The 64,856-nt window shown below is 39.9% G+C and overlaps 2 protein-coding genes across 2 annotated transcripts; one reads left to right on the top strand and one right to left on the bottom strand.

The window, feature by feature from the left end:
* Positions 1-5,574: 5,574 nt before the first annotated feature.
* IKZF5 (IKAROS family zinc finger 5) lies at positions 5,575-23,559 on the bottom strand. The gene is made up of 5 exons (XM_074959207.1): positions 23,299-23,559; positions 16,510-16,605; positions 13,749-13,912; positions 13,267-13,449; positions 5,575-10,828 (listed from the first exon to the last, which is right to left on the bottom strand). The coding sequence occupies exons 3-5, from the start codon at positions 13,879-13,881 to the stop codon at positions 9,885-9,887; spliced, it is 1,260 nt and encodes a 419-aa protein (XP_074815308.1). The 5' UTR covers positions 13,882-13,912; positions 16,510-16,605; positions 23,299-23,559; the 3' UTR covers positions 5,575-9,884.
* Positions 23,560-23,685: 126 nt separating this feature from the next.
* Positions 23,686-53,527, top strand: ACADSB (acyl-CoA dehydrogenase short/branched chain). The gene is made up of 11 exons (XM_074959206.1): positions 23,686-23,837; positions 27,553-27,712; positions 28,659-28,759; positions 29,275-29,481; positions 31,604-31,774; positions 38,649-38,774; positions 39,216-39,308; positions 48,100-48,189; positions 49,840-49,977; positions 50,740-50,839; positions 52,069-53,527. The coding sequence occupies exons 1-11, from the start codon at positions 23,802-23,804 to the stop codon at positions 52,137-52,139; spliced, it is 1,293 nt and encodes a 430-aa protein (XP_074815307.1). The 5' UTR covers positions 23,686-23,801; the 3' UTR covers positions 52,140-53,527.
* The last annotated feature ends 11,329 nt before the right edge of the window (positions 53,528-64,856 follow it).

The raw sequence follows: 64,856 nt of genomic DNA, 5'->3' as shown, positions 1-64,856 counted from the left end.
AAATAAAGATGTGTGTAAACCTCATCCAGAACCTGGCAGGAATGACCTGGACAGCAGATGCAAAAACTTTATGGACCTCTTCACTGGCCCTTGTTTACTCTACCACAAAATACTGCTCACCTGTCTGGATACACCTCTCCCACACATCACTCACTGATTCTCAGCTTAACACTTCTATGTGGCTAGTTATGGGCACAGTAAAATCAATACGTGACTGTGGCTTCCTATACTGGTGCACATCCAGCCACCCTAAATTCATTGCAGCATGAGAATTTTTCAAGAGTCCCATCATATTCAAAGGAACAAGGATCGCCCAAGACATGAAGACCTAAATTGCCAGTCAACCCTATTAAACCTTTTTGGCTTGCAGTGCAAGAGCTTGAAGACTTGGGGTTTTCAGTGGTGAACAAGGTGGAGGGGAGGCAACATCCTGAACAAACAACTCCTCAAGGACCCAACCAAAGAACCTAGTGGCTTTTCCCTTTCATGGAAACTATGGTCCACTTTGAACCACAGCTGCACATCACAGGGGTAGATGCACATACCTCCTCCATAAAGGGTACTGAGTGTCAGGGGGTTTTCAGTTTGCATCTGAAGAAGTGGGTTTTTTTACCCATGAAAGATTATGCCCACATATATCTGTTAGTCTTTAAGGTGCCACCGGACTCCTTGTTGTTAAAGGGTACTGAGACACAATCCAATTTGTGACTGCGGAAACAGATTTGAAACTATGGAACATCTTGTCAACCATACAGTGTACCAGGTAATCATGTCCTGGTCATATCTCTGCCATCCATTCTGCAAGTCCTGAAGCAATCAATTGGATTGCCATCATAGACTTGAACATATAACATTGCTGGTGTTAAGTGTTACGAAAGAAGTAGCTTTTTCCCCAGTAAAAGTACATTGCCAATTCTAACGAGAGTATATAAATTGGTTGAATATTAAGAGCTTAAAAGCTTTGAAAGGATTCATTTCTGGGCAACCATTTTCCTATATAAAAATCACTCAAACAGAACTAGGGCAGGGTTCTAGGCAGGTATTGTCTAAGATAGGCACCATTGTAAATGCCATAATTAAGGCTTTATACAGACTTCCATTATAATGCCCTGCTTTCATCTGCCTGCAATGTTCTCATTTAGTTTGCTTTGGAGTTGAAACATTCTATGCTTTGTTTGAGTGCAAAAGCTCCTCAGAAAGGATGAAGTAAATTCATTCAGCAGCTTTTTAGTTACCTAAGTGAGTAATTATATACTACTTATGCTTTTTTAAAAAATTGAGGTTTTTGCACATGCATTAGTCCAATGCCCAAAATGCTAAATCATTAACTATGGCTAGGTTTTAAGAATAATCTAGATAATAGGAATAATCAAGTAAATCTCTTAAATATGAAGATATGAGTAAGGCTACAATTTTGTCACAGACATCAAGGTGGTCACAAAAATTGTGAATTTTAATAGACAGTAAAATACCCACAGACCCAGTAGCATTATGACCTAATGCCATACCACCATTCAGGTTTGCTATGTCCACCCCTCCGGAGATGGAGATGGAGGAGCAGGAGACAAATTTGTGCAGTGTTGCAGCCCCGTGTGCTGTGTTGCAATGCAAATCCAATTTGGTCCTCAGCCCCCTCCATTTCCATCACCGGAAGAGCGTACAGGCCAACCTGAGTGGTGCTGTGACCCCATGTGCTGGGTCATAATGCCCAGAGCAGGGAGCCAGGTCCAACCCCGGGGACAGGAGCCAGTACTGCAGGGTGAGCTCATTCTCTAACACTGTACATCCCTATGATTATCAGTGGTTCACAGTCATGCTGAAAGGGCATAATGAGTGGGGTCCCGTAGGGATCAGTTCTTGGTCCGGTTCTGTTCAATATCTTCATCAAAGATGTAGATAATGGCATAGAGTACACTTATAAAGTTTGCGGACAATAACAAGCTGGAAGGGGTTGCAAGTGTTTTGGAGGATAGAATTAAAATTCAAAATGATCTGGACAAACTGGAGAAATGGTCTGATGTAAATAGAATGAAATTCAATAAGGACAAATGCAAAGTACCCCACTTAGGAAGGAACAATCAGTTGCACACATACAAAATGGGAAATCATTGCCTAGGAAGGAGTACTGAAGAAAAGGATCTGAGGGTCATAGTGGGACCACAAGCTAAATATGAGTCAACAGTCTAACACTGTTGCAAAAAAAGCTAACATCATTCTGGGATGTATTAGCAAGAGTGTTATAAGCAAGATATGAGAAGTAATTCTTCTACTCTACTCCATGCTGATTAGGCCTCAGCTGGAGTATTGTGTTCAGTTCTGGGCACCACATTTCAGGAAAGATGTGGACAAATTGGAGAAAGTCCAGAGAAGAGCAACAAAAATGATTAAAGGTGTAGAAAACATGACCTATGAGGGAAGATTGAAAAAATTGGGTTTGTTTAGTCTGGAGAAGAGAAGACAGAGGGGATATGATAAGTTTTCAAGTACATAAAAGGTTGTTACAAGGAGGAGGGAGAAAAATTGTTCTTCTTAACCTCTGAGGATAGGACAAGAAGCAATGGGCTTAAATTGCAGCAAAGGAGGTTTAGGTTGGACATTAAAAAAAACTTCCTAACTGTAGGGTGGTTAAGCACAGGAATAAATTGCCTAGGGACGTTGTGCCATCTCCATCACTGGAGATTTTTAAGAGCAGGTTGGACAAACACCTGTCAGGGATGGTTTAGATAATACTTAATCCTGCCTTGAGTGCAGGGGACTGGACTAGATGACCTCTCAAGGTCCCTTCCAGTCCTATGATTCTATGCCCCCCCCCCCCACTGCTCCGCTTTCCCTGACAAAGATTTCACAACAGGGAAAATGGCTATTAAAAATGTCCATTACAAAATTGTAGCCTTACTTATGAGCCATTAAAAAAGGGATTTGGACAGATAATCACTGGTCTACACTGCGAACTCACATCGGCGTAGCTATGTCTCCCAGAGGTATGAAAAATTCACATCTCCACAAGACATAGCTATGCCAGCCTAACCCCCCGATGAAGTCAGTGCTAGGTCAATGGAAGAATTCTTCCGCCAAACTAGCTACCATCTTTCGGGGAGGTAGATTACCTATGCCCATGGGGAAACCCTTCCTGTCAGCATAGGTAATGTCTACACTGAAGCACTACAGTGATATAGCTGCAGCAACAGTTTAAGTGAAGACACTGTAAATTTCCCAATAAAGTTAAGCAACTCTACAGAGCCACAGTTACTGCCAAATAAATGTGTAACTAGCGAGTGACTGCATTTAAAATAGATTTGGGCAAACGATTGCCCACATCTATCAAAAACTAAGTTCTCTAAAATAAAAAGCAAAATGCAAAACAAATTAAACTATGACATACAATTTTAAGGAAGCCATGTAATGCAAACGTTAAGGCAATGTGTAGTAACATTTTTGCTTACTAGTCAGACTGTTAAACATTAACCTGAATATGCTGTGCGAGAGAGTGGATTGTTTGCAGTGTTGGTTTAGCTGTATTGAGCCCAGGATATGATAGAGAGAAGGTGGGTGAGTTAGTATCTTTTATTGGACCAACTTCTGTTGGTAGAAGAGACAAGCATATGCGCTTTTCAGAACTCTTTTTCAGGTCTGGAAAAGGTAACTAGTGTGTCAAGGTGGGACAGATTAAGCATAGAAACCACTTAAAATGAAGGGGCAATTAACATCTCTGCATCATAGGACAAAGGAGGGTTAGTAGGTTACAAGTTGTTGGAATGAGTCATAAAACCAGCAAGTCTGTTGAGACCTCTCTCTGAGGAGAAGGTCTACACTTAAAAACCTGGACCACTGCAGTGCTTTACTAAAAGCTTCTCCTGACAGTGTGGTTAATCCACCTTGGCCAGTGGGGGCCCATATAGTGTTGTCTACACCGGGGGTTAGATCGGTATAACTGCATCTCTCAGGGATATGGATTTTTCACACCCCGGAGTGATGTAGTTATATCAATGTAAATTTATAGCGTAGACCTGGCCTGAGTTAAGATTCTCAGTGGCATTAACTTTTGCATTTCCTGACATGTTTATATTGACATTAAACATTACATTTATTATGCTTTTAATAAGCTTTATAATTAAAAATTTAAGTGAACTGGTCAGGACTCAAATATTTGGACTAAATTGGATAGCATCATCTCACTGTATGCAAGTCATCCAAACATTGGCCTATCCTATCAAACTAATTTTTCCCCACCCAGTTGCCACATACTTATGCTCCAATACATCTGTTAGTCTATAAGGTGCCACAGGATTATTTGCTGCTTTTACAGATCCAGACTAACACGGCTACCCTTCTGATACTGGAGCAGGTGATCTTTTGATTTAAAGAATAACAGAAACAAGTTCAGTGTGTGCGTGAACTCCTTGAAAAGTCATTTACCATGCAGGTCAGAAAGGCAATGCACTTTTACAGTGGATGGGTGGTTAGGAAATCAAATTGTGCCCCACCTTGAAGCTTCCTCTTTTTGTTCTTTACTCCCAGAGCACCTCAGGACTTCCGACTTAGAGATTGAACACTACTCCCTCTGGAACTTAATATTATGGGAGTCAGAAAGAAAGGTTCCCTCCTTTCCTGTTGTCCATCCTGGTCTAATTCACTCTTGTCATGCTATAATAGTTTTTGTTCAAGAAATGAATCCATCTCTAATGTTAATGAGTTACACAAATGGAAAGAACTACCTTGACCCTGATGATAGATTACATTTTCCTCTGTTTTATGCAGGTTTTTTTTAATGCTCTAAGCAACAAGGACTCCTCCACTTCCTTTGCTGGGGCTGCGCCATGTGTGTTCACCCAGTACTGTTCCTTATTAGGCCAAAGTATGTCTTTGCCATCTTCAGATACTTGTATATAGGTATGTTTCTCCCCTCGTTCCATTTAGTAATATAGCTAAGCTATACCTCTGTTCTTTTATATTTTTTGTCAGTCCGTCACTTCTTCCATCCCTTTAATCATTTGTGTTTTACTTCGATTTACACTAGTTTGCAAACATTTTTCTGGTATTGAGGTGCCTTGAATTAGTTCTGCTGAATACTGCAGCTGGAAACAGAGATTGGCTATGATAGTCCTGCTCTGCCTTACACTCTCTTGCAACTCCAGTTGCAAGAATCACTCAGCTTCATTAATCATTTCCACTCCTAAAACAATGTTTAGTTAGGTGTATTAATGTATGTTCTTAGGGCAGATTTTGGTATTGCATTAATGAATTTAGTAGTTATTTGATAATAGCTATAGTGAACACAAAGCTTCCAGTTTGGATGGGATCCAAAGCCCATTGGAGTCTTTCTATTAAGTTCAATGAGCTTTGTAGGGCCTAATCCTGCACACTCAGGCAACTAGCCCTGGCTGCAGTTGATGGAATTGCTTGCATGAGTAAAGACTGCTCATATGAGTAGCAGTTAAGACCTACATAGTTTTCAAAAAGGATTAATAAATTGAACATCATTAGAAAGTGTTTTATTCATATCTTACAAAACAAAGTTCCACAACATGAACTACACTAGATATAGTCAAGTTATTTCAGAATTAACCTTTGTTTTCTAAAACCAGCATCACTACACAATAAAACTTGTTTTACAACTAACTCAAGTCTCATCTTTTGCATACAAAATATGCTCTTTACATTGAAATACACATTATTAACAAAGCAGGAACTAGAAGCACATACGCTAAGATTGCTCAGTGAAAAATGCCTCAGCAGGGACTTGTTTTTTCTGCAACAGAACATCTGTTGGCTATGTATTTTCACAGAAACTTAAACTGATGGGAAACTTGCCAGTGACATTCCCTTTGTCAAGGAAAAAAAATCCATAACAAAAGCATGTCCAACGTAGCTCAAATTCTGCTATGAAACGATGTCAGAACATGTCTTTTCCAGAACGGAGGGCTGTATGTTAAAATACAAATAAAATTTTATGCAAAAGTCATCTGAAGCAAAACACTGCATTTGCAAAAATCAAATTATTCCGTTAGTTGCTTCACAGTTTATTTTAAATATTAACTGAGATCATTAATCTCCTGCCAACATCTTCAATCCAATATTTGACTGATCGCTGAACAGAAAATCCTCAGAATCAGATGTCTGTATTAAGAGTACGATAAATAGTGCATGTTAAAAATTGTCCAACAGATCTATAAAATATTCCATAACAATAAAAACAAAGTAACACAAAGCTAATGTTTTCCAAATATAGAACTTAAACTGTGGAAAAGTTTCAACTCATATCCTGAGCTGTCCTTGTTCATACAAGTTAAAAGCTAAACAGCTCCTTATAAAATGTTATAAGGATTTGTTTCTATAGTGCAGATTAGCACATTTAGAACTCACTATGAAACAATTTTACTAATCTAGGACCTGATCCCACAAATCCTTGCCAACAAGTATTTCTTATTGACTTTGTAAGAATAAGGCCTACTTGTGAGAATAAAGGTTTGCAGAGTCACAACCATAAACAGCTTTGCAATACTAATTGTGCTCTTTATTTTAAATTCTGGTAAATATTAGAATATATACAATTTTAGTACAAAATTATGAAAAACTACAATTTTAATAATAAAACTGAAAATGCACCTTCCAAACATACTTAGTAGTCAGAAGGAAATAAGTATAATCAAATCACTGTTTGGCACAACAGAAAACACAGTAATATGCTTTTTATTTTTAAGCAACCTAAGGTCCCAATCCTGAAATTGAGTCTGCCTGGAGCACCAGTGAAGTTAATGAAGTCCACCCCACAGACCCTGTTGTAGGAGCAGGGCTTGAATGCCAAATCCTGCTGAGTATTTCCATTGCAGTCAATGGGGCTACTTGCATGAGACCAGCAGTATCTGGCTATAACTGTTATACATTTTTAAGAGTTAAAGCTTGAATTCTCTTTTTTTAGTTGCCTTGGGTACTTTGCTGAAGAGTAAACAATTTACCATTATCCAATAGCATCAAAATATGGTATGCAGGGTCCACAAGTTTTCAAAATTTCATACTACTTTTTGTTAGCCCACACTATTTATTGTCATGTGGGCCATCTTCCAATGAAGGCCCCCTTTGGAATTGGGCTAGGCAGGACTTCCTCTTATTTCTCGCTACTTCTGTGGGTGTCCTGGCTCTTCATTGTGGCCCATGGACCAGGTTGGGAACCATTTTGTTAGAGTTCCAAGGCATGTTTTCTGGATGTGTTGATTCAAGTACTGAATGGTTACAGGGACTACCAATGCAAACTCTAGGCCTAAGCATCAGAACAAGAATAACGAAGGGAAGGATAAAAGCCTCTAAAAATTCTGTAGGATTTGGAGTGATAGTTTTGCCACTGTCTTCAAAGGGCGTGGGCTCAATTGTTTGTATATTTTCAATCAGCAAGCGGTTGTGATGTGCAACTTCTACTACCTAATATTCAGACTAATGTATGACAAGTGCTACTACAATTTCAACTGAGAATATCTGGTTAAAAACTAAACAGATTTAATGGCTTCCCCGAAGTTCCAAAAGCCTCCAGAAAAACAAGTAGTTTAGGTTATTTGGTATAGCATAGTATCAAATGTTTTCCTTTGTGGCTAGTCAAACAACTACTAGCTTTTCTAAACGTCTTTAACAGTAACAGTTGCATTTTGGTTTAAATACAATACCCATGCTTCAGTTGATGTTAGTTCGAACCATAAAGTATGCAGATAGCTGACCAATAAAATGATCTATTCAGAATGTATTTTTTCCCACACACTATTGTTTGTATAAAAAGCTCAGTTTACAGAACCTGTACAAGAGCAACAGTCAACTAGATTAAATGTTGAATGAATTGTAGTGCAACCCTCAAAATGACAATAGATATTCAAGTGTATAATTTCAGATGTCTAGGTCTCAGTTTATGCACAAGTATGGTGTAACTGTAGAATTGTTCTGTTTGCGAAGTTTAAAAAAAGCAATTCTAATAAAAGGTTAGTTAATTTTTATTACATTAAAATTTATAGTCGCTAAACAAATGCATTCTCCAAATATTCTTGAGTTTATTTATGCAGAAATTTATTAAGAGCCTTCCATTTATTAAAATCCCACTGAAGTCAATGGATTTGGATCAAGCCCATAGCCAGGAAGTTTCATCTCTGATATTAACTAGTGGCATGGGGTGAATTATATGGCCTAATAGACATTTTCTACACTCAATCAGCCACCACAAGTTACATCCTACACAACTCACTGGCTATTGTAAGGATGAAAAATAGTCTCATGCTAGACAAATCTGTAGAGCCGTGCACTCAAGACCCAAATTTATAATTAAATAACGAAGTGAAAGAAAAGCTCCCAATACCACAACTCTTCTTTCTCCAAGGGCCTGATCCAAAGCCCACTGAAGTAAACAAGAGTCTTTCAGTTGACTTCATTAGATTTTGGATCTTGCTCCAGGACAACAGAAGTTTTTGGATAGACCCCCTACATCTGACATTCAGATGTCCCGTGGGGAAAAAATCCCCCAAAATGTTAAGGAAGTAAATCTTGTACCTACTGCCCACAAAACATTCACTCTTATCTTGTATGTCTATGTTCACTTGTGTAGTAAAAAACAAACCAAAAAAACCCACACTTGTCTTGCAACAAGTAGTACAAAATGAAATAAAGTCAAAGTGAATTGCAAAATACAGAGAAAGTTACGTAATTCACTTTTCTGAAACATGACAAATTCAGGTGTTGTAATACCTAGTGCTTTTACAATGATCAAGATTTACAATATAAAAAATAGTTACCCCATACAGTGGACGGCATGTACATCTTCAGACAGTATTTGCCAGTCACAGTATTAATCACAGCTCCACACTGTAGCCACCAATATTCCTCTGCCTACCTTCCCCCACAAACAGTGGAGGAAAAAAAGATGGCCATTTGAGCAGGTCCAGAAGGTTAAAAAACCTCTGGCAGGGGCTCTGGTAGACCACAGACAAAGAGAATTCCATGTTAGCTGCAGTTTATATAGACTAGAGTGTGTAGCTTTCAAACATATAGGCAACCTAGCAAGACAGTTAAAATACATTGTTTTTCTTTTAAAAAAAAATTAAAATATGGCCTCTATTTATGTATTTAATAACCTTTAAGTGGGAATGTCTTGACAGTTTTTAAAATGAAAACTGTCCTCATGCAAAGCTATCTATTGTCTATTTCTCATTTAACCTCTTCTACCAAAGACTCATTCATAGTGTGTGTATATTTTAAAGGTACCTTCAAGTTTTCTTCATATCTATAAAACTGCTCTTTTTTTTTTTTTTTTTTTTTTTTAAAGAAAAAGGTAAAAGGCCTAGCATAAAAAAAAAAACTTTAGAATTCACTAAAAATTTGGTATCTTGATCAGATGAAACTGACAAATTTTAAATTGTATGTGTCCGTGAAAGTGTATTCTTTGCTGTGAGTTAAAGATTTTATCCAGTTTGGTAAACAGTTAGTTTATAAGCAGAAATATGGTTTTCATATTAACCATACATTTCACTGTATTAACTTTTACTATATTTTAGGTACCAAGACTTCTTATCTTGTTTAATATCTAGTCTGATAGGTTGCAATTTATGTTTAAGGATGCAATCTGAATTGGCATTTGTAGAATGTTTTTCTGGATCTTAAGTGCACATAACTTAAATGTAAACAAACATAAAACATGTTACTGCACGCCAATCCTCATAACTTTATTTTAAACAATGACATAAAACTACCACCTCCATGACTCAAATATCCCTGGCATATTTTATGACAACGTGAAAAGAATTTTGCCTCCATTGTCAAGTTGTTTATTAGATTTCTTGTTGGGGATGAGCAAGGTCTCCTTCAGCAAGTATGAAACATACGTTAAAAAAAACTAAATGAAAGCATGTTTTCAGTCAATGTTGGTTATGTTGACCTCTTGCAAAATGGCAAGCAAAATCATATTTATTTTTACATTTGCACCCACATATGTTGCACTGAAAAGGATTTTCAAACCCATGACATCCCATGTGAATAGTATAAAGGATATTGTCTGCAAAATACATGTCACAGTGCTGGCAGTGATGCAGAAGCTGAGGATCCTGAACTGGAAGGGTTGGAGCTGGAGTACTTGGCTGACTGTTACTTATGCTAGGAGTACTAGTATGGACGCTGCGATCACTACTTGGACCTGCCACTGGACTGTAGTTTCTTTGACTGTGTGGAGGCCGAGGATCTGGGCTAGTAGGAGATGAACTTTGAGGAATATTTGTTGACACAGATGAAACTACTGCTGGTGCAGTAGGTTGCTGTATTATAAAAGGCTTTTCATCTTGGCATGGTACAACATCAGGAGACGCTGGGTTTTGGTTTTCAGGTGGCAAGCTAGACAACTGTCCTGCTAATGTTGATAGCTGATTTAATGGATTGTCTATCTTAAGGTCTTGTGGATCTCTCGCCAGGCCACCAGTCTGTGTTGTTTTTGTCATGCTTTCATATGCTTCAGTCTGAATATTTGGGATTTCATGGGTGAAATCATTAAGGTAGTCTGGCTTCTGAACCACCATGGAAGGTGGGCTCAAATTAATTAATGATCTTCTGCTGTATCCCAGATTGCTGGTCTTCTTCTGCAAAACCCCCCACATTTTCTTGCTGCTCAGGGAAGACCTAGTACCTTTTATAGGTACCATTTTATGCTTGCGTCTACGATGATGAGACAGGTTACTTCTGTCACTGCAGCGGAAGGAACACAATTCACATTTATATGGTTTTTCACCAGTATGTGATCGCATGTGCGCTTCCAGATGACGTTCATAGGCTGATGCAAATGGACATAGATGGCATCTGTGTGGCTTTTCACCTGAAAGAGAGAAAATTACAGTGTAACAATTTATGTATACTTGTACAAAGCAGCCTAACAGAACATGGAAGAGAGTGAATGTATGTGGGGGCTACTAACTGAATAGAGCATTTCATTTTTTAATCAATAGTTCAAATCCAGTCCAACTCACTGCTAATGGAAGGTTGCAGGGTGTCATAAGTGAAATGAGTTTGGAGGTCTCCTCCTGTTTTCAGTAGGCAAGTTTAAACTTTAGAAAAGCCACCACTATTACTACAATTGACACTAATTGAGACCCTTGTTGGAATGGTGAGAAAATATGAATGGTATGTAGTCTGAATAATACTCTCACATCTCTAGAAGTGCTTTGTCCAAAATGGGTTTCAGGCATGTAGGCAAGACAGCATGGCAAAGCTTGTTCAGTTACCTGCCACAGCTTTATTTGTTTTATGAATAACTACGCTTCAAATTGAGGTTTGCGGTGTTATCAGTCTGCCTTTTTACAAACACCCATGTGGCTTTCAAATTTAAGAAAAATATAAGGACAAGTTTTTAGGACCCTGTGGTTAAATAAAAAAAAAGTAAACTATGCCCCTGTAGAGCTAAGTGCTGTGTCACGGAGATGCAATTCTCGAGACACCCCTAACATCCAGCCCCCACCATCATGGAGTAGAACTGCACTGGTTACACTGTCTGGGGAGGTTCTGTATTCAGGAGGCTGGAGCTAGATTTTGGCTTTTTAATGATGCCAGCTGAGCTCTGGTAGAATACCAGATATCATGTAGGCTCTATCCTCACTAATGCATTTAAAGTGTTTGAAAAACCATTTTCAAACACGATTACAGGAAACACATTCGTAACAGTACAGTCGGCGCCTATGATCTTCCTTTAAGATAGAGAGATCCTTCAGAGTTGTTTAGATGAAACCTATTCATTTGATCCAGAATGTTTCAAAAGCTCAAAGGTTTTAGTGCTTTGTGTTCTAGGAATTAAAACTCCAGATTTATGCTAGTAAAGAGGCTTAATGCCCTGCTGATGGTACTGATATCGTTAACTTCATAACTAGAATTATAGACCAGCTTCCAGGAAGGTGCTGTTCCATTAATTCTTCTACAAAGGGGTATAACAGACTCCAGGGTATAACAGGTGTGACCTCTCTCTCCTTGGCACTAGGGAGAATAGCCTTAACTTTCTCTCTAAAGAAGTTTCCACCATCACACAGCAGGTTCCCAAACTGACTTCCAAAAAGGAGTTGTGTGTCTGCAGGCATCTACCATTGATCTCGCATTCATACAAGATTGTAGGATGCGTGCATCTGATGCTCCCAGATGAGAATTTTTATGTTCATATTTCTCCCAGGGGATATTTAGTTGGTTTTCTGCCAGAATTCAAACCAGTATTTTCTCAAGCAGGACTGGTAATCCTGATATAGAAAAATTGGGAAACTTTCCAGTGACAGGCATCTTATTGCTTAGTATCACAGCTTGGGACACTCAACTGTGATTCTTTCTTCTAGCCAGACCTGCTTTACCACCAGCTTCAGAAGAGAAGTGCAAGAAAAAGCAGTGGCAGCCCTTGGTGTAAGGTACTTTTGTACTATCTTTTCAGAGGTTGGCACGTGTTTGCCAACTGGGACCGAATATCTCTGTAATAAGCGTACAATTTATACCAAGATTAAGCAAACAAATCACATAAAGACAGGAGGGGACACTGAGCACTGGAATGCCACCCCTGAAAGGTAATTTAACAGCTTTAAAATAAGAGTTATGGGAGGTTCCACTATGAAATGGAAGCATGGTGGAAGGGAGTAAGGGCTCTATTGTAACTTATACTTTTTGGAGAATGGAAATTTTCAGTTTACTAACTGATCTTTAGTACTCAGAAATGCCTTCATTAATTTTAGACACCGTGCTTTTCTTGTAAAATTGGCCTACAGGCAGATATTTCAACATTATCTTCTAGTAATAAAATATAATTTCATGTACTAGTGTAAGCAAAATATTTACTCAGTTTCTTGGTCTCAATCAAAAACTAATTATAAACCATCACAACAAGAAGAGCTATTCTCTAAGACCCAAAATCCTGCCAACATTTACGCATGTGCTAAAACTTTACCACAAGGACTAGTCCCATTGAAATCAATGCAACAATTCATGATAGTAAAGCTAGCCACACACATAAATGCTTATAGGATTGGGGCCTAAACAAGCATTATGAAAATACAGCACCTAATCTTTTAAAAAGGAAAAATCTTTAAAAAATCCCACAGACTTTGCTTACAAAAAGGAAAGTTTTTGTAAGCAAGAGGAAAGAGGAAAGTTGTCATCACTATGACACTGTTTGAAGATACATACACACATCTGCAAAGCCTATGAGTGAGTTAGTTCCATATACACTGAGGAGAATACAGAGGCACTGAAACACTGCCCCACAGCAAAGTACTGTAGAATCCTTCATACCTGTGTGAATTCTGATATGCTCTATAAGCCGTGCTGTTCCTTTGCTGGCATAGTTGCAATATCGACACTTCAGTTTTCCATCAAATGTCCTTTCAAACCCATCCACTAACATTCCTGAGTTTTCATCCAGTGAAACTTCAACAGAAGGATGATCTAGTCCATTCTGATCACCATCTGCCCCAGCTATAAACAGTAAATGCAGTAGAGATTCTGACTGAGAATCACTGGGTTGTTGCTTTTTGTTACAGTGACACTAGTCCAAACTTCTTAGCTCCTCATTCCCCTAACCCCCACACAAAAATAAACTAATGAGAAATAAGTTTTGATGAAAAATGTTTTTTTACAAAAGACTTCCCCCGAAGGTTCTACAGCTTTACAGACTAGTATAGTAGCCTTCATAATAAGCATGTTCAAATGCAAACATCAGCACAATCACCCCCCCCAAAAAACTAGAATACTTGACAGCACTGAAGAGAGCCTACCTCCCTGAAGGGCATCTGCTTCATTGTCCCCACTAACAGATCCAGAAATCATATTTACATGGTGTGTCTGTTGAGTAAGATATTCCTGAAAATCTTTTACAAAGTCCAGAGGCTCCGGTTTCTTTTCACCCATATTCACACTTTGAGTTTACAATAACTTGTGCCTAGAAAAAAATCAAATCAGAATCAGAGAACATTTTACTGAATTTGAAACAAAAGAATTCACATTTACCGAAACCACTGTAAATCAAGGATGACATCTCTATAGTCTTGTTAAATAAAATGCATATGGTCAAAAGTAAAATACACATGAACAGACAATCATAAGAGTATTGTTGAAATCTTTACAGCAGCTCAATGCTATTTAAAGATCTCAGATAGTCACAGTTGGGAAGATGGTTCTCAGCAACAGTATTATAAATACTTTAAATTTTATAAAATGATGTAATAAAAGTCAAAGTTTAGTTGACTATGTGGACACGAGAACAAATTTCAATCTAACCTTACCATTCAGTTCGGAAATATTAAATAATCTTTACAAAGGTTTAGATTCAAAGAACATTTTTTGACATTCCAGACGATTTTTTTCTTAAATGCCGAGATTTGACATCTTAGCATGGAAGGAAATTTACTGTAAAGAAGAGACTTCTTGCATTGACAATTTTATACTGTAATTGTTCTATAACTTAGAATTTTATGTTCAGAAATAATATTTCTCACGGACTTAAAGTTAGGCACATGCACAGTTATGGTTCATGAAATAATGAACCTGTTAGCCGATGGCCAAGGATGTTTGGTGAGGTGCCAGCTATGCCCGTTTTATACCATCCATGACTTTAACCGCTAGGACGCACTGTCCCTTCGCGACGGGCAGCCCGGGCTAGGCTGACGGATGCCCCAAGGTCCTAAACACCCGTGACTTTAACTGCTAGAGCTCAGAGCTCCTTTGCAGTGGGCAGTCAGGATTGACTGACAGGCGCCCCAAGAGTTTGCCCCGTGGAGGCGGCACAACTCAACGCTAGGCTCTTAGTACTCTCACCTAATGGCCAGGCTTTATAGCCAAAACGGCTGAGGTTCTTTAATTGTGTTGGCTGCTTTACAGTAAACCAGAGAAACAAGTCAGGCTTATGCACAAATGGTTACCAAAATTTATTAAACTAGATTCTAATCATGTGGTTACAAAATTGCTAGTGCCTACTTATTTAAATGTAGAGATGTTACACACACAAACAAGTTACAAAACTGAAGCCACAATCCCAAAGAAAGAAAACAAAGTATAGAGCTCTATTTCAAAATATGTGTACACTAAAGATAGGAGATCAGGTGTGGGTGCTTCTTACTATCTTTGCATCTCTCGATTCCAGCGGTGCCAAGCCAGGATCGGTCACTCAATTCCGCAGAAAGACGAATAAGGGACAAGGCTTAGGGACCCTCTTAGCTGCAGAAGCCTTGGGAGGCTGTCACTTATCTGACCAGCAGATAGATAGTGAAAAGCACTCAAAAATCATGGTGCTGTAGGTCCCATACTTATACCTCTGTACTCCTTTATTCTCTTTCTCCTTTCTTATGCCAAATTGGGGCTGGTCTGTCTGGGCGACGCCAGCTCTCGCAAGAGTAGTTTACACTTGCAAGGGAGAGAAACAATAAGTTTCGACTACTGGACATTCCTTTTATTAGGGTAAATATTTTCCCACCTAGGATGTTGGGGTGTGTGCATCACGCTATTTAGTAGGGGCTAAGAGCCATGTCTGTCACAGCTTCTCTGTCTGCTGTGAGCCTAATCGTTGTATATGTTCCCAGAGGCACATTGTAGCAGCACACCTGTGCTTCTCACAGCTTCAAAGGCTGTGCTGGAATTTATGTTAAGTGCCCTGTTGTTTTGGCTCCCTTGTGCTCCCCAGCAATGCTGGTCTGAGAGGGGGGGGGCTGGCTGTCTGGCTACAGAACCATAACTATGCATCACAGTACATTCAAGACTGTCAAGAATGTTAATCATCATCTGGCAATGAAAATTATATTTTGATTTATTCAAGTTTCAAATCAGCAACTGAGGGGAACAGATTTCAGAGGATGAGAAATTCCAAGTTTTCAAGCACCAAATTTGGTGTTCAACACATATTTTCTGTTAGTGTTATAAAAATCGTATAAATTAGGAGGGAACTCATTCATTAAGAAGAGCTAAATTACAAAACAACGTTTAATCTTAAAGTCACTGAGATTTCAAAGTAGTACTGATATTATTACAGTACCATCACTTTCATAAAGTTTCAAGTAACTTGGATACATTTTACTTTTTTTTGTAAAGAAACCCATTTCACATCCAATAGTAAAGCTTACGCCTCTTACCAACAATATGAATTGAAGTAGTGAGTCTACCACTCTACTCATCTGTAAATTGGATATAAAAACCCTACCTACATTAGTGGTTTTGTGAGACTAAAGAGAACTGATTATTTTACTGCATTAGATGACTAAAAAAATTCATTTAATGTATATTAAAGAAATTAAAAGTCTATACGTAAAAATACTTGGAGACTTGAAAAATCTTCACTGGCATGAACTGAGCAGCTCGGCAATGCCTGAGGCTACCATTTTATTGATTATTCCAGTAGGAAACAGAGCTGAATGACGCATATCATGACAGGAAAATCAGAGCTGCAGCCAGAGACAAGAACACAGCAGGAGATTTCTCCAGCTATTTTTAGCTAAGTTCTTTAGTTTTTCCCTGTGTTTGTTTTTTAAAGGTCTACATGAATTGTACCTGAATTTCAGTTTCCTCCTAGGTAGCAAACATACTCCAACCTGTACTCCCAGTAGGTCAGACAGAAAGCAAGGGAGCACAGCTGCCCCACTTTCCCTAGAACAAAAAATAAATAAAAAAATTAGTCTGTCAAACTTATGTTTTCTGATTTCTTAATCAAATCTTTTTTAGCTTCTTGCTTAATTTTCAAAAGAGAGGCTCCCCTGCAACAAATAAAATTCATAGCAGTTGTTCAATTATTTCATTACATGAACTACATTTCCAGAAGGAGATCCTTTCATGGACCCCAGCCACTCCTCATACATAGAAAATACGAGAAAATTGAGCAAAACAAAACCCAAAATCTGGCATTCAAGTTAATTGGTTTTAGTGGATGCTTAACAGCAAAATACCATATTAACAGCGGCCGTAATGAGGCCTTGGATTGTAGGAGTTGTAGCCATATTCATACTGGGGGTAGTAAGACTGTCCTTGTCTGTGCTATTGGTAGCTGTTACCCCAGCTTCTTCCTGGCCACTGATTAGAGCTATTACCACCTTGCCAGTTGTGCCTATCACCTCTGCCTCTAAACTGCCTGCCATCTTGAAACCATCAAGCTGTATGGAGCTCTCAAATACTTCATTCTGCAGACAACTAGTAGTGATCCACAAAACAAATTTTGGGGGAACCACTTTTCTGTAGGACAGGCAACTGGAAAACACACTCTGTAATAGTGTTGATTTTAGTGATGGAAGAGTGCTTACAGTGGCAGTGCTGCATAATTCTGTGTTCCCAGCCAAAGAATTTGAGTTTAATATTTTGTATAGAACGTGGGGTTTCGTTAGACTGCATTATCTTTCAATAATAAAAAAAATTCACCATTTGTCACTCTTTTCCAATATCACCATTGTAAATGACCAGACTTTCGTAGGACTTTGACTTGCAATGAGTTTAAGATGGAAGATAAGTTTCAGTCTGAAAAGGGACAGTTTCAATCAGACGTTTCAACTGCTGCAAATCATCACAGAAATCATTATCAACATTTCAATTGGCAAATCCTTTCATTTTACAGTAATGACCAGAGTTTCATTAGATGATCTGCAAATGTCCAGTACCAAACTCCAGATCACTACTAGTCACTTACACAGTGCTTTGCATTTTCAAAGTTCTTCACTAACACCGAGTTAAATAACTTGTAAAAGTCACTTATGAGGCCTAATTCAGCACATACCACTAGAATACTGGTTTTCTGCAGACTCTTTAGAGAGATATCTATATGAACCTTTCTTTCACAATAATGCTTTGTATTAAACAATATAGTATTAGTGCAACATTCTACTGTACTGTTGATCCCAGTTTGATACACCAGTTAAGTCACTTGCTACTTGTCTAGTAATAGCTGGAAACTTTTCAGTGTCAACATGCTAAGCCGCTAGACTAGGGAGTGTCTCCTATACCAATTTACTACAGTGGTATGCAACCTGTAGTCCTTGAGGGCAACTGTACTAAGAAAATTTCTATTAAAATACAAATTGAAAATCTGTTCTGGAAGTGTTTCCTAGAGAACATAAGTGTTTGAACAAAACCCACCACTTCAGGAATACAGTATTAGGCTCAACCCCCAACTGCTTTTCCTGAAACTTCTGATGTGAGGTGAGAGCACTGATAAGTTGCTGTCCTTTTCCTGCTGCAGCTGTTCGCAGCTTCCCCACTACTCATCTGCTGCATTTCACGAATGACATAAGAGAAGCAGATCAGGCTACACTATTCTCTGCTTACCTGCCAAGTTGCTGGAGTCTCTGGGAGAGCAGGATGGGAGCTCAATCAGCTCTGCCTTAACCTACAGAAATGCCTAGTGAAGGATGTCTCCTCACCCTCACACAGGGCAGTCAGGCAGAGGAGAAAAAAGAGAAGCTGAAAACGAACCACCAGTTATGGCTCCCTGATTCTCTGCCAGAGGTCAGTTTAGAGCCTTGGGGTTGTTCTACCTTGCACCAGTTGTAAGTGGTCCCTAAGGGACCACTAAACCATAAACCAGCTGCGGATTGCCAGAATGCAACATGCTTCAGCTGCTTCCCCTACACAACTTGACCCCAGCAGGGGGCATCAGGATGGAAGCATAAAAGCTAGCTAGGTATATGTGGATGGTGCCCTCCTGAGAAAATCTGTCTCAAAAAAGTGAGCGTGATGTCTTGACTTTTTTGAAACAACATGTTCAGGCTGAAAGTGTTGGATACCACTGCTGTTCCAATTGCCTGATTCAGGAACAGCACTAATGAGCTTCAGAAGCAGCTGTATTCGGTTCTTATTTGGAAGGATAGTCAACAAGATGTACTTTTGGTGGTTTGAGAGAATAAAGGAGAGGACCTTGGAAACATCAAAGGAGTGAAATAGGAGTTCTACCTTATCAATTCAAATCCGTTCCACTTTGTCCTTTTCACTCCAATATTGATGAAATACAGAGGCAGAAAACCACTCTGGAAGTATATATCCCATACATACAGAGATAATTTTAATAAAATATGTAAAGTCCCACAAGTCTACAGTGAGAAACAAAATCAAGATATTCCTAGTACTCAAAACTGTATAACAATTATACTTTCTAACAACTGTCACACTAAAACCACAACAAAACTAAACTGATAGGCGAGAAAGATCCCCAGGTACCCTTGGTTTGAAAATAAGTCAAAGGGGTTTCCCTACTTGACATCTTTTTTCATTTGTTAAACATGATTTTTCCATTTTCCTTTCTTTCTTGTTCAACACTAGCCAACATTCCAATGGGTTATTTATGTCCTTGTTTATCAACATGGATTACTGGTATCAATTGTGTCTAAAAAATTATTGGAATGGGGTTAACCAGTGGAGGTTTCCTAAGATAGGCTTTATCTGCTATTTTTGGAATCTGATACAGCGGCTGAAATTCAGCCCTGGAGTAAGTGGGTGCTGTTGTGACAATTGGGCCTACAAATTTACCCAAAATGTGAGCTCAATGGTAATAAGTATGTATAAATTCATAAAATGTTACAGTACTCTGTAACAACAAAGGTTGATGGATAGAAGTCCAAATGGAAGACAGAATAACTGAAATAGTCTAAATAAAAAGGCCTCGTTGATATGACTCAAGGACTGTTAAAATTACACTTGCTAAAAACAGGAGATGTGGAGCCAGAAGTTAATAAGCTAAGATTGGTATGTCAAATATTAGGCCCAACTGGTGGACAAAATAATGAGGGGATAGGCTATTCCACCCTCACTCCCTTTTTGGGGTTCTTAAAAGAAAATTTTGTGAGGAAAGTATGAAAACAAAAAGGACATATGAAGAGAACAGAGAGAGGCTACTGGAGTGAGTGTCAGTATCACAGTTGCCAAACCCCAGCTTCCTGGGTCCCTAGGTCTTCATCATCCTGATCCTGAGAGGTGTCCTAACCAGAACAGGCCAGAGAGAGGAGCCCAGATGACATTGCCCCCCCCTACCATCTCCAGCTGAATCCCAAACATCACCTAGGATGATAGTTATTACCATCTTTAATGCCATGTAAGAGACTGTCAAACAAGGGGGCTTTTCCTTCTAAGATGAACTGAAAAACAACAGCAGCAGCAACATCTCCAGCCCATCTCAACTAACTTCTTCTCTTTTCCCCAAAAGGACAGTTATTACCATCTTTTGATACCATCTAAGACACTAACAACAGAGGGTTTCTCCTTTTAAAAACACTCTCCTAAAGGGAAAGGGAACAACAAATACTGTTACAATGAAAGCCTTATTTAATACTTTGCATTTCAAAGGTTTTAATAATTTCATTCTTTTCTGTACCTTTAATACAAGGTTAAAAAGATTTTTAATGGTGTGTTTGCCATGATGCTAAGCAGGCTGAGATCTCTGTATACCAAGCTACAGGCCTTGTATAACTCTGTTTAACATTAGACAATGACTGGGTTTTGTCACCACCTTTAGCTCATTTATTCCATCTAAATTAATACAAGCATGCCACTCTATTGGCTTCCAAGGAGTGGTGCCCTTTTATGGCAGGACTGAATATGGTCCACTATTCTCTCTTCTGATCACTGTAAGTTAACTCTGGGCACACCTTTACACATCAATTTTGCCTACCCTCTTTCAGATATCAGCTTCCTCTAGGTTTAAGTTAACTTGTGTTCCATTTGTTGGTGGCTCCTGCAGTAAAACAAAGATACCAGCTCATGCATTAAAAAGGGGGCGGGGGAGGGGCATGGGAGAAAGCAATTTAGATTCCAGAGGCCATGTCTCATCAAGTTATAACTTTAAGGCATGTCAAATATAGGGATTAAACCAGCGGTGCACAAACAGGGGAGTGCCAGAGGTTCGGGAGGGGAAGAAATTTTAGCATTTCACCCTTTAAAAAAAAAAACCAACAACATACTAATAAAAGCACAGGCTGGCTTATTTTCAACAATTTAAGTTTCATAACTACAGTAGGCCTACTATGCCTTTAAAATTAATTTTGATTCTCTAATTTTAAAACTCATTTAATGATTAATAATTGATATTAAAAGACAAACTGGTAACATATAAAATAATAGTTGAGAGCCTGGGACCTTTCAAGCGAGTTAGACACTATAACACTAAACCAAATGAATGAACAGTCATCTCTGTTTTTCCCCCTCCATCTTCTGGCATGAAAAATAGTTTCAGCTCACAAGTAATGGAGGAGGGGTATGACAAATTCTATTAACGGTAAGGGGGGGGGGCTGCGACTGGAAAAGTTTGCGCACCACTGGACTAAACCATTCAACAATGAATATTAGAAAATTGAGTTTTGGGATGGCTCAACAGGAATCAACATTTAAAAGAACTATATTTTCACCGAAGAGTCTATTGTGACTCTCTTTGCTTCAAGGGGAAAATTGATTCATGTGGTAATTTACACAGTAACATTTCAGTCTGAAAAACTCTAACAGATGAATGAATACTGAAAAGTGCAACTGAGGAAAGACAGAAGACATGATTTAGTGGTCTGACCATCATGTTCAAATTAACTCCATTCCCTCCATTCAACTCCATTGAACCTCAGACGCCCCTCATCCTTCTGATGTTCGTAAGTTCCCAACAGGATTTAAGAACTAACTCAAACCTCACCATTTTCTGTTTTACATGCAAGGAACACTTCTGTGACCTTGCTTAAATGAACAAATAGCATATCATGCATTTTAAAAAAAAATGCACACAATTTTTCCCCGAGAGAGAGGAGAGAGAGAAAAAAACCACAACTGACAGATACTAGTCATATTACATACTAAAGTTGCTCATGACATGGCTATGGGTACCTGAACAGAATAAATTAAGCTATATATTTTAGTGCGTAATTTTTAGATGACATCTCAAACCACTCTTATGAAATTCTACTCATGTGGAGAATATAATTTTTTTTAATGCACCACCAAGCATCGTGGAAAATGGAAGGGTAATAGATTTTGTAACTTAACTGGTAAGTTTTCATGATAATTTTGACAGGCCGTATATAGTAATCCGAGATTCTACCTACTACAAGCGTCACAGAGTTTTCTATAGCACATTCTTTAAGAATAGGGGGTTTGTTTAATTAATTGTTCTTGGGCAACATTTTCCATCCTATACTTCACTGTTGTATAGAGTACTGGGTGGGCACTGGTTCTCTGCCTGGATACCCCCATTCACCCTAAAGCTAGCTGCATTTCAGCAGTGCTGTATGCATATATTCTAGAAAATGCTATAGAATGCTTTAATATGAAAGCCTTACGTAAAATATTACTGAAGTCTTCTTCAGTTCTCTTAAAGTAAAAATTCACACACATGCACTGTGGAGCCTTCTGGTTTGCTCCTACACTTCAGATACCATGGCTCTGAAATAGCTGTGACACAAACAAGCAGTCTGAAAACCTCTGACAGCAAGCAAACATACATATGAAGTGTCACATTTTCCTTCAAGGAAGTCTCTCTGATACCATCTCAGCCTGCTGTGAAACCACTAGCTGGGTATCTCAGAATGAAGGGATTCTTTCATAAAGCAAAGAATCAAAACACCTCTGAACCCCAGTAACTGTCATGTGACTTATTCTATTACTTTCTTCCCAAGAAGTACCGGGAGGAGGAGGGGAAAATCAGGATCTAAAGCAGTCCCACATAATGCTCAAGGTTTTAAACAGTTTCATGACCTGAGAATTAATTCCTCACAAAGAGTTACTAACAACTTTTCAAAGAGCTCCCACCTGGCACTCTTCAAAGTCTATGACACAAATGAGTCTTCATACAAAGGCCAAGAACCAGATTCTCCACACCCCATTCAGAGCACTGCTTCCCACACCAGTTGCCTGGTAGGAGCCAAACATGGGAAGAAAACAACACTACTACTGCAGAATTCTGTTAAGCAAACTCAATTTAAAGAAAAGAGGGTTTATAGCAGATTCATATCCATTCCCAAGGGGGTGCTATGAACTCCATGCCAGAGAAAACACTTCCCGAAGACGGTTCTCTCACACCCATCCCACATTCAATACCCCTCGTTTGTGTCGGTTTAAGTTTTGTTAAAAATTAGACCACCTTTGGAACCGCGCCAGGTGCATCTGTCGGCCATCCGCCCTCGCCATCTGTCTCCCCAGCGGAGCGGTGCAAGAGAAAGAAACGGCCACCCCATTTCTGGAAAAGGGAAAAACCCTCGTGGGCATCCTCCCTTAACTCCGGGAGCGAGTGGCAAAGAGCAGGGGCACCCTATCCCGCCGGGGGCCACGCACACATCCCACCCACTCACCTGGGAGCCAGACAGAGAGCAAGGAAAGCCCCCCCCCACTCACCTGGAGGGAGAAGAGAAGACCCACTGCCCCCCAGGGGTCCGCCTCTGCAGGGCGGGGAGCTGTCACTGCTTCCGCCCTCGGCCCCAGCCCCACTGCAGCCTCCTGCTCCCCGAGGACAGGGCCGCGGCCCCGGGTGGAGAAGACAAGGGGGCTAGTCACAGGCGGCGACGGCGGCGGCCCCTGGGGGATGAGGGCACTGGGCGGCTCTCACCCGCCCCCATAGCCCGGCTCCTGAGCTACGGGGCGAGAGCATCACTCACCTCCCCTGCACCCCACCGCTCCCAACACCCACCGCAGCCGCCATGTTTGTTGTGAGTGTCTCCCGTAGTAGTCGCCCCGCCCGCCCCGTTCCTCCCACCTCGCGAGACTGGCGAGCCCCGCGCAGGCGCAATCCGCGCGCGCGGTGGCTGTGGCGCTGGACGGCCGCTGCTGCGAGCCCGAGCGGCGGAGGGGCGTCGGCAGCCGGGGCGGCGGCGGCAGTAGCAGCAGCAGCAGCAGCGAACATGGCGGCAGCGGCGCTGTGGCGGAGCTGCGCGAAGGTGACTCGTGAACCTGAAGGGGTCGGGCTGCCTCTGCCCCGCTCTACTCGCGGGCCGGGAGCCCCCTTCTCCAAGGAGGCGCTGCGGGGTGCCGGGTCCGCCTGGAGAGCGGAGGCCCCGCGCCTGGAGCTGGGTTGTCAACTTTCTACAGGCACAAAACCCGAACGCTCTAGCCCCGCCCCTTCCCTGAGACCACGCCCCTTCCTGTGGGGGGGCCCTCACTTTCACTGGGTCGGGGGCTGGGGTGCAGGAGAGGCCGAGGGCTCTAAGTGGGGGTGCGGGCTCTGGGGTGGGGCCAGAAATGAGGGGTTCGGGGGGTGAGAGGGGACTCTAGGCTAGGGCAGGGGGTTGGGGCGCGGGGGGGGAGAGGAGTGAGGGCTCCGGCTGGGGTGCGGGCTCTGGGCTGGGACTGGGGATGAGGGGTTTGGGGCGCTGGAGGGGACTCCAAACTGGGGGGTGGGGCTGAGGGATTCGCAGTGCGGGAGGGGGCTGTGGCTTGAGGCACAGGGGGTTGAGGTATGGGAGGGGGTGAGGGGTTAAGGGTGCTGGAGGGGGCTCTAAACTGGGGGGTGGGGCCGAGGGATTTGGAATGCGGGAGGGGCCTGCGGGTTGAGGGAGGGGGTTAGGGTGTGGGAGGTGGTATTGTCTCTGGGGTGGGATGTGGGCTCTGGGGTGGGGCCAGGGATGAGAGGGTTGGCATGTCAGAGGGGGCTCCAGGCTGGGGGATGGGACCAAGGGATTCAGAGTGCGAGAGGGGGTTGGGGTGCAGGAGGGGGTGAGGGCTCTGGGGTGGGGCTGGGGATGAGGGGTTCAGGGTGCGGGAGGGGGCTCTGGGCTGGGGGCAGGAGGTGAGGAGTCTGGGCTGGGGGTGCAGGAGGGGGGTCTGGGTTTGGGGGTGCTCAGGGTTGGAGGTTGGGATGCAGGAGGAGGTGCAGGCTCTGGGGTGGGGCTGGGGATGAGGTGTTTGGGCTGTAAGAGGGGCCTCCAGGTTTTGCGGGGGCCTCAGGGTTGAGGCGGGGTTGGGGCATGGGCTTACTTTGGGAGGCTCCCAATCAGTGGGGCTAAGGCAGGTTGCCTGCCTATCCTGGGGCACCATGCTGTGCCCCAGAAGTGGCTAGAAGGTCCAGCTCCTAGGTGGGGGCAGGAGGCTCTGTGAGGCACGCTGTTCTCGCCCGCAGGCACCGCCCCCCCCCCAGCTCCCATTTGCCGAGAACCGGCCAATAGGAGTGCAAAGCCGGTGCTTGGGGCGGGGGCAGTGCGTGGAGCCTAGTGGCCCTTCCACCTAGGAGCCGGACCTGCTGACCACTTCCGGGGCACAGCGCGATGCCCCAGGACAGGTAGGCACTAGCCTGCCTTGGCTCCGCAGCACTGCCGACTAGACTTTTAACGGCCGGTTGGCGGTGCTGACCGGAGCCACCAGGGTCACTTTTCCACCGGGTGTTCCAGTTGAAAATCAGACAACTGGTCACCCTAGCCTGGAGCCCCTCATGCCCCCCTGCCCAAACACGTCTGCTCCCGGCCCCCCTTACCCCTCCCCTGCCCCTCCCCTGTCACACCCAGACACCCCCCCCGCCGCCCCCCCCCCCCCCCCCCCCCCGGTTTTGAGCCTGTCTGCCTCCCTCCTCCAGACCCAGGCCATTTTCAAAAGATAAAGATTTCAAAAATTGCCGTTTTCGAAGGCAAAAGCAAACCTTTGGAGCACCTATTGTTCTGTGAACTTGTTAAACCAAATATCTTCCACTCAGACCTCTGTAGGTCCTCACCTCCAGGCTGCATCTAAATCTTGCTGATTCTTTCTGCATAATATTACTATAATTTGGCTTTTTCTACCCATCCACAGACCTAAAACTCTCATCCAAGCTATTATCATCTTGTATCTCAATTACTTCAATAATCTTCTCACTGGCTTTGGCAATTGCAGTCTTGCCTCGCTCATATCCATTCAGAATGTTACTGCAAAGATCATTTTCTTATCTTGTCGCCCCATTCTTTCCGTCCTTCTAGTGTCTGCCCCTTCTCTAGTTAATGTTATAAAATAAAATTATTGGACTTTTTGATATGTGTTGAACTTAAGTTTCTCAATTTGGAACAAATATTTTGAAGAAGACATTTAAATTATTTTTTTTGCTTCATTTTTTCATGCAGCTTTATTAATGGTTAAAGCGTTTAACTTTCAGTCCTGCTAATAAAGTGAGCCTGAAACACACGTAGCATGCTATCATTAATCTAGTGTTCCATAGCAACATTAATAAGTAAATAAATATTTATATGTTATGGGCATCCTGAAACATTCTTCAGATTTTAATAACTCCATCAGAATTTGAAACTGAAATCTGTTGTTATCCAAAAGAAATGTTGTTAGAATGTTGCAGCTATTTAAAAAAAAAAATCTTTGAATGCTAAAGAATTCATATTTCTCCATATAGCCTTAACTAATTCATGCTGTAATTATCTCCCATCCTCTACTTACCCGCCAACAATTTTGCATCCATCTACGATGCTGTCAGAATACCATATCTTATGCACACTTTCTATATGGACTACAATCCTTTAACTACCATACTGTAAATGTAAGCCTACAAACTACCTCACAACCATGATATAGGCTGTATGCACAACCCATTCTTTGCTTCAGCTAGATCACCACTGGCCCCTGATGTGACTTGAGTGCAGTGTAGGTGGTTGGCAAGTGAGTGTGGAGTCAGAGATAAGAATATTTGCAGAACCTTTACTGTGAATTTCCTAATTTCAGCTCTTTGTGCTGTATCGCTTTTTGACATTTAAAAATAATCAGTCCGTTAAGGCTTATTACCAGTTGGCAGTCTGCTGCTTATCGTCATTTTCATTACACCAACTCTGGGATTTAAAGTCATTAAATAGAAATACGTTTTTATATAATTGCATCTTTTCTGAAGTGCGTACTCACTCTTAAAGTTATAAAATGTTAGATTACAGTTTATTTTGACAAGTTCCTCTATGATATCACGGTTGTGCCGTAAGTTGTAAAATTATTTTAGCCACATGTTTAATAATATGCATTGTAGCTGAATGATTTGGATGCTGGGGCTGCATAACACTTAGGAACAAGAACAAAAATAAAAACGCATTCAAGCTTTAATAAAAATAGAGTATTTGTACAACAGTCCATGTAGTTGCTAGCATTACTAGTTGATTGGTCTCAAGGCAGACACGCTGAAAACAGTGAATAGGACTATTATTGTAAAGAAACTTTTAGAATTTAATACAATTATGTTTTGATTGGAGATAAAATTTATTAAAATGTACAGCTATTAAGGTGAACATTCCAGAAAGCTTCTAATATTAGCAGTACTGAAAACAGATTCTAGCTGGTAGCTGCAATTCTCAAAACTATTCACATTTTAAAAACATTAATATTTTTGAATCCTTGTCAAAATAACAATATGTTTACCAAGGTATAGAAAACTGACAGGAAGAAAGTAGTTTGTAGGATTGATAGACACAGGTTGAAAGGAAATTAAATTGGTCGAGCCCCTTTGTTGCAAATGCTCAAAAACTTGAAATTAGTAGCATTGAAAATAATTAATTATGTGTAATTGTATTTCCTTTTCAGTTACTGAATAGAGAATAAAAACATTGGGTGAAAATTTATATTCCTGTTTATAAATACTTGAACAATGTTTTCTGTGCATCAAAATTAGTTTTTATAACTTTCTTTATTATTATCTGTCAACAGCTAAGAAGAAACATGCCAATCTACTTGGCTTCTTGGAAGGCTCCTCCTAGTGTCTGTAAATCATCCAAATCAGAAGCTATGGCAAACCTAGCCAATGAGCGGGTAGTGTGTGCTCCCCTTGACACACTTACAGAAGAAGAGATAATGATGAAAGAAATGGGTAACTTGCTGTTCAAACTCTTAACATGGAGCCACTGGATGCATGTTAGTCCCTTAACTGTCCGTGATAAGCTCATCCCCCATCTCTCTGTCCAGAACAGCCTGATTCTCCCTTGACAGCCCTCCTTCCTGTGGAATGGCAAGGCTAAGCAGTGGCACCACACATTGAGGACTAGGCAGAGCGTGCAGGAAGAGTGCAGGGATCACTATGGAGTCATTGGGGCTTGTTTTCAAAGAGGGACAGAAATGGGGGCAATGGTTGATGGGGGTTTGAGGGCAGAGTGAAAGCCTCCCCCAAGTTGTGATATGGATACCTATCCACTAGGAATTGGATCAAAATAGTTGTAACTGTGCCATGGCCTGATCAGCTAGAGAGAGTAAATAGAAGAACTAGATTAAGCAAAAAACCTTTTTCCAGTTTATCATTTACAGGGCTCTTGTTCGACCAAAATAATACACACCAGCAAGGTGTCTGGCTACATTCACTGAAAGCATTTTTAAGTCTGTAACCTCTTAAAAAACAAAAACAAAAAAAACCCCTAATATAAATATCAAACAAACTAAACAGGAGAGCTCTTATGTCTCCAGGGTTTCTGACCTGACTTTTGGTCAGCAAAGTGCTCTCGTTATGAGAACTCTCAGAAATTTAAAAAGGGTCTGAGCTGTAAATAGGTAGTGCCCACTTATGTCAGCACAGGGACTTGCATCTAGCTGAAACTGTTAAACCTCTTGCTGGGAATTAACCCAGAACACCCATATTGCTCTCTGGAGCACTTGATCTTCCTTCCTGGGACACCACTGGGTTAGGGTGTTGCATATCTGTGGGATCTCCGTGCATTAGGCACTGAATGGTACATATGCCTTGTTACAAATACTAAATCGCTGACTCAGATATTATTTAAAGAATTGGCTAGAATACTTACATCCTTTCTTTTTCTTCATTATAGTGAAAAAATTTGCTCAAGACCAAATTGCACCTTTGGTAAAAGCAATGGATGCAAATGCAGAAATGGATGAATTTGTACTGCAAGGACTATTTGAACAAGGGGTCTGCATATTTTATTATTTTAATTCAAGGGTTACATTGTTATTAAATGTTGCTGCCAGTTGTGCAACTTTTTTTTTTTAGATTAAGTAGTTTGAATGAATGTTACCTTTTCTGTTTTCAACCCTAAATCGACGTTTAGTGAGAAATTACAGTTAGAAAAGTTAAAATGTTGTGTTTCATTCTGACATTTAAATTCTGACAAAACTATATCAGAGTAGTCATGGTGATGAATCGCATATGTGTTGATAGCTCTGTATTTTGTTTTTTGTATGAGTAAATAACCCTATCTTGACCCCTCTGCAGTGACTATCAGCTGGTTAATTTATTGCAGGCATTGCAGAGGGATCTGAAGAGATTTTACATTCTCTGACTTGTACAAAAGTATTTGAATTGCTTATTACCTCTAAAGTAATTTTTTTTTCCAGTAGTGAAAATATTTGAAAATCTTGTCAGCCTAAATTACTGTCTGTGATGATTTCCCCAGAACAGTTGTATTTACATTCTCTCCCTTTTAGCTAATGAGTATTGAGCTTGGACCAGAGTATGGAGGAACTGGATCTTCATTTTTTTCTACCATACTGGTGGTAGAGGAATTGGCCAAGGTTGACCCAGCTGTAGCTCTTCTGTGTGAACTCCAGAACACAGTTACGAATAAATTGTTTATTACATATGGAACAGAAGAACAAAAGAGAACTTATTTGCCCAGGTTGGCTAAAGATTTGGTGAGTTAAGTATGTCCTTTATGAAATAACATAAAATTTTATATGATTTCATAATGTTAGTGTCCATTTAGGGAATTAAATGATGCATTACATTCTAAGGCAATATCGTCATATGCAAACATTGGAATTCTATTTGAGACCTGAAATCTGTCATTCCATGTACACAGATATATCCCCTTCATCTGGAGGGTGAAGGGGAAAAACGAAAAGTCTGTTGCACGTTTTTCAGAAATTTGGGGCTGATTCTGCAGTCCTTTTGCACACAACTCCCATGGGCTTCAACTGGAGTTACATATATGTAAAAAATAGAGGATTGCATGTTTAGTAGTTTTTCCTGAACCAAACTTTTCCAGGAGCTTTTTACCATATTCTATCTGTCTTACAGCAATTTGTACTGTTCCTTGATGTGAATTTAACAATAAACAAGATTTTTTTTTAAAAAAAAAGAGGCACAGTGTTTATCACTGGTGAATTGGCTGGGGGAAAGGAATGATTATTATGTATACATTAACATCAGCAGAGCAAAAAAGGTTGTTCTGTATGGAATCATCATGAATACTCCTAAATATATATATTTTTTATTAGGAATCCTAAATAGAGTTTGATAAGAATCTTGACTTGCTGTGGAGAAGAACTTAAAAGCAGTGGACTTGAGGGATATGTATCCATGTAATCACTCAGTAATACACTGTAATATGCAGAAAGCAATACTGTGGTGCTGTAGAATAGTAGGAGCCCAGATAAGTGTCTCTGTGAATGTAGTGAGTTGTGGTGCATACTCATGCTGTTCTTGCAACTCGGGAGTACGAAAATTAAATCTGAATGCAGCTCATGTAAGATTGGGTTGTGACAACACATCGAGGTCAGTTTGACAGTATTCTAACATCAAGACGTCAGGCAGAAATGTGAGATTTTTCCACTTGTTTGTTAGAAAAAGGTATTTAGAATATTAGACTTTTTCAAGTATGTAAATCATGTTAGTTACAGTATTTCATAAATGTTCTAGTGCTTAGGACCTAGATTCTATAACCTGTACTTGTATTTAGTATCTTACTCTGTTACCCATAGATTTCAGTGGGACAAATTGTAAGGAACTACTCAGCATGAGTTACAGAAACTGGTATCAGTCTGTAATCTGCCCTGTCTCCTTAACTGAGGTCCCAGAACAGTTGCCATACTCTGGGTTTTTTTTTCTTTTTGGCAGAACACAGCATTCCGGCAGAACCACTAAGACAGCTTACTTGGTAGGTCAAACCCTGAAATACAGTTAGCTAGTTCGTACTAGAGCTGTTGATTGATTGCAGTTAACTCATGCGATTAGCTCAAAAAAATTAACTGCGATTAAAAAAAATTAATTGTGATTAATAGCTTTGGTAAACAGTAGAATACCAATTGAAATTTATTAAACAGTGCTCACTTTATATTATTATTTTTTATTACAAATATTTGCACTGTAAGAATGATTTTAAAAATAGTATTTTTCAATTCACCTCATACAAGTGCTGTAGTGCAATCTCTCTTTATCGTGAAAGTGTAAACCTTTTTTTTTCTTATATAACTGCACTCAAAAACACAACCGTGTAAAACTTTAGAGCCTACAAGTCTACTCAGTCCTATTCCTTGTTCAACCAATTGCTAAGACAGACAAGTTTGTTTACAAACTGCTGACTGCTTCTTATTTACAATGACACCTGAAAGTGAGAATGGGCGTTCGCATGGCACTTTTGTAGCCAGCGTTGCAAGGTATTTACGTGCCAGATATGCTAGACATTCATATGCCCCTTCATGCTTCAGCCACCATTCCAGAGGACATGCTTTTATCCAAGGATCAGTACTATACCAATATTAATCCTCACAAAACCTTATAAGGTAGTAAGTAAGTTTGGGAGAGCAGGGAAGATGTTGCAAAAGTCATGACTTCGTTCTCCCTAGCTCTAACCTCTAGACAACCCTGTCTTCACACTTATAAACCTAACTGATACTACCCGCAATATGTAGGTTAAGATGGTTGAAATATTTAACAACTTTATGCTTATTTTCCTTTCAAGTCTTATATTAATGTTGCATGGTATGCATATATTTTAAATAAAACCTATAATGTAGTTTTCCCTTCAATTGATAGATAGGCAGTTTCTGCCTTTCCGAGGTTGGATCTGGCAGTGATGCATTTTCTTTGAAGACTCATGCTGATAAGAAGGGAGACTACTATATTATCAATGGCTCAAAGATGTGGATAAGCTTTGCAGAACAGGCAGGAGTGTTTTTCGTGTTGGCAAATGCAAATCTTTCTTTGGTAAGTTGCTAAGGAACAGTTGTGGCTATTTCCTGTGGCTGTTGATAATATGATACTGATGTAATGTGGTGTAAATTCTTTGCATCTTGCTCCCACTAAAAACTGATTTTTAAAAATTAGTCATATTTTCCCTGAATCATCTATATGACAAAAATGGAGAACCTGGTGAGTATTTTAACAAATTTCTTCACACACCTGGGAAAATAAAAATGTCAAAACAGTAACTGCTCAAATGAGGGACCCAGCAAATATTGACATATCATGTGTCATCAAAGAATAGACATTCTGAATCTTAATGGCACTTCTATTGTCTTATCTTTTTATGGTTTGGTACTGGCAGGATACTGTGATTAAAAGTGCAATAGAACTAGGCCTATGTGCAATGGAAAGGAAAAGTTAGTACAATATTAAAACATGCCCATGTGACAAAGCACATTTGAAAAGAGACATGCCACGTTTTTTCATTTATCAGTTTAGGTCTAAGTAAGGTAAAGATAAAAAATCCTAAACTGCATAGTTTAAAATGTAAAAACATTTCCACCAGTTAACTGAAAAAGATGGTGCAATTGAAAGGTGAAAACTGAGCAGCTGCAAAACTAAATTATAAGAAAAGGTGTTTTGTTTATTTATTAGCATTGTTTTGGAGTGATCCATTTAAAAAAAAAAAAAAAGCCTAACTTGAAAATATTTATAAAATGTAGTTATTTAAGTTTATGTTTCAACTGATCAAAAGGGTTTTTTAGTTCCATCAGTGAAGAGCTGACTTTTTAGTTGAAAATCATGTCATTTCCAGTCCAGGTCTATATTTATTGATTGATTTGATTCTGTTTATTTATTTATTTAATTTCTTCATTCATAAATAGGTAGACAACTTAAATTAAGAAAAAGTTCCATAATATTAGATACACTGAAGTTCAACTAAGTCTATTTTTAATCTCTTCCATGAACACTGAAATTTAGAGGCAAGTTATTAATTCAAGGAAGCAATGTGTTTCTGTGTCAACAAACAGACAATTTCAAACTATAAATTGAAGTGCAGTAGTTAATGAATGGGATAAGTCTCACATGAACACAAAATATAATTTCAGTTAAATGCCATTTGTGTGCAGCTGCCATTAGTGTAAATGGGAATTACATATGTGCTATGTGAGAATAGATCAATATAGGATTATATACTGAAATATCATGTAGCCTGTATTTTACACAAAGCTTATAAATATTGCAGCCAGTAATTATGCTAAGAGAATATTAAGGTTGTAAAGCGAAGTAGCCAAAAATGAGCAAATTCCAGAATTAAGGTTGCTTATGCAATCCATATATATTGTCCCATGCCTTATTTACTGCACACTATTAAAACTGTGATCTGAATACAAAATTAATTTCCTCTTGGACTTTTCTATGATACTGTAGCAATTGAGTGCTTCACTAATGTTAACTAATTTATTTTCCCAATTCCACTGTGCTGTGAGGTAGTAGTATTACCCCCATTTTATAGATGGGGAACTGAAGCACAGAGTGACTAAGGTCAAAAGTGTCCACTAATTTTGGGTGCCCCAACTTGAGTCACCTAGGACCTGATTTTTTTCAGAATACTTGGTATTTTATATAGCCCTTTAAATGTTCAAAACACAGTTTCTAGTAACTTCAGTTGCAGATGTGAGTGCTCAGCTCCGGGGGTCTTATTTTGACATTCATAAAATGAGGAATACACAATTTAGTGGACATCTGTGCAAAGTTTAGTTTGTGATTTGCCTTGCATCACATAGAAACTCTGTGATAGAGGCAGGGTTAGAAACCAATTCTCCAGGATAGTGCTCAGCTGCCTTAACCATGAGACCACACTTTCTCTTCTTCCAACCCCCTGCATTCCAGCTTCTGCAACAAACGAAGCAGGTATCCTACAGACCACTCTCTTTCACTGCACAGTCCTGATTTATCCCATGCCAGGTCCATTCTGCATACTGAAAAAGTTAGGTGTGTGCTGTTGAAAAAATAGTATTAACGGGCAATCCTAATTTGAGTTTATCCTAACTTTTGATTGCTTTTTTTAAAAAAAACTAGGAAATTATACATGTCAAGTTTGCAAACTGAAAAATAGGAATTCCCTCATATGGAATTATACTGACCTCTGTGTGCATCATCCACAGTGTTGGAACCTTTAGATCCTCTTCATAGACCTGCTTGAGCTAACTTGGTAACTGATAGCGGTCGTAGTTTGTCATCCTTTATGGGGACTAGCCATTAGAGGTGGATGAGAGAAACACTTTGTCATTGGGTTTCACAAATAGTTGCTGACAGCAGAGGAATCTTAGGTTCGTTTCTAGGTTCTCCTGGGGGTGTGCTCTAAGTGGTCATACTCTTCTGTCCCTCTTTCTGCATCCACAAGACCTGACCCATTCTGCCATTGTCCCCTCAGACAGACTGTCTCTATGATAGCCCTGCTTCTCCCCACTTCCAGCTCCATATACCAGTCTCTGCCTTTTCTCTGGCTCCTTGTCCCAGTCTGTTTCCTTGCCTAATCAATCACAGTCTCCACTCCCTTACCCAGGCTTCTAATCCAATTCCAGTCTTTTTGCCTAGCCAGTCTAAGTGAATAAAGCACAATTGGGTGACCTTGTTTTTGCTGATGGCATTTTTGCTGCTTAGTTTGACACATTATTTAATAGAAAAAAAATCCAGCTTTTGGCAGACACAGCAAAACACGTTGGTTTGTTGATAAACAAGGGGAGGACAATATATGGCTATTGGTGTCCCAAAAGCAACCATTAGCGTATACTCAGAAACACTAGGAAGAAATAATTTTACTTGTTTAGGGAGTTAGACGTGCAGTGATAGTGACACCATGCTACATGTCAAGCAATAAATATAAAAAACAGCAAACAGCTTTCATAAGCTTGAAAAGATTTGAAATAGTAGTATGATTGGCGCGCATATGAAAATATGGATTTTTAACACCATCATCATGTCTGTCCTCCTTTATGGAGCAGAGTCATGGAAATCTACAACAGAAATTGTAAGAAGATCAACTCATTCCAAAGTAAATGCCTGTGGAAGGTCTTCAAAGTCCATTGGAAAAAGTTTCTTGCAACATCAGAAATTCTATGTAGAGCAAACCAACCTAAAGCATCAAACATGATAAGAAGACAATGATGGACATATTTAGGACACGCTATTAATGATGCCACCAACTTGACTTCCACGTCAAGAGATAACATGGACACCACCTGAGAAGAGGAAAAAAAAGGGTGACCTAAGGAAACATGATGCAGAGCAATAAAGAAAGAAGCTAAATCCATCAACAGGACTCAGCAGCCTGAACAGAGCACAAGACTTAAGTAAATGGTGGAAATTGGGTGGATGCCCTACGCACCTGAGGATGTGTGAGGGATAAAGAGAAAAGAAATCTAAATCTTTCCCTCTGGTCTCCTTGTCTAAGTCCAAGTCTTTCCTCCACCATCCAATCTCTCCCGTCACTCTCTCCCAGGCTCCTTACCATCTCAGTCCCCACAATGCCTCTCTGCTCCAGTCTCCCCAGGCTCTTAATGCAATCTCAGTCTGTATCCCACCGATCCCACTCTCTTTGCTGGACAGTCCCATTATTTTTCAGTCCCAGTCTTCCTCTCTGTTGCTCCCGCCCCGCCCTTCAGGCCTGATTCCTCATTCTACTGCATTCCAGCCAGGCTGATTCCTCCATCTCCACACTGCCTGGGCTGCAGCAGGAGAAGCACTGAGAGCACAAAAGAGATGTTTTGCCTGCTCTCCTTCCCTGTGTCCACTGTCACAGCAGCACCTGGAAGATGGGAGGAGCAAGTGCAATCTGGGAATGAAGCATCCTCAGTGGGGGTGGAATCTTTAGAGAATTTAGGTGCCAAACTAACAAATCTGTATTGAACATGTGTGAAGTGAGATCTTTCAAAGGCTTATAATTTGGCAGTTTTTCATGGGAACAAGAAAAGCTACTGCCATGCCAAATTTGAAATCCCTGCACTAAAGCCTGGAGGCTTTGGAGAGTCTCAATGAAGTGGTGCTAAGAAGTATTTTACTGGGGGGAAATGTATTTTCTCTAATCTTGAAAATGGCTGAAACATGTTTGCTGAAATTCCGCTGCTCCCCTCTACCCCCATGAGGTTAACAGCCAGCATGGAAAATTTTAGCCTGAACAGTTAAAGTTTGGCAAAGCTGTTATAAACAATTGAAAAGAGGGTCTTCTAAAGGGATGTGTCCGAAAACCTTAATTATTAGCACCACTACCATCTCCACATATAATAAGTCTCGTGACTCACCTAGATGCTTTAGATGTAATACTAAAAAAGGCATACTAACTTTTTTTTGTTTTCTAGAAAACTCTGATTATGTTGGGTTCAAGTATTTAAGGTAACTTCTGTGTTATGAAATACATGTTTAATCAGATTTAGAAATGGCATAAAATACCAGGCATACTAGTAAGAGCTATCAGTAATAATAAATTGATAAATTATCAAATTCAATACTTCAGACTTTTTGTAGTGGATTTTATCAGTATGAAGAAGATGTAAACGAATCAGTGGACCCGGGGATTGGAGAATGACATAAATTAAACAGTGTTACATAATATGAAATAGAAAATAACATTACAGAAACTGGGAAATATCTTTCAATGATGTTGCAGGAACGCTATTTACAAATGAACACTGAAAAGACTCAAGAACCTAGTTACATATTTTTTTCTCTTTTACAGTCTTGATGAATATTAATTTTTGATCATTGTGATTAATATTAAATAAGCATTATATGACAATAGACATCTATTTTTTAATCCTGTTTCTGTGAAAGAAACCTTTAAATTATTTACATTTTAAAATTAACATACAGAAGTAAAAATTAAACCATTATGGAAGGATATAGTTATTAACTTAGACTTCATGTTAATATTCAACTAGATGCTCCCCTCTATTTAGTCTTAGGGGAATTCTGCACAAAAAAATTAAAAATTCTGTGCATAATATTTTAAAATTCTGCATATTTTATGTCAAAATAACACAATATAATCACATCAGTTTCAATTATTTTGGTAATTTATTTCAAAATACCTGTCAGCAAGTATGTCTGTAATAATATAGACGACAAAAATTCAGAATTTTTTTTTTTTGACAAATTGATTCCTTACTAGGCAAATTAATACAGAACTTTGAGTAATTCATTTAAACTACAATACAGAAACATATTTCCCGCATCCCTCAGAAGCAATGCAAAGGCTTGGGGGAGTCAGGGCTAATGAAGAAGCTGAGGGAGAGGGAAGGAGCCTGGGAGTGAACCTGGAGGATTGTTGCGTGTGGGTGGCAGAAGTATGGAACAGTTTTTGGGAGGAGAGATAGGGAGTTGGGGAGCCTCCACCATGCAGGCCTTGACTGACCCCTAGCCTCTCCCATTCAGTCAGGCACATTTGCTCCCATGCCCGTGTGGTCCTGCACCCCTTCCCATTCAGAGCCTGGCTCAATGCTGTCACCCCACTAGTTCCTGAGTCCTGCCCTAGTCTGCCCCCCCAACTAGCCCTTCTGAACCCCAGTCCATGACCCCCCAGCAAGCTCCCTAGGTGCCCCACTCTGTCTGTCCTCTGCCCAGATCCCATGCCTCCTAACCTGGCTCTACAGGCAGGATGCTGTGATGAACAGGGGGGGAGGGATAGCTCAGTGGTTTGAGCATTGGCCTGCTAAACCCAGGGTTGTGAGTTCAATCCTTGAGGGGGCCATTTGGGATCTGGGGCGAAAATTGGGGGTTGGTCCTGCTTTGAGCAGGGGGTTGGACTAGATGACCTCCTGAGGTCCCTTCCAACCCTGGTATTCTATGATTCTATATGATTCTAACGCAGCAGGCTGCAGGGTGTTACTGCTGGCCAGCCGCTGCTGTATGTTCTGGCATCACAGCAGTCTCTGGTGGGCAAAAAGCAGAACTGCAGCACTTCTTGGGCAGAAAAAAAATTTCTGCGCTGGACATGAATTCTTCATGTGCGCAGTGGCACAGAATTCTCCCAGGAGTAAGACTCTATTTTACAGCACAGAAGGAGAAAATTGTACGTGGAAATGGACAAAAGAATGGTGCCTAACGCCAAGTACATCCCCAGCTGTCATATACATAATAGCTGTCTGCAGCCTCACCACATGAATGCCTCCTATTAAGGCTTGTGCAGGTGCTAAACTCCCCTGGTCCCTCTAATATCAATGGAAATTGATGGTACTTCAAAGGATCAGGCTTTTGGGGCTCTGCTGAAATTGGGTTCTGATTGCTGGAAATGGGGTGAAGCGCAGGACACAGCCACTCTGAAAATCCTGATTTCATGGGAAAGGCCTCAGGATTTCTCTGATAAGATGGTGTGATGCTTCAGAGAGCAATGCTAATTCTTCCACCTCCGAGTAGAAGTGCGCGGTTTCAGTAGGAGAGCCAATGGGAGCACAGCGCAAAAACGGGATTTGCTGTCGGGTAAAGTGAGCTCAAAGGAGCGCAGAGCAGGAACTTCAGTTGCATGAGGCCTGCAGGATTGGGCCAGAATTTCCAACTGCTTTGCATTCTATATAGGTATTACAGACCCTATCCTTCCCCCTTTATTTGAAGCTCTCCCTCTCACCATGTGGTTGATATGGCCAAGAGAGCCACTCAGACTGTTCTAAATGTGCTTTTTTCTCTGTTATTTTTTCTACAGAAAGAGATGACTTGGCCTTTGTTAAATTATTGCAATTGCAAAAGATATAGCTGGGGAAAATAAAATAGATGATGGTTCCACATTTTGTACATTAATATAGTATTTAACAGGTTTATACTGCAATATAGAAATCAAATATTCAAATCCCATTTGGTTTTATCTTAAAAGTCAGTTCTTTGTTTTTTATTCATTGCTTAGGGATACAAGGGAATTACATGCTTCATAGTAGATCGTGGCACAGAGGGCCTACATGTAGAGAAAAAGGAAGATAAACTGGGAATCAGAGCGACTTCTACATGCCCCGTAACGTTTGAAAATGTAAAGGTACAGTAAGTGTTCTAGAGGTTTAAGCAGAAATTTAGTAACCTTGTTAAGTGTAACTTGCATACATTTTGAGTATGATACAGGATTAGGAAAGAAGACTTGGTAAGCACTTGATTTTCACAGATGCTAAATTTTTGGGGGTAGCTGTGGCTGCCCGGCATCCCTGAAAATCGGGACTTAGATTACTCACTTGGCACCTCAGTGATACAGGTTTTCATTAGTGGTCCAATTCTGAGTAATTTTCTCTGTCATCCTTCTTATAATCCTGTGTGTGTTGGGGAGGGTTCAACAAAAGTATTATGGGAATCAGGTGCCCATTTTATATTGCTGCCTTCAGTTATGAGACTTGTTAAATAAAACATTCACACTGATTCAGCTGTGAGCGGTACTAGCAGTTACAGAACAGAAAAGAAGGAATAATTGAGTGGTTTTATTCTTTAGGTTCCTAAAACCAATATCCTGGGACAGCTTGGACAAGGTTATAAGTATGCAATTGGAATGCTAAATGTGGCCAGAATAGGTATTGCTGCACAGGTGGGTAACATTGTTTAATATTTAATGTGATAATTCTGTAGTGTGAATTTGGATTGAAACATTTAAAATATTATAAGAAAGAGGTTGGTAAGGGAAAATTAAGAAAATACCTTATGAAAAGAATCCGTGTTGCCACTAGATGTCACTCTTCTTTTTTGTAAGATGAAATAATTTTTGGTATAGGACTATACATTATACTGATTATTGTACATAGTATTGCTTTTAATAATGCAAAATTCTGTTTCCATTGTAATAGTCTATTTTGAGAACAAACAGCAGTTAATCTCCAATGCTTAATTTATTAATTTTCAAATATATCTAAAATGTCATCATCATTAGAGAGACAAGGTGGGTGAGATAATATCTTTTATAGGACCAACTTCTGTTGCTGAGTGAGACAAGCTTTCAAGCTACACAGAGCTCTTCTTCAGGTCTGGGAAAGGTACTCAGAGTGTTACAGCTAAATACAAGATCAAACAGATAGTTTAGCATAAGTAGTTAGCACATCCAGTGTGAAAGATGCCTGCTGGTGGAAACTCTCAGGAAGCAGGTGGGAGAGCTACAGGAGGAGGTGGCTAGACTGAGGCGCATCCATGCCCATGAGGAATTCCTCGAAAGTATTCATATGGAGACATGCAAGGCCGAGGAAGCTGTCCAGCTAGAGAGGACTGCTGTCACACCAGGGGAGGAGGATATGATTCTGTCACAGGGACGACACTGGCTGCTGGTTGCTTCTGGCAGCAGGCAGTGCTTCAACGCTGCTCTGAACCCATCCACCATGGTGATGGAAAACCGATATGCTGCCCGGGCAATAAGTGATGAGGAATCACCCCCAAAGTGGGAGGAGGAGAAACCATGTACCCCCAAGGCTGGGAGGATTGCAGTCACCACTCCCAGGGGGAAACGTAAGGTAGTGATGGTTGATGACTCTCTTCTGAGGGGGATGGAGGCACCCATCTGTCGCTCTGACATGGCATCCTGGGAGGTATGCTACGTGCCAGGGGCCCATATCTAAGATGTTATGGAGGGATTGTCGAGGATCATCCGGCCCTCTGACTGCTACCCTATGCTACTCATCCATGTGGGCGCTAATAATACTGTGAGGTATGACCCTCAGCAGATCAGAAGTGACTACAGGGCTCTGGGAGTAAGGGTGAAGGAGTTGGGAGCACATGTGGTGGTCTCTTAGATCCTTCTGGTCAAGGGTAGGGGCCTGGGCAGAGAGAGATGCATCCTGGAGGTGCACACCTGGCTGTGAAGATGGTGTCGCCAGGAGGGCCTCAGCTTCCTTGACCACGGGATGCTGTTCCAGGAAGAAAGACTGCTAAACAGAGATGGGGCCCACCTATCGAGGAAGGGGAAAAGCATATTTGGATACAGACTGGCTAATCTAGTGAGGAGGGCTTTAAACTAGTTCGAAGGGGGAACCCACAGGTAAGTTAAAAACATGGACACCTGGGAGAAGGGTCAGAATTTGGGGAGAGTATGGTCTGTTATAGTAGGAGTAAAGGAGAGAGAAGACAGAACCTGGGGGGGAAATCAAATCAGTATCTTAGATGTCTGTATACTAATACGAGAAGTATGGGGAATAAGCAGGAAGCAAAATGCTAGTAAATAAACACAACTATGACATAGTTGGCATCACAGAGACTTGGTGGGATAATACACATGACTGCAATATTTGTATAGAAGGGTACAGCTTGCTTAGGAAAGACAGGCAGGGAAAAAAAATCAAGGAGGTGTTGCCTTGTATATTAAAAATGTATGCACTTGGACTGAGGTTGAGATGGAAATAGGAGACTGACTTGTTGAAAGTTTGTGGATAAGGATAAAAGGGGTAAAAAAACAAGGGTGATGTCATGGTAGGGGATCTACTACAGATCACCTAACCGGGAAGGAGAGGTGGATAAGGCTTTTTTTTTTTAAAAAAAACAACTAACAAAATCATCCAAAGCACAGGACTTGGTGGTGATCGGGGACTTCAACTACTCAGACATCTGTTGGGGAAAATAATACAGCAGGGCACAGATTATCCAACAAGTTCTTGGAATGTATTGGAGACAATCTTTTATTTCAGAAGGTGGAGACAGCTACTAAGGGAAAGGCTGCTCTAGATTTGATTTTCACAAATAGGGAGGAACTGGTTGAGAATTTGAAAGTGGAAGGTAGCTTGGGTGAAAGTGATCATGAAATGGTAGAGTTCATGATTCTAAGGAATGGTAGGAGGGAGAACAGCAAAATAAAGACAATAGATTTCAAGAAGGCAGAATTTAGCAAACTTAGGGAGTTGGTAAGTAAGATCCCATGGGAAGCAAATCTAAGGTGAAAAACAACTGAAGACAGTTGGCCGTTTTTCAGAGAGACATTATTAAGGGGCACAAGAGCAAACTACCCCACTGCGTAGGAAAGATAGGAAGTATGACAAGAGACCACCCAGGCTTAACCAGGAGATCTTCAATGATCTAAAAATCAAAAAAGAGTCCTAGAAAAAGTGGAAATTAGGTCAAATTGCAAAGGATGAATCTAAACAAATAAGTAGGTAGGTACAAAATTTGAAAGGCCAAGGCACAAAACGAGATCAAACTAGCTAGAGACATAAAGGGTAAAAAGAAAACATTCTACAAATACATTAGAAGCAAGCGGAAGGCCAAGGACAGGGTAGGCCCGTTACTCAATGAGGGGGGGGAAATAATAACAGAAATGGCAGAGGTGATTAATGACTTCTTTGTTTCATTTTCATCAAGAAGGTTGGTGGTGATTGGACGTCTAACACAGTGACTGTCAGTGAAAATGAGGTAGGATCAGAGGCTAAAATAGGAAAAGAACAAGTTAAAAATTACTTAGACAAATTAGATGTCTTCAAGTCATCAGGGCCTGATGAAGTGCATCCTAGAATACTCCAGGAGCTGACTGAGGAGATATCTGAGCCCTTAGCAATTATCTTTGAAAAGTCATGGAAGACGGGAGAGATTTCAGAAGACTGGAAAATGGCACTATATTTGCCCATCTATAACAAGGGAAATAAGGACAACCTGGGGAATTGCAGACCAGTCAGCTTAACTTCTGTACCTGGAAAGATAATGGAGCAAATAATTAAGCAATCAGTTTCAAACATCTAGAAGATAATAAGGTGATAAGTAACAGCATGGATTTTTAAAGAACAAATGGTGTCAAACCAACCTGATAGCTTTCTTTGACAGGGTAACAAGCCTTGTGGATAGGGGAGAAGCTGTAGACCTGGTATATCTTGACTTTAGTAAAGCTTTTGATACTGTCTCGCATGACCTTCTCATAAACAAAGAAATGCAAGCTAGATGGAGCTACTATAAGCTGGGTGCAAAACTGGTTGGAAAACCTTCCCAGAGAGCAGTTTCAGTGGTTCACAGTCATGCTGGAAGGGCATAATGAATGCGGTACTGCAGGGATCAGTTCTGGGTCTGGTTTAGGTAATGGAATAGAGAGTACACTTATAAAGTTTGAGGACGATATCAAGCAGGGAGGGGTTGCAAGTGCTTTGGAGGATAGGATTATAATTCAAAATGATCTGGAGAAATGGTCTGAAGTAAATAGGATGAAATTCAACAAGGAAAAATGCAAAGTACTCCATTTAGGAAGGAACAAGCAGTTGCACACACACAAAATGTGAAATGACTGTGAAGGAAGGAGTACTGCGGAAAGGGATCTGGGGGTCATTGTGGACCACAAGCTAAATATGAGTCAACAATGTAACACTGTTGCAAAAAAAGCAGACATCATTCTGGGGTATATTAGCAGGAGTGTTGTAAACAAGACACAAGAGGTAATTCTTTTGCTGCACTCCGCGTTGATTAGGCCTTTTAGTGTAAGTACTTACATAGTTAGATTGACATAAGCTGCCTGGCGTTGACCTAACTCTTAGTGTAGACCAGGCCTCTCTCTCACCAACAGAAGTTGGTCCAATAAAAGATATTACCTCACCTGCCTTGTTTCTCTAATATCCTGGGACCGACATGGCTACAACAGCAGTGCATATCTTCCATCATGTGTGTTAATTTTTCAAAAAACAAATTCAGCTATTTGACTGATACTGCAGATGATCTTAATGGTGTAAGAATAAAGTATAATATTTAGTGCTTACAAAATTGGTTGCATACTTAGCAAATGACATTTGATATTAGCTTTTTATCTTAATCATGAAAAGGTCCCAGAACAAAATTGATATGTTATAATGGAAGTCTGCTAAGTTTGTGGTGTTGTACTTTAAAAAATGTACATTAGGGCACCTTAGACCAAAATGTCAATTGAGTTTCTGGATTATTTAAAATATGTGCTATTTAGTTATGAGTCAGATTCAGATCCTGAAATTCTAATTGTTTTAACTGGGAACGGAGTCCAGCCCTATAAAAGTTGATTTGGTTTTGTGGCTGTTTTTATCATTCAACCTTTGCTTTTAAAGGGAAATATAATTAATGCAAAAATATTATTTTTGTTATGCAGTAGAGGTGATGTGTCTGTCCCTATCATTTTGAAGGCTGTTATTCTTCCTTATTCCTTTTCCAGCTGCTGGCAGACAGACCAGGAGTAATAGGACGTGCCTAAATGCATGCTTTCCACATGGTAATGTAGCATGACACTAAATAGGGTTGGCTTTTCCATCATTTCTGAAGATTATCTGTGATTAGACTTTGTCAGGTATGGCCTTAAAAAAATCTAGATCACTGGCTCCGATTGTTCTCAGAGATATAAATAACATAGCTCTTCTGGCAGTAAAGTACACTGTCAAGGTCTTAATCTAATTACTGCGAGTTACCCTTGTAACCTAATTAAAAGTTAAGGTAGGTATTTGTTATATCTTAGCTAATACTTGTTTTTGGCACCTTCAAATGAAGAGAAATGTGCCTGAATGAAGAACAGCTATTCTAAAAACCCTGTAGAATTGAGTTCAGTTTTGCAGTAGTAATAGTTTAGAAGGAAATGAATTTCTTATAAATGTGATTGTTTCTATGAAAACAGTTTCAAATAATTATAATGTAAAAGAGTTGTGTGTGAAGTTACATGTGCTCATTTGTTTGTCTTCAGTGCAGTGGAAAAGGGTAGCATATAGTGTAGCTAATTAAGAATGTACTACAACTATATTTTCTTCTTCCCTTTATCTATTTTTATTTTATTTTGTACTGTGTTCCTCCAGAATTTTAAGAGCGAGTAGAGGATAAATACTGTTTGAGTTCCAGTGGCTCTGGAGGAAGCATCTATGGAATCTGGGATAACATAACCCTTGTAATTTCTCCTATATAGCTCTGGCCTATGTGTACAATCTTTCCCCGCCCCCTTGAATTCATGTTTGAAAAATAAAAACTCTGCGCCCCCCCACTTGAATTACTGGAAGGGCGCTTGTCTTCTCTGATTGGGACACTTGGCTTTCAGTCAAAGACCTGTCTTCCTAAGGCTCTGTAAAATAACACAGGTTGGGGCACCGTATAAAAATAAAGTAACGTAGTTCATCTGATCAAATAGTTGGTTACCAAATTTTAGCAGCCCACCTTTATACTCTAGTGGCCCAGATCATTCTCAGTGGAAAAGGTATTGTTTTTTGTTTGGTTGGTTTTTTGGGGGGCGTTGTTTTATTTTTGTGAGATTCCAGTTTCAGGATCATCACTGTTAATTCTGCTTTCTTACCAGCTATTCATGTCCCTTGTCCGTCTCCCTTTCCATCTCTATTTTTTGTTGCACGTGCCTCTTGTTTGTTTCATTTTCTGTCTTTTTCTTTGCTCCTGTTAGGAAAGTTCTATATGTGTAGCTGAATACAGAATGAAACCAGCTAGGATCCTAATTGGTTTAATTGTGCATCTGACTCTTACTAGGTTTCAGAGTAACAGCCGTGTTAGTCCGTATTCGCAAAAAGAAAAGGAGCACCTTAGAGACTCACCAATTTATTTGAGCATGAGCTTTCGTGAGCTACAGCTCACTTCATCGGATGCATACTGTGGAAATTGCAGAAGACATTATATACACAGACACCATGAAACAATACCTCCTCCCACCCCACTCTCCTGCTGGTAATAGCTTATCTAAAGTGATCATCAAGTTGGGCCATTTCCAGCACAAATCCAGGTTTTCTCACCCTCCGCCCCCCCACAGACAAACTCACTCTCTTGCTGGTAATAGCCCATCCAAAGTGACGACTCTCTTCACAATGTATATGATAATCAAGGTGGGCCATTTCCTGCAGAAATCCAGGTTCTCTCACCCCCCTCCAAAAACCACACACACAAACTCACTCTCCTGCTGGTAATAGCCTATCCAAAGTGACCACTCTCCTTACAACCTGCATGAAAATCAAGGTGGGCCATTTCCAGCACAAATACAGGACTCTTACTAGTAAATTCATAACTTTGCTAGACATTAAAAATCATGGCCTTAATAAAGACACTGAATTTATGGCTTTTACAACAATCTGTAACTCACTAACTTCCATTTTTGTCCTATGACTACAGTGATGTTAATGGGCCACTTCACCTTGAATGTCCCTTTAGAATATGTGCTAACTACTTATGCTAAACTAACTGTTTGACCTTGTATTTAACTGTGATGCTCTGAGTACCTTTCACATAGCAGAAGAAGAGCTCTGTGTAGCTCAAAAGCTTGTTTCTCCCACCAACAGAAGTTGGTCCAGTGAAAGATATTATTTCACCCGTATTGTCTCACTATTATTAATGGATTCTCTAATAGTCCCTCTCTTGTAAGAAGAGTTATGAAAGCTTGTGGGATCTTTTCTTCATGATTTTCTTTGCAATAAAATATTCTTCATGAGTATTAATCTTCTATCCAGACCTGAAAATCTTTGCTTGATCATCCTTGCTCAGACCAGTCTGTCAGAAGCTGGCATAAATACTGTTTTTAAAAGTGTGGTTTTTATAGGAGATTTTAATTTCCCCCCCAAATAGTAAATAGGGGTCATGATATGTGGCAGCCTTGTGGTATGTCAGACACAACTGGCCCCAGAGCTCGATACGTCACATTCGCCAATTACAAGTATATTCTATTTCTGATGCTTGTTTAACTCCCATTAGCATTAATAGAAGGCTGTGGAATGACAGTAATGTAGGGCTGGAAGGTACCTCAAGAGATCAATTCCCTCCATGCTGAGACATGACAAAGGTATACCTAGACCATCCTTGACAGGTGTTTGTCTAACCAGTTCTTAAAAACGTCCAATGACTGATTCCACAATCTCTCTTGGTAACCTATTCCAATACTTAACTATCTTTTTTCCTAATGTCTAACATAAATCTCCCTTGCTGTAGATTAAGCTGATTACTGCTTGTCCGGCTTTCAGTGGACATGGAGAACAATTGATCACCATCATGTTTGTAAAAGCCATTGACATATTTGAAGACATCTCAGGTCACCCCGCCCTCCCCCCCTCCCCCCAGTTGTCTTTTTTTCTCAAGACTAAAGGCCATTTTTTAACCTTTCCTCATAGGTCAGGTTTTCTAAATCTTTTATCATTTTTATGTCTCTCCTTTGGACTTTATCCACATCCTTCTTGAAATGTGGTGCCCAAAACTGGACACAATACTCCAGCTAAGGCCTCACCAGTGCTGAGTAGAGCAGAAAAATTACCTTCCACATCTTATGGAAAACACTCCTGTTAATACACCCCAGAATATTAGCTTTTTTTTCCTTCTCCTTTTTTGCAGCTTTGTCACATTGTTAGCTTATATTCAATTTGTGGTCCGAGCTGGTGTTAAAGAAAAACTTGTACTTGTTTCCTATGACATCAGTTTTGAGTCATTAGGTAGGAGTAAGAGTTTAAATGGGTTCATCTAACATGTTAGATATTTGAGACAGCATGTTCAGGGAATCAAAGGCTCAGGGGATTTGTATTGCAATACTTTCAATTTCTAGGTCACTAATTTTCATCCATCCCAGCTAGATTGGTGATGATTCAAAGTTTTGCTGTCTGATGTCTCTTTGGCGGCCTATATGAAGTTAATTGTTACTATTACTCCAGTTGTTAATAAGCAGGTGTCCACATCACAACTGGCTGCCCTTTTGGTAGCTTCGGTAGAGCTGCTAAAGGTTGAATAGGCATCAGTCCCTTAAAACTGTCCTCTAAAGGTGGTCTCTCCAGAACATTATGGGGGAACTGTGCTACTGCCACCTCCTTTGTACCAGTTCTGTAGATAAATTACTCTAATTTTTTATGCTGTCAATCTGGCACCTTCATAACAGCAAAATAATTTGATTATAATTGAGTTTCTATAGGTACTATATATATTTATATTTATTCACTGTTTGCTTTAGACAGGAAAATCACTGTATACCAATTAGGGCTTTTCACAGGATCATACACTGAGATTAGAAAAGACTACTTGGGCCATCTTTTGATGCCTCTGAATTTTACAGAAAAGTTCACCACATCATTTTCGCTAATGTCTTGCCTTGATTTACAGGGCTTCACTGTGTATCCAGATGGTTATGGAATAGGCTTGTTCTTCTTGCAGACTCTTTATCATGACTCACCTGGACAAGAATTCTAACAGTAGTAAAACCTCAGCTAAGGTTCTGGTTAGAATTGTTTTATTATATTTTGTATTTACATCATCTTTGGTTTTATTATTCCTGATACTACACACAGCATATTTCTTTTTACAGAGAAAAACTAAGCTCATCTCCTTGAATGCTGAAAAATTAAAAAGGCACACCATCTGCCCAGAAAAAGAATTACTGTAATTATTACCTCCGTTGGGTACATTAAATGTACAATTTGTTTACTCAGTGTAATCTTTGTTTCTCTGTTCATTCACAGATGTTGGGATTGGCACAGGGATGTTTTGACCACACAATTCCATATGTAAAGGAGAGAGTCCAGTTTGGGAAAAGCATATTTGATTTTCAGGTATTCATCAGTGTATATATTAAAAGCTGTCTACTTAAAAGAGTCGTAATCATAATAGAAAATGTCAGGAATGAGTCATTTGATTGAATAACTATAGTGGTGTTGTGTTGTTTAATGTCTCCCCTTCTCAATGTCTGTGAATGGCAAATTGAAAAGAAATTCAGATAAACCTGAATTTGGCATATATGATCTGCAGATCTAATGGTGTTTGTGCATCTGTTTGTGCATCTATTTCATACATTAATTAAAACCTGACAGGACACTGGACTAGATGGACCATTGGTGTGACCCAGTGTGGTCATTCTTATGTTCTTAAGTGCCTAGTGCAAGTACTCATTCGGCGGGGGCATGATTCACTGCTATTCCCGAATTGGAAGTACATTAGAAGAAGTCATCTCCTTAAGGTGGGGAATGGAGTTGAAGTCACTATTACTGAATGGTTCAGCCATATTCACCTCCTGGACCAGATCCTTTGCTCTACATAGGAGTAAATCAAGAATTGCCTCCCCTCATGGGTTCCAGGACTAGCTGCTCCAACAAGCAGTGATTAATGGTACCTAGAAATTTTATGTTTGCATCCTGTCCTGAGGCGATAAGTACCCAGTCAATAGGGCAATAGTTGAAATCTCCTATTGTTGTTGGGTTTTTTATTTTTGTAACCCCTCTAATCTCCCTGAGCATTTCACAATCACCATCACTATCTGGATCAGATGGTCAGTAGTATATTTTTACTGCTATACTCTTACTATTCAAGCATGGAATTTTTATCCATACAGATTCTGTAGTACAGTTTGATTATATTTGACTTTATGCTTTCTTGTATATATAGTGCCACTTTCCCGCCAGCGTAACCTATTCTTATTCCTCTTTAGTTTGTATCCTGATATTACTGTGTCACAATGATTATCGTTGGTACACCAAGTTTCTGTGATGCTTATTGTATCAATATCCTCATTTAATACTAGGCACTCAAGTTCATTCATCTTAATATTTAGACTTCAGCTTACCAAGTTGTAACAAATTTTACAACCTAATGTGCCCATTGGGTCCCTGTGTTGCTGTGCGGAAGATTGGCTGGGGGCGGGGAGGGGAGGAGAGGAAGCGAATGTTCAGATCAATCTGGCAGTGAGGGAAATATTCATTCCTTGCTCCCAGAAGTCTGTTAGTGTGATACCCACAGCAGGGCCCCAAAATCCAGTTCTACTCCAATTGTGAGGGGAGGGAAGTTTTGATCAGGATGCAGAATGAGGAAAAAAGCTTATCAGCCCACTCTTGAATACTCAGAAGCCAACAGCCTTATAGTGCAACCTTCTGTCTAACCAATCAGCCAAGGAGCTCTCCCTCCTCAATCACATGAAGCAGAGTATCCAGGAGGAAGGGAAGAAAAAAGACAGGTGCAATTTTTCAGGTGGCTCAGATTTTCTTTCTCCTGCTGGCCCAGATAAAGTCTTACCACCTCTGAAAGTGCAGAAAGGAGGGGGGGAAAACATTTTATTAATCCACGATCATATTTTATTTCAGAATGCAGGTTTAAATCTTTGAAAAGCAATACACATTTTGCTGCATATTGAAGTTAGGCAGCTGGATAATACTTTAAAGAATATTAGATGTGTTGTAAGTTCTGTCTAACATCAGGCCTGCTTATTACAGGGAATGCAACATCAGATAGCTCAAGTGGCCACCCAGCTGGAAGCTGCACGGTTGCTGACCTATAATGCAGCCAGACTCGTAGAAGCAGGAAGGCCATTCAGAAAAGAAGCAAGCATGGCCAAGTATTATGCTGCCGAGGTAACCAATATTTGCCTTATTTGGTACTCTTAGTTCACTTGCTTTTCGTTTTAAAGCCTCATTTTTGCTAAATATGTTTCTTAATAACTTGTTTTCTTTGTAAATTGAGCATAGTTTTCTCTTGTTTCCAACATGCAGTTTTCAGACAGGATGAAAGTAGGACAACTGAGGGATAAACAGAATAACCCTCTTAAATAGAGGACAAAAAACCCTCAAACAGCAGAATTAAAGAAAGGAAGTGTAGTATTATTTATTCACTCAATAAAACCTCAAATACTAGCATTCACCCTCAAGGAGATGCTCTGAAAGATTCCATCACCTCAGGATTCACTGCTGTGGTAAGATAGGGGGGAATTAATCTGTGGTCAAGAACACCTCTTCCAATCATAATGATAATTCAGGATATAAAATCCAGAAATGTCTGTGGGAATAGAATCACTTCCTTTTCACTTGCAATGGTAGCCAAAACAGCAATTAAAGTTTCTTTCTTGGTAGGGAAGGGACTATTGCAAATAACTATTCTGACTTCTTCATGTCATCAGGTGAATGAAGTAGGAATGAACCTTAAATTGGTGCACAAACAACATTCTTATAAAGTTTGCATAGAATAGGTGACTCAAATCTCCATTCTTTCCCTTTCCCTCCAATTGCTGCTTTAATTATTGCTTTGCTTTTCTGAAATTAGATGGAACAAATGACATTGACTGACTTCTTGGCAAAGATGTGTCCTGGGATAGTAATTGTGAATCTAATTTTCCTTAGGTTGCAACACTGACAACTAGTAAATGTATTGAATGGATGGGTGGAGTTGGATTCACAAAAGATTATCCAATTGAAAAATACTATCGAGACTGCAAAATTGGTAAGCAGCAATTACTTACAAATATATAATATAGACGTGGGTTTGGTATTGTTTCAAGGTTAACATAAGAACGGCCTTACTTGGTCAGACCAAAGGTCCATCCAGCCCAGTATCCTGTCTACTGACAGTGGCCAATGCCAGGTGCCCCAGAGGGAGTGAACCTAACAGGTAATGATCAAGTGATCTCTCTCCTGCCATCCATCTCCACCCTCTGATAAACAGAGGCTAGGGACACCATTCCTTACCGATCCTGTCTAATAGCCATTAATGGACTTAACCTCCATGAATTTATCAGTTCTCTTTTAAACGCTGTTATAGTCGTAGCCTTCACAATCTCCTCAGGCAAGGAGTTCCACAGGGTGACTGTGCGCTGAGTGAAGAAGAACTTTCTTTTATTTGTTTTAAACCTGCTACCCATTAATTTCATTTGGTGGCCCCTAGTTCTTATATTATGGGAACAAGTAAATAACTTTTCCTTATTTACTTTCTCCACACCACTCCTGATTTTATATACCTCTATCATATCCTCCCTTGTGTTTTAATTACCTGGATACCAATTTGTCAGAGATATTTTCCTTTCAACAAATAAACACTGCGATATGACACTGATAAGGGTCATAAATATCTAGATATATGAGTCAGTCTGTCTATCATATTTAATTCAGTGTTAAAAAAAAAAGTGTGTGTGTGTATTGCTTTAGTGTGAATGTTACTGTTCAATCCAAATTTCAGTTCAAATTACTATCAAAGGTACTTAAAAATTAAATTGAAACCACAAGAGGGGGGAAAGAGTTTGGGTTAAAAAGTGTCAAAGTGACTTAGAAGTACAAGTCTCACTTTCAAAAGTTACTTGGCTATTTACGCTTCTAAGTCCTGTACTAAGTCACTTTGATAGTTTTGACAGCTTTAGTCTGACTTCTGGCTTTAATGGCTGATGTCAGCTGTAAATACTTTAAAATTTGACTTGAAATGTGGGAATTGCTGTTCATGGAAATTTCTTACCCCCCAAAATAAGTCAACTATTGATATTATATACCAACAAGAAAGTTTGCTTCACTATAGTCAACAGTAAAATACTGTAATATTTTGTGTGAATATCAGCTCTGCTTCTGGTTGTTAATATGAATCTTTGCTTTATTGTCTTAGAGCTCTAATTGGATCTTTAGAACAAGGATTTAAATTACTGTTAATATGCTTAGTTTAGTTTTATTTCCTTTGGTTTGTTTCAGGTACAATATATGAAGGAACTTCAAATATCCAGCTGAGTACAATTGCAAAATGCATAGCTCAAGAATACTGAAAACCGCAAGGACGTTGTGACTGTTCACACTGAAATTTAGAATCAGCATGCCTCATTGGTGAAATCAAGGGTTTCATATTTATTCCAAATTGTGTGTTTGTTTTTTAAAAAAAAAACCCTAATCGTGGAATTTTATCCCTAAAACACTTCTAAAACAGTGCAATGATTTAAGTGATTGGGTTGTTTCAGACTGTACAGATCGACAAAAGTAAACAAAGAAACAGGAGATAAATCCTCAACCTGCTCTACTGGCACAAAAGGGCACAAAGACACCTGAAGAGGCAGCTGATTTCCCCCAGGGCAGAGGTATCATCAGGTCTGAGACACAGAACATGTTTGTCTAAAGTGCTTTGTGCAGTTATATAAGTAAGTACAGAGCACTTTCCAAGAGAAACACTAAATAAATGTGTGTTTATCTATAAAGACCTAAACAAATTTGTGTGCAAATTAATTGCAGTTATTGAGTTTCTGGCAAGACGCCATTACAGCCTTTGCTGCGGCAAAAAATTACATACCACTGTCCTAAACACTAGTCTCCCAAGAAATGGACAGTGTCATGTTGGGCCAAATTATTTAATCTCCTTGAGTTAGATTCCGTTGCTGCACCAGTGCAGACTCTGGTTTGGCAACTGAGTGGGTTGTGCCTTCTTGCCTGAGTCTTCAGGGAACTGAGTTGGCCCCCGGTGCAGGGTTAGGGCAACCCATCAGGACTTCCCTAAGTTGCACCTCTGCTGTTAGCACTGCAAAATAACCTGGGCATAGGATTGGCCCTCCTGTCTCCCGCAACAGGGCTCTTTTGATGGGTTGCAGAGCTGCCTTTGTACCTCTTCAAGAAAGTCTGCCATGCTGAGGATGGGACTTACAGCTGCTTTTTAGCTTTGTTATGCTGTTGTAAAGTGGCTTCGGTGCTCCTATGAATTCCCCCGTGTGTCTTCAGTCAGCCCAGCTGAACAACTGCACTGAAATCACATCTTCAGTAACAGGAATGTTGCACCTGTGCTTTCCTAGATTAAAAACAAATATTGGGGTTGTCTTTTAAAAAGTGCCTGTATTTCTTTAAATATAACACCTATATTTTGTATCTGTTGTAGAGTCTCTAACAATCTCATTTTTAATAAGGCATCGGAACTATGAATTTTGTAATTTATTGAGACTGAGTAGAAAAATTTTGGTCAGATTTTTGTGCACTAATTACTCATTCTTGTTAAAGCTCTGAGGCAGATATCAATTTAGGGCATGGTTTCTGCATGGAAAAATATTAAAATATGCTATTTTATATGATGTGTTCTGTGCTCTTGTTCTCAATCATATTTTTCTTCAAATGTCAAGACTCTGTACTGCTTCTGCAAAATGATCTCTTGAACTTCACAAAAAGGAACAAAAATAAATATTTGATCCACTGTCTTAAAGGAATCTGGTGTGAAATACAAAGTAATTAATTTTGAAAAGAAACTTGCTCTTGAAAATAAATGGAATCTTTAACTTGACCAAATAATTACTGAACAATTTACAAGTATATGTAGAGTTTGATCACCAAATAGAGAGAGGAACTGGCATTCAGCTATCTGATTTGGATGTGTTTGAAATACCTAGATAGTTTTAAATTCTGTCCAAGAGGTGCAGCAAGAGAGTATTGGAATGAAATTAAGAAAAGGAAAAATTGGTTTGATGTGATGGAAATTTTCACCCGTAAGCTCTATTAGATTGTGGAATAATCTCCTAGTTAAAGTAGAAGCCCCATTATTTGAATAATATTACATTTAAATGAATAAAGGGCTTGAGAGTGTACTGTAGTAATCAACTGTGCATTGAGCAGGTGTGGATTTATTGATATCCTCAGTTGGAAGATACAATAGAAGTGCAAAGCTGAAATTTAATTTTCTGATGTATGTATTTTCTAGAAAATTGTTCGTACAGAAGAGCTCATTGTTCGTACAGAAGAGCTCATTGTTCAGTGGTAGGATATTGACTGTTATAGTTTTTATAGTTACAATGTAAAATACACATGAAATTTCCATATTACAGTCCTTTGGTAAAAGTCCTGTTTCAACTGACATCAAAGCTATTAAACCTGTCACCTCATGATAATGTTCCAGATATGGAATATCTGGTTTTACAGCAGCTAACTATGGCTTTTTGACTTTATCTGTTAAAATGTTTCTTCAGTTTGTACGTATTTACTCAAATCCAGGGCATATTTGCGATATTAATCTGGTATTCTTTTCACGAAAAAAAGTTGAATTTAACAACCAGCACAAATACCTAAAAGTTCTCCACTTTGATCCCTTTTCTTCAGTTGTCAGATATGAATAACTGAAGTAGACGCACATCAAGTGTCAGTAAGAGTAAGAATTGAAGGGGACAAGTGTGTATTTTTTTAAGATGCTTATGAGAAGTCTCAAGTGTTCTGTAACTTAAGTATTATGTCCCCCATCTATCAGGTTAAGTACAGTAGCTGCAGAGCATTTTACAGAGATGGAGTTAGGCAGTTCCCTCGTAGGATTAATTCCTTATATTGGATTTAGTAAGGTGATGTGGCATGGCAGAGGTCCATGACTATATTGAGTTTGTCTAAGATTTCATGAAATATTAATATTGTGTGACTAGTTTGCAAGTTGTCTGCATGCCGGGGTGAGGGATTTACAAAAGGTAAGTGACTAACCACAGACGTTGTTTCCAATACTGTAAAGCCTATTCATGAACTATCCACATTATATTGAGATAACCATAGTGCTAACTCTAATAGTTGGTTCAAACATTATATACAAATTTATGAATGTTTAGTTTTTCACAAGTTTATGCCTTAATCCTATTTAAATAACTAAGTCCTGTTTACTTTTATTGCAGAGAGGAACAAACCATTCAAAGTGAAGTGGCAAGTTACAAAGGGCGGTTAGTGAGTTACAGATTAGATTTACAACAGTGGCTTTATTTAGACTGTGATTTTTAGCAAAGCTCCCAGGTTCATTTTTTGAAGGTTTCCTTTGAGGACGAGGCCTCAGAGGTCATATATGGAGTGATTGTTTTGTGAAAAGTGTTCACCCAGGGATAATATGGTGTTTTTGTCTTATTTTTCTGTATAAGTTTATATGGGAGTGTAGCGATTGTCCTGTTTCACCTACGTATTTGTTATTGGGGCATTTATTGCACTAGATGATGTACACCACATGTTGGGATATTCATGTGTAGGCTCCAGGGGCCTGAACTTCTGCCTCATTACAGAACCTGATATATTAATGTGGAGAACTAGGAGAATTCTGTCATGAACCACCCACAATTATCATCTCACTATCAACAGTCATAAGAAAAAAGAATCATCTGAATGGCCACCGCACAGTGGACGAAACCACACACTTGATCATTACATTGATTGCTTTTCGAAAAAAAAGCAAAACAAACATCACAATCTCTCCACTGCGAGAGGACAGCTATATAGTCGCTGTAATCCAACCACCAGATAGTGATCAAACCAGCAGACAAAGGGAGTGCCATCATTGTTCTCAACCATGACGACTATGTCAGTGAGACCAACTGACTACTCTCTGACACCACCTTTTATAAAGAACTCAAAGATGACCCCACACCACAATACACTCAGGAATTTAAGAATATCAAATCCTTCCCCAAACAATTCCAAGAGAAACTCTACAACCTTATCCCCCAGGGACACTTTTGTATGCTTCCCAAGATACACAAACAAGGGAAACCGGTCAGACATATATCTGGCCATGGCATTCTTACTGAAGGAATATCTGGACATAGAAGTCATCCTAAAACCACTCACCGCACAAGGGACCAGCTTCTTCCAGGACAAAGTCGACTTCCTCCAGAAACTCCACAGCATTAACAGCCTCCCTCAGAACACCATGTTTGCCACAATGGATGTCTCCTCCCTATACACCAGCATCCCTCAGGATGGCTCCCCAATATGCAAGCCTCTTGATGGGCCACCTTGAGGAAGAATTTCTGGACAAATGCACCTCAAAACCCCCGATGATATACCTGAGATACATCAATGATATTTTCATCCTTTGGACAGACTACCTAAACTCCCTCAGATTTCCACCAAAACTTCAACAACCACTACCCATCCATTAAACTTTCTCTAGAACACTCCCAAACCAGCATCAACTTCCTGGGACATCATGATCAGCTTCAACAATGAAAACCCATAGTCAACTATATACAAGAACCCCCGATCACCACAGTTACCCTCCAAGATCCAGTAATCACTCCAAACACACTAAGTACAACCAGGCCCTCAAATACCATAGAATATGCTCTGAGGAGAGTGTCAGGGATACACACCTTAACATACTTAAAACAAAGACACTCCAGCACAGAAGTAGATCACATGAAAAGGGCCACCCAAATACCCTGAGGGAACCTGTTTCAATACTACACCCTTCTGACCGCACCCACCTATTTGTCACCTACCACCCCACACTAGAACCCATATGGGGTATAACTAAGCAATTACAACCCATATTTGATGGGGACCACATCCTGAAAGAAATCTTTCCCAAACCCTCTCTTCTGCCTGTCAAAAACACCGCAATCTCACCAAGCTTATCAGAAGCAAGCTCCTCACAGACCAGGACACCAGCTTGAAGCAGCACCAGACCCTGCCACAACAGCAGATGCAAAAACTGCAGACATATCTCCACTGCTATGATGATCATTCTTCTCTCCCCCCCCAGGCCAACACACCTTTCAAGATCCACGGGTCGTACACATCCCAATATGTGTCATTCCTCATCCAGTACACTAAATGCCTCAGTAACAACTATGTGAGGGAAACCAGACAATCAGTACACTCTCAGATGAATTCACACACAAAAATAGGACATAAACACCATATCACCCCTGGGTGAACCATTTTTACAAAATTATCACTCCATATCTGACCTTTCAGTCTTCATCCTGAAAGGAAGCCTGCACAATGAGTTCAAAAGACAAGCCTGGGAGTTAAAGTTAAATTCATAACTTTGCCAGACTCTAAAAATCATGGACTGAATAGACACACTAGATTTATGGCTTATTACAACAATCTGTAACCCATTAGCCCCCTTTTTTTGTCCAAGGACTACACAGGTACTAATTGGCCACTTTACCTGGAATGGCCTCTTAGAATATGTGTTAACTATTTATGCTAAACAATCTGTTGCATCTTGTGTGTAGTTGTGAGACTGAGGCTTGGTCTACCCAACTTATGTCGGTATAACTAAGTTGCTCAGGAATGTGGAAAATCCACATGTAGTTATACTGACCTAATCTCTGGTGTTGACAGCACTGTGTCTTCTGTTGACAACGTCCTCTCACGGAGGTGGAATACCTATGCTAATGGGAGAATTCCTCCTGTCGGCGCAGGTAGTGTGTTCATTAAGGCTATGTCTACACTACAGCTGATGTTGGCTTATGTCGCTTGGGGGTGTGAATAAGCCACCCCCCTGAGTGACATAAGTTACACCAACATAAGTGCTTTATGCTCGTGTGCGCAGTGCTATGTCGTGCTATGTATGTGCTGTCAGGTGAGCATCAAGAGCTGCTGCTCTCCTACCCTCCCCTTACGCAGCCCGAGTGGGGAAAGTGACCTGATTGCAGGGAGCCCTGGCATTGCTCCTCGCCCTGCCTCTCTCAGCCCCCTAGCGGTGTAGGGAGGAGCAGCGTTCTGTGGGGAGTGAGCAGCAATGCTAGCTGCTCCATGCATCCAGGTCAGTTTCCCCACATGGCACGGGATGGGGTGCAACGGTTACGGGTGAAAGGGGGGAGTTCAGGGGTTGGGGCAAAGTGGGGATGGGAAGCCTGTGTGGACCAGGGACAATAGGGGGCACCCAGAGGGATACAAGTTCACCCGGGAGCATTTTCCCTCAGGCTGGCCCGGGCTGCTCCGCTGTATGTGTAGACGTGCCCTAAGCACTACAGCGTCGCAGCGGCACTAGACAAACCCTGAGTACCTTTCCCAGACCTGAAGCAGACCTCTGTGTAGCTTGAAAGCTTGTCTCTTTCCCCAGCAGAAGTTGGCTCAATAGAAGACATTACCTCACCCACCCTGTCTCACTAATATCCACGGACCAACGTGGCTAAAACAACACTGCACACAACATTTTGAAGCTCAGTGCCAAGCTAACATGAAGTCTCATTCTAACATAGATAGCAAAAAGGAATTGGAATATCTATTTCAATAGAAATGTGCCAGTTCTAAAATGATCCAGTATAAAAATGCTTAATGTGACTATATGTCTGACTCAGGACTTCGCTATTTGATAATAGATGTAATATTAGGCTGCTTTAAAATCTTGGCATTATATTAGCCTTAGCAATGAGAAGCAGCATTTCTCTAAGCTAAACACTATTCTGACCGCATACATTAACTCTGTAGTAACAAGTATGTCACGAATACCAGCCAAATTGCCACTGAGTCAGTGCAACCCAGTGGCAAATAAAAGATTCAGGGGTAGGGGAACCTGTCATGTTACTTGATCTACTCTACTTAATATATAGCAGATGATATAAAAAAAAAATTACGAACGTCCAACCAATCTAATGACTCAACTTTTTTTGTTAAAATATAAGAGTTTAATAGAACATCGTATGTCTAACATTCCATTATTACATGAAGATTTAAAAAAATAAATATAAAATGTTAAAGGTTTTGAATTTAAAATCTGTACACGGATTAGTTGTAGACTTGTTGGGTCTCTGAAACTGGCCCTCATGTGAGTGCTCTACTAACTAAACAGGTATCTAATCTCAAGGTGACTTCAGAAAATATTGAGCTAGGTGTGCCCAATAAATAAACCCTCAATAGCCAATTAATCATTTTTTTTCAAAAAGTGTAAGTACCCCCAGTGGGATCATCTGTGCCCCCTCATGGCAAGGGTTGCCTCTTCAGTGCCCTGCTGACAATTCATTCCCTCTTCAGGGCTCCCTTACTACATGCACACCAAACTAACAGTCTCACAGGCTCTTCGGGACAGGCTTTTATTCCTTTTTCATTTTCCCAGTACAGCAAGCCAAAAGTGAAAACAGAGCAATTACTATGGTGGTCCTGAGCTCTGTCCTCAAGGTAACTCTTCCACAGCCTACTACAAGGCCTCCTGCCTCTGACGGTTTCAGCACCACACTTCACTTCACCTGACCCAACCCAACACAGCCCAGCCCTCTTCGCTGCAGCTTCCTCTTCTTAGAGTGGAACCACCTGATCCTACCTAGGTGTGGCTTTTTTATAATCAGTGTTGGCTAGCTCTAGGCTCTTCAGCCCTGAAGGAAAAGCCACCCTGTTACAGTAACTAAATAGGGATCCAATTATCAAGTTCTTAGCACCAGCAGCTCCCAGTGAAAACCATGAAGGTTCACTCTCCCATTGAAAGAAAGGGAGTTGCTGCCTGCTGAGCACTTGAACAACAGGCCAAGAACATCTAAAAGGGGCTTGGATCACACTGAAGAAAGAACAATTATTGGTTTTCCTTAGTGCTATGAGACAAGATAAAACTCATCAACAGGAAAACCTGCAATATGACAAAAAAAATCCTTATCCATGTTGGCAAATAAGCAGGGCCATCTGCCCAGGAAATTGGTATTTATGGGCAGAAAAGTGAATGCCGTGCTTCTCTACCCAACAAAATTGAGGGTCTGTTAACATTAATTGCTTTGGATTGTCATACTGGCCACTGATGCCAAGTCAATGTGGCATCTTATATCAGTATTTTTTTTACTCTTGCAAATCAGAATCCTAGGCCCTTCCATCCCTATTTATTAACGGAGTGGAGGGAACATTCTCTGTTATAAAACCATTAAAAATAAAACCTGCCCAAACAAGTGTCAACTGCTTTCGAGAGAGATGTGAGATGGAGAGATGTGAACATGTGCAGACTTGGGCAGGAATTTCTCTTGATTGGCTCCATTCTGTTCTCTCTGAGGTGACCCAGAGGTTTAGAGTGGGTGACCATTCCTTGATCTTGCTTTCATCACTCATAGATCAGATTATTATTACAGTATACATTGTACATGGGTTGAAGACTGCTCTTTCTTTCATAGTTGAAGACCAAAGTGCCGTAATACACATACAACAGGCTAGCTTTAGATGTTCTGTCCTCATCCGGAAATTAAGGCTGAGCTCTTGGATTTAAAGGAGTTCAGCCCAGTAACTGGGATGCCATCAGACTATACAGTCACGTGCATACAGATGACATTCTTCCCAGATAAACATATGGGATGGAAATACAATTCATGCATCCTGAGAAAACAATTCACAATCTTTGATTTAAAAATCATAAGCCTCTACTAAATAAACTAACAGAATCTCTGTTAGTTGTCAGAGTTGAGCGAATGATTTATAATGAACAATTTATTGGATGAATGTATCCTTTCTTTTCACGGAATATCCATGGCAATTTCACAATTTCCTTAAATTTATTTGCGGGTGAATTTAGACGACTTTTGTGATACTTCTCTCCTCCTTCTCCTTTGGAACCTTTAATAATTTGCTGCATATATTCAATCCTCAATATTCTGAATTCATACTATGTTACTTAGGTATGTTGTTTTTTTTTCTCTCTCTCTTCAGTGTGATGAACCTAAGCACTTCTGGCATGAATACTCACTTTCCACCTTTTGAAATTCACTTTCTGCAAATATGGGAAGACATGCGTGGCTAAACATTTTTGCTGGTAAAACTTGCTTGAATATTTGTGGAAAGCAGATACAAAAGAGGCATAAACATGGCCAAAGCAAATTAATTTGAAAAGTCAAGCAATTCAGATCTAGTTAGTTAACTAGTTACAGTTCACACAGTTCTACTTTCCAATAAGATTTTTATTCCCATTTCAAGCCAGCCGCTAGAGGGCAAGCCATTCCCAAACTGAGCACATCTGATTCTGTACAGTAGAGGGCAGAGGTACACATTCATACAAGCCTACAACGTAAATCATGCTCACAAGAAATCACACAAATACTAATTTTAAAAATTTCAGGAATCCTTTCTTTTACCAATATACACACAAATGAATTTCATGTCTGAGTTGGCATTTAAGTTTCACAATAATTTTTCTTTGGCTTAGATTGGTTTAGATGATTAGAGTGACTTTTCAATCTTGCAAGGTTCATTCAGCATGTGTTTTCTACTTTACTGTGGATCTGCGGTCACAGATCCTTTCCTTTTTTTTTTCCTTTGGGAGTAAGGTGATGGGTGGGATAGAGGAAGGGATTTGCTGTAGACAGCTAAGTATGTTCCCAAAACTGCATTTTTACATTTTGACAATTTTTAAAAGTTAATTTTCAATTTCAATCCTATTTCCAGCATTATTTTGTCAGATTATGATAAACCTACAAAATTTACCACCTAGTAGAAAACCCTTAAGAGCATTATTGAAAGTGTAACACCTAAGAATCAGGCTCCTAAACTCTGGATCCAGATACTGAAGTATTATGGATATTAATGACAATCCACCTACACTTAACTGCACATTCAACAGTGTACAAAATCTAAATATTTCTGTAATTTTTCCGTCTGCCATTCACATTCTTTCAATAATTTTTTTTTTAAAAAAAAGCTATTTTTCATGGTTTACAAACCAACTTGTTTGAAAATGTTTGTCATTTAATCTAACAATTAACTGGGTATAATCTAATGCAGAGTACTGGGAGAGAGATTTTTCAGAGCTCCAGAATTTACCTTTCACAGAACTAAATTTTTCATGTCTACTTATATACTCAAGAAGTCTGTTTATAATTAATAAATTATGTGGCCTACTTTTATACCTGTTCCTTACAATAAATTACATTATAATAAAGTATAAGTAGATAACTTAAGGAGTAACTTTTTTAAAGAAGGTATTGGTCTTGTCTCTCTTCTAAACAGGTTGATTTATGGCTGTTTGCCGTTTTTGAGAATACAAAACAATTTAATTAATGTGTGAAAAGAACAATGAATTAATCCTAGAGAGCCCTGGAGCCTTTAAAGCCCTGAATCATATGTTAGGCTCGTTTAAAACTTGCATAAGAAATTAATGTAGAATAAAGCCTTTTAATTTGAAAAGTGCATCTATAGTAGCTGTCCCTAGGATATCTTCTGGGTCATTATTCAGAAAGGTTAAGAAGGACTTAATTTTTTTATATGCAGTATGTATTTTCCAGTTACAGCTCAACATGGTGCATTTCAACTTAGAGAGATTTTTAAAAGAAATGGGGAGCTTTTTATTCACCTTCCACTTAATTTCCTTGCTGCCATGCCAGTCTCAGCTTAATGAATGTAATTGCTACCTTTGATGAAAATACTATTATCAAGATCACACATTACATTGGAAAACAGTTTTTCTTTAAACACACTACTGCAGTCTCTAATTATGCATGTAACAAGTGGCTCCTGAACAAAAGAGCATGTTGTCTACAATTGCTAGGAATTGGAGCAAGGCAAATTTGAACAAAGGACAGATTAGATTTGCTACATGCTCCACAAAACCCATTCCCCTGATTAATTTCCTGCAAAAACTAAAACAATTCTCTCTTAAAAGACACTAACCCTCATCTCCTGAATGATCCATATGCCATTTGTGTCAATCTATATGATAATGGCTACAGATTTAAATTATTAACTATTAGATGTAGTAAAATAGGAAAGCTCTTTTATAAACTTATCTTTTCATATGTAAATAAGTAGTACACGCTCTTAAGGAATAATGAACAAAAAAATCTGACTTTTCTGTAGAAATCAGGAGCCAGAAAGCACCTTGCTATCTGAAAGTCTGAATTGTGCATGCATAATTCAATTATTTTGTCAGTTTATTCTAAAATATATATTCTCCACATAAACATCTGAGTATGATGATCATGCTTCCTAATCTAACGTTCTTCTGACTTCTCAGGACTGATATGTTTTCATGACTACTTCTAGTATGCTCTTATTTTTTCTAAAGAAGACCATTTTCAAAATTAATTTAATTAACTATTTCAGACAAAAACAATTCCATTAATAGATACTAACCAGTCAAAATCAGAATTTATTCCATGAACCAGATATTGAAAGCCAGTAAAGTCAAGTTTTGGAACCAGCATATATTCATCAATAGAATATTGAGTGTATTAACTGAATTATTTCATTAAACTATTAAATGTCATGCTTTAAAACATGACATTTGTATAACTGTGCCACCTAGGAGCCCTACTCCTGGACCAGGGTGAAAGTAACATAGAAGACTTACCGGTATGGGGGCCTGGCTCCGGGCCCCCAGAAGGGGCGGGGCCTTGGGCACAAGGGGCGGGGCTGGGAGTCAGCCTCCTCCAGCCAGCCCATCCGCGCTGCCTGGCCCGCACCTCCTGGGGCTCCGGTGGTGATTTAAAAGTGCCTGGGGCTCTAGCTGCTGCTGCAGTAGTGGCAGTGGCTGGGAGACCCGGGCCCTTTTAAATCACTGGGCCCCATGTCAGCTGCCCCTTTTGTCACCCCCCATCCGCACGGTCGGCGGCCCTGCCGGCAGTCATGGGCCGTCACCCTATTGTACTAGGTGCTGTACAGAAACAGAACAAAAAGAATGTTCCTTCCCCAAAAGATCTTACAATGTGAATATGACGACAGACAGACAGACTGATCTTATTTTCCAGTATTTTTCAGGTAAAATCATTAGGCAGACATTGCATAGTGTCAAGAAGCAAGTTCCATAACTAACCCAACCCTGTGCATCCTTACTCCTGTGTACAGTCCCAGGGATGATCCCTCAGTCAATAGGACTACTGACCTGAGTAAAACCTAGTCTTCTGAGAATTGGTTTGCCAGCTCAGCCCCATATGTTGTAGTCAGTGGATTGATGGGCTGTATATGTTTACCACTGCCCTCTATGGTATAGAATCAGAACTCTTCAGCTGTGTGCTGACGGGGCCCCCTCTTACTGCTAGCAGCTGAAAGAGATTTTTGTTTGGTTCAAGTGGTAAAGGCTTGTGCTTTTGGAAGATGACAATTTGAATTATGTCCCCACTGTCACTATACAGTCCTAAGTGGCCACGGCACACAGCATCGTAACATCTGTGAAGTTCTCAAAAAGCCATAGATTTGTTACAAGGCTAAAGGATTAAAAAAAAAAAAAAAAAAACCAAGGCTGTGAGCTTCTCTTATGTGGTTCGGGAGCTGAGCCTCACCCAGCACTGGAACAAGAAGTGTCAAACTTGTGCTTTATAATAAGGTTATTAAAGATATTAAAGGTTTCAGAGTAGCAGCCGTGTTAGTCTGTATCCACAAAAAGAAAAGGAGGACTTGTGGTACCTTAGAGACTAACAAATTTATTTGAGCATAAGCTTTCGTGAGCTACAGCTCACTTCATTGGATGCATGAAGTGAGCTGTAGCTCACGAAAGCTTACGCTCAAATAAATTTGTTAGTCTCTAAGTTGCCACAAGTACTCCTTTTCTTTTTTTAAAGATATTAAAGACATTTAAAAAGTATACAGAGGCCTCAGATAGCAAAATGCAATTTTATGGGATTGTTTTATACATAATGACATTTAGGAGGTTTTTTTAATGCACTAAGACATGGCAGAAAAACCACCACAAAAATTATTAATTTTTCTCTGTTCCCACTCATTGCACATAAGCATCCTGCCCTTCTGATCTATAGTATGTTTTAGTGCACTGTTGGTGTATGTCAACAATACTCTGTACTCTGTCCTGTAATACCTAGTCTAGCTCATCTGTAACCCTGTACCTTAGAAAAATCTGATCGGTCTCTTAC

Source organism: Natator depressus, chromosome 7 (assembly GCF_965152275.1).
Source record: "Natator depressus isolate rNatDep1 chromosome 7, rNatDep2.hap1, whole genome shotgun sequence".
Taxonomy (NCBI): domain Eukaryota; kingdom Metazoa; phylum Chordata; order Testudines; family Cheloniidae; genus Natator; species Natator depressus.
This window is presented reverse-complemented; position numbering and strand designations above follow the sequence as displayed.

Coding starts and splice junctions, on each gene's coding strand:
- IKZF5 (XM_074959207.1), bottom strand. CDS start 13,881: ATGGGTGAAAAGAAACCGGAGCCTCTGGACTTTGTAAAAGATTTTCAG. Junction 13,450..13,748: donor AGCAGATGCCCTTCAGGGAG/GTAGGCTCTCTT, acceptor TACTGTTTATAG/CTGGGGCAGATGGTGATCAG. Junction 10,829..13,266: donor GCATATCAGAATTCACACAG/GTATGAAGGATT, acceptor TCTCTCTTTCAG/GTGAAAAGCCACACAGATGC.
- ACADSB (XM_074959206.1), top strand. CDS start 23,802: ATGGCGGCAGCGGCGCTGTGGCGGAGCTGCGCGAAG. Junction 29,482..31,603: donor CCAGGTTGGCTAAAGATTTG/GTGAGTTAAGTA, acceptor TTCAATTGATAG/ATAGGCAGTTTCTGCCTTTC. Junction 48,190..49,839: donor AAAGCATATTTGATTTTCAG/GTATTCATCAGT, acceptor TGCTTATTACAG/GGAATGCAACATCAGATAGC.